This window comes from Mercenaria mercenaria, unplaced genomic scaffold (genome assembly GCF_021730395.1).
Source record: "Mercenaria mercenaria strain notata unplaced genomic scaffold, MADL_Memer_1 contig_696, whole genome shotgun sequence".
NCBI classification, from domain to species: domain Eukaryota; kingdom Metazoa; phylum Mollusca; class Bivalvia; order Venerida; family Veneridae; genus Mercenaria; species Mercenaria mercenaria.
The window spans coordinates 3,748-75,836 of record NW_026463588.1 but is presented as its reverse complement, the minus strand read 5'-3'; the positions used below and the strand labels follow the sequence as shown (position 1 = coordinate 75,836).

Below are 72,089 nucleotides of genomic sequence, written 5' to 3'. Positions count from 1 at the left end.
GTTTTTAAACCCACATGACCAAGATTCAAACTTGACCTAGAGGTAATCAAGACAAACATTCTGACTAATGAGAATTCTCATGAGTTTCAAACTTAAAATGTGGTATCTAGAGTGTTACGAAGATTTTACTTTGATCTGGCCTAATGACCTCGTTTTTAACCTGACATGACCAAGATTCAAACTTGGCCTAGGAATCATCAAGATAAACATTCTAACCAAGTTTCATGAAGATAGGTTCTTAAAGGTGGCCTCCAGAGTGTTAACAGGCTTTTCATTTGATTTGATCGTGTGACCTAGTTTTTGAACCAACATGACCCAGATTCAGGCTTGGCCTAGAGCTCATCAAGATAAACATTCTGACCAAGTTTCACAAAGATAGGGTCATAAATGTGGCCTCCAGAGTGTTAACAAGCTTTTCATTTCTAATGACCGGGTGACCTAGTTTGTGACCCAACATGACCCAGATTCAAACTTGGCCTAAAGGTCATCAAGATAAACATTCTGACCAAGTTTCACGAAGATATGGTCATGTGGTCTCTAGTGTTTTAACAATATTTTCCTTCCATTTGACCTGGTGACCTGGTTTTTGACCCCAGATGACCCAATATTGAACTCGTCCAAGATTTTTAAGGGTAACATTCTGACCAAGTTTCATTAAGATTGGACCAAAACTGTGACCTCTAGAGTGTTAACAGTCACATTGTTGACGACGACTGACGACGGACGACAGACACAGGGCGATCACAAAAGCTAACATGAGCACTTCGTGCTCCGGTGAGCTAAACATCTGGAGGTGTTCAGCTGCAATATCTGCCGTTTATAAGACTCTGTAGTCAATTTATTTTCCAGAAGATTACCGGCGAAAAGTGAATCAAACAATGCACAGTGCCTTGAACATTTATAGGCCTCTCATCTACCTACTTAGCATTGCAAGTTGAAGACTACCTGTCTGTCAAGTACTTTTTCCTGTACTTTGCTAAATTAAGCCTATCTACTCTTTAAAGATAAGTGTCTGAATGACTTCAGGACACTGGTGCGGATACTGTCAGCTGAATGCTTGTCAGAAGTTTCAAAGTGTCTATCAAAAAAAAACTTTCACAAGGCAGCATTTTTTAATGTTATTTTGAAGGTGTCAGACACAAATTTACCTTTATTCTCAGATTGACACTGGACAATTACATCCATGGCTGGAATCCGGCAACTGCTAGGTAAGTATAATTTGCTAGTGTCTGCAGTATCTATTATCTGTTAATCAAACAGAATGCTTTGCAACATGTCATACCTTAAATAATTAAACAAACATCGTGGAAATTCTAGGAAAACCAGGTTTTCAATTGCATCATGCAAACAGGTTCTTTAAACAAGAGGGCCAAGATGACCCTAGGTCGCTCACCTGAGAAACACACCATAACAGTGTAAACATGTTTGACCTAGTGATTTCACGGAAACAAATATTCTGGCCAATTTTCATAAGGATTGGACCAAAAATGTGTTTTCTTGAGTTTAAACAAGTATTTTCTTTGATATGACCTAGTAACCTACTTTTTAATCCCAGATAATCCATATTCAAACTTGATCTAGATGTGATCAAGGCAATCATTCTGACCAAATTTCATTAAGATCAATTGAAAAATACAGCCTCCAATGCGTACAAAATGTTTTTCTTTGATTTGACCTAGTGACCTACTTTTTGACCCCAGATGACCCATTTTCAAACCCAATCTAGATTTTATCAAGGTAATTATTCTGACCAAATTTCATGAAGATAGATTGAAAAATACTACCTCCTTCGCATACACAAGGTTTCTTTTATTTGATCTAGTGACCTACTTTTTGACCCCAGATGACCCATATTCAAACTCGACCTAGATTTCATCAAGGCAATCATTCTGACCATATTTTATGGAGATCAATTGAAAAATACAGCTTCTATCGCATACACAATGTCTTTCTTTGATTTGACCTAGTGACCTTTTTTTGACACCAGAAAACACATATTAAAACTCGACCTAGATTTCATCAAGGAAATCGTTCTGACCAAATTTCATGAAGATCAATTGAAAAGTACAGCCTCTATCGCATTCTAATGTGTTCATTCATTTATTGTTGCCTTAGTTCAGTCGCGGGTTTATTCAAGTTACCGTAGTTTATAACCCATTTGAGTTATTCCTTATACTTTCATAACTTGTTTCAGTTATTTTAAAATATTACAAAGCCCTCATGTTTTTTTTGAATGAAAATAATGCAATTATTTCCTGAATTAGTGGACTTTTATCTTTCCAACTATGCAGTAATTCTTTTTACGCAAGGCTGAATAAGTTACGCAAAAGTTTTAAAGCTATAAAACTCTCAACATCCAAATATGCTTAAAGAGAATTGGATTAACCACAGTTTGCTACTTATTTCACTTTAAAGGTCACTTTGTGAGAACAGCAAAAAGACTTTTTTTGAATAACTTACCTGAGTTAACTATATTTTATAACTAATACTGGTTATGAATTGCTTGAATTATGTTGAAAAAGTAACTGAAATAGGTTACATAACATAAAACAGTTACACCCCTGATTGTACTTACTCCGATGTTATGAGAACTACACTGGAAAACATTATATCAAAGAAGGGTCTATAATATTCCTTTATAAAATACAACACCAGCTAGTTTTAGTTGATCATGATCACCTGACCCACACTAGAAACCTGAATTTCCTCATACCCCAGTCTCGAACACAGCACCATCTCAACTCTATCTTCCCTAGTGCTATCCGCTACAGGAATAATCTCCCAAGTCACATCCAAGCTAGTCCCAGCCTAAACATCTTTACATAGGGGCTGGCGGCGGTCAATCTCTACTGCATTATTTCATTTTAATATCAATTTTGCACTCTTCTTTTTACCTTATTATCTTTTAACTAATGCACTTAACAGTTAACTATTTTATTTTAGACTAACATTGTTTCCCTGACTAGCACGTCCCAGTCATAATCTTTGTTGATTGTTGGGGAGTAACCCGTAGAAGAAGAAATGAACACTGAGAAGTTTGAAAAGCTTTACTTTGAATTTTTCCCATTTTCAAAAATGAAGTTGGAACTTTAAAAGTTTACTGTAAGTGGATTTGTATGTTGAGCGCAAATAACCAATCTGCGCTATTTACCAAACACACAGCGCATATAACAAATTTTTGTACGTTGGTTATATGCGCAACGACGTTGCGCAGAATAAATTTAACCAGCGCGATTTATTTAAATTAAAAATCTGGAAATAATCCTGATAACTTGAATATCTTTCAAAAGCCATGTTAAGTTTACCATTGTTTTACGATTACAGGCTGAAATTGTAGCTTTTGCCAAAATGAATATTTTGTTACATCTGTTATCTGCGCGGGATGTCGGTCCTGCGCTATTATAATAGCAAATCCTGAAATGACGCCGATATTTCAAACATGTTTCAATTCTAAAAAATACTATTTATGTAACTTCTTAAAAATTGTTTTAAGAGTAGAAAATAATTAGAAAGAAAAGTGATTTTCATCAAACATATGGAATCCCGGTGCGCTTTTTGCGAATTGCTTCCTGCGTTTTGCATTTTGCTTCTTGCTTTTTGCTGATTGTCTTTTGCTATTTAACTTTTTGCTATTTAAAAATCTAATAGATAGGAGTACGTAATACGTAACAATGCTTTTTGCTATTTGCTTTCTGTGTTTTGCTTTTTGCATTTAGTTTTTTGGCCTCTTGCGTTTTGCTATTTGTCTTTTGCTATTTTGCTTTTTAAATATATAACTATAAAGATATCAACGTAAAGCATCTTTAAAGATATAAAATTGGTAGTATTTTGAATTTCTATAGCAGAGAAATCGGCTGCATTTTACGAAATCCCTATACATTTAGCGTTTTGATTTTTGGTATTTTTGAGTCTTAATTCTTGCTTTTTGCTGTTTGTGTTTTGTGTTTTGCTTCATGGTTTTTGCTTTTTGCGTGTTGCTTTTTGCGTTTTTCTAACATGTACGTAACTGCATAATATGGAATCCCGGTGCAAAAGGCAAAACGCAAAAAGCATGTCGCACCGGGATTCCATAAGAATGAGAACGAAATATTACATTAAAATTTTGTTATCTGTGCAAGATGGGTGCCCTGCGCTAATAAAAAATCTGGAAATAATCTTGATTATTTGAATATCTTTCATAAACCATGCTAACTTTAACTTTGTTTCATGATTACAGACTCAAGTTGTAGCTTTTGCAACGACGAATGTAATGTTAAATCTGTAATCCGCGCGGGATGTCAGTTCTGCGCTAATTTCAAATCTTGAATTCAAATATAATTCATTTATAAAACATATCATTTAATATATTTTGCTCAGTAAAAACAGATTTATGTCCCTTGACGTGGTCAAATATATACGTAAATGGCATGTGAAAGCTTGTGTAGCACGTATCTCAAAAAGTATTTGACCTAGAGGCATGCAACCTTAAAGGAGCATTATTCCGCATGTGAGTAAGAAAATTGGTTAAGAAACTGATAATAACATTGTGCAATTTGTGTTGTAAGAAATAAAATGTTCATAATTTTTAGGTGGGTGGGGTAATGAAAAAATACTTTTGTTGGTGGAGTGAATATTTTTTAATTTTTCTTGAAAACAAACACGGGTTGATATTATTTTTCTGGTTTAGATTTTTTTGTCTTAGTTCTAGCTTACATAATTTAAAATTTGGTAAAATTCTGTCCGCTAGATTTTTCATATCATTAAGAAATACTTCGTGTTTATCTCAGTTTCAGATACTTTCGACATCTGTCAAGATTTTTCTGAGTTAATATATCTATATGTTGACATTTTATGCATAGTTATAGTGGTTTCATTAATTGTGATGCATAAACAGTAACATCAGAGTGAAACTTTGAATAAATAGTTGTTTGCAGTAGTTTTATTATGACATGTATGTATTGTTTCTTCAGACAAAATACCGATTTGGTGCTCTTAATAAACTTTAAATATTGAAAAAAGAAGCACGGGTACCTACCATTTTTATTTTTTATTTTAACTTATCGTACATCAATCTATAAATATGCAAAGTTACAAAAAATTCTGTCCGCTAGAAAGAATTGTGAAAAACATCTTTAAAACAAAACATATGGAGAAGTCAGTCACTTTCAAATCAAGTAACAATGTAAGATATGAGACGATTCTAATGATGACAATGAATATGGAGAAGTACAGTGTACTTGAAAATGTTTAATGGATATAGAGGAATGTGAAACTTTTTTGTATTTATTTGGTACAAATGAAGGCTTTGTCATTGATAAGGCAGATATGTTGAAAAGAAAAGCATTTTAGGAGTACTAAAAGATGTTATAGAAATATTTGAAATAGAATGTAAAAACTGGCCCTTTTTAGGGTCTGCTATAGGGCTGAAAAAATAATAACATATAATCAACTTCTTTTAGTGAACCGGTTGATGGATTTTTTTCTGTAGCATTATTATAAGGTCCTCGCATTAAACACAGTTGGGGTTATAGGAATGGTCTCCTTCCGTCCGTCCGTAACAGTTGTGTCACAGCCATATAACTCGAATCTCTTGAAAGATTTTTAACTCACCTGAGCAAGAATTGCTCAAAGGTGAGCTTTTGTGATCGCCCTGTGTCTGTCGTCCGTCGTCGTCAACAATTTGACTGTTAACACTCTAGAGGTCACAATTTTGGTCTAATCTTTATGAAACCTGGTCAGAATGTTACCCTCAATAAAATCTTGGACGAGTTTGATAATGGGTCATCTGGGGTCAAAAACCAGGTCAACAGGTCAAATCAAAGGAAAAGCTCGTTAACACCCTAGAGCTTTGTATAAGTTGATAGGTTATCACCTTGTTAGGTATTAAGTTAAATTGGTGTAAATACCTTTAAGCCAGGGAATTCTCATATTCTATGGCACCTCAGTAGTATAGTAATTGTTTGTGCGAGCGTTATTTAACCTTATTTAACCTTTACCCCTCTTTTAAAAAATTCAACACCGGCCAATTAAAATTTAAAAAAATCCAAAACCAGCCAGTCTTTAAGAGAAACACAGTTTCTATCTTTGATGGACGTAAGGTTGAAGGGATAAAATGAAAACCAAGGTCCACTCAAATTAAAACACATTAATTAAACAGAAAAAACGGAAGAAAATGTCCTTATTAATTAAAATAATTTATAATTCTTTGTTCATTTACTCTTTAATTGTTAACTTTTAGTATTTTATATAGTAAATCATACAACGGTACTTTGTTTTGTAACATTTTTATGAAAAATAAACAATAGTAACCACAGAGTGTACTTGTTTTGTTTTGATATTGAACATTGTTGTACTTTACATTTGGTATGTATTCAATTACCTTCTTCGGCGGAGGAAGTCCAAATGGATCAAAGTACAAAGTATTTAAATAACAAACCCAATGTGTTCCAGGCCCAACAGAGTCGTCCAAATTTATAATTCCACATTCATTATTCAACTTTGATTTTGGTAAACCTGCGGTCTCCGGGAGTTTCACTCTTGGTAAATTATTTCTGCTAAATACACCCATAAAATTTTTAATTTTTAATTTTTTAACCCATTGTTCAATTTCAAAGTTAGAAATTGGTTTGTTTATAAATTTTTTTTTTTTTTTTACTATAGGAATTCGTCTGTACGGCCTCCGTTAAGAATCAATCTGTAATCCTTTCCCACTTAACAAAGACGTAATCAAAGGTATTCCTAGACTAGCAGCAAGCATACCCAAAAAGCCGCCATTTTGTCTCGTTTTTGTGTTAATTTAATCACTCCAGATCCTACTAGTTGCTTTCTTTGATTAGGTGTAAGATATGGCGATATCATATTTCTCTTATCATTAGCTACTGAAATCATACCATTCCCAAGTAACTTACTAACACCAGTACTGGCCAGTCCAGAGAGGGCTCCGATGCCTAGAGGAGCTAATATTTTTGGAGCTATTTTTGCTGCCATTGGAAGAATTGTTTTTCCTAACAAACCAGCCAAAGCTCCTAAAAATCCGCCATTTTGACCTTGACTGGACATTTGTTTTTTTGAAATTGTAATTTCTAACCCCTTCTTATTTCTAATAGACTTTTCAATTTGATTAATTTGTGTTTTTGTTAAAAGTAAAGGGAAGTTTCCACGTAATTGTTCATGTTTTAATCTAAAATTATATGGAGTTTTATTATTATAAGCTTGTGCTAAATTTTTCTTTTGTCCATCTGTAAGGTTAACTTTATATTCAATATAATTTGATGACATTATATACTTTATATTTATTTTAATTTTATTTTATTTTAATTTTATTTTATTTAAACAATAACAAGTTCATTTCCAATAGTATTTATTTCAACTGTTTCTTCATACAATACAATTGCGTAAACACGAATATTAGCTGCTGGTGGAATATTTAACTTAACTGTTAATGTAATATGCTTAGGATCTTCTGTTATTACTTCCTTTTTATATTCCAAGTTAAAATGAACAAATCCAAACAAACTTTGAAAATTAAATCTATTTAAGAGACTTCCAGTAGTTTTGTTATTTTGTTTATAATAATAATTAATTACATCATCATATATTCTTGATATACTTGTGTATTCTGTTTCTGGATAAAAAACACCATTACCTACTTCAAGACGACAAGAGCTCAAAGTGCAATTTTCATTTGCTGCATTAATTTTAAATGTATCTAATAAATGTGGATTATTTTCTTGTGAATTACTTTTATCAGGTCGTTGTAAATAAACAAATACATGTTGTGGTTTTGTTACACCAGCTGTTATTCTAAAGGTTATATTAGTTTGTTGTGTATCAGTTGATTGTGTCACCATTTCCCGAAGATATGACCATCTTGCTTTTGTAAATCTTTCAGAAATTAAATTAAGTCCAAATTCATTGAAAATCAAACGTGGAACCCATAGAATTAATTTTGTTACAATTACTCTACCTGGGTCTCCGCCAGCTCTAAAAATTAATTCATCATCATCTGTCAGCTGCAATGTTATTTGAATTTGACTTGGAGGTAAAATATTAGTTTCTAAACCCTGAAAAAATGAATAATTATTTAGTGGAATCTTAGCATTTACCTCATTACCACCTTGGATTAATACCTTTCTAAATTTGAAACCTTTATTATCATCAGCAGCAGCAGTAACTGTTTCATCTAAATAAATAAACTCATTTGTTCCAGTTGATTTTGCATAATCTTCAGACAATTCAACCAAACTCTTTACATTTACTATCTTATATAAATTATTACAATCATATACAATTTTTCCATTTTGTTTAACCACTAACTGATCAATTAATGAAGCTGCATTATTAATTAGAGCAATTTGATCTCCACCAGCATAATTATTACCATTAGCAAGCTTATTTACTTTAAAACTTACTTCAAAATAAGCATTAAACCAATCAAAATATGAACTTCTATCATTAATTGTAAAGTGATATCCGTTTTTTTGTTGCTTAACATTATTTCCCAAGACAGATATTAAAGCTGTATCTAATTGAATAGGAGTTAATTCATATCTTTCACAATATTGTTTTGTTCTAAACATGTATATATTATATATTATTTTATTTTTTATAAATTAATCTGTTAATACGTTTACGCTGAGCTGAAGTCCCAGATCCTGACAATAATCTATTCAATCTGATATTAATATCCTCATTATCATTATTATTTTTACTGTTATTCTTTTCTTGTAATTCCTTGGCAATTAAATTACCAACTGCCGGAGCAGGTTTCTTTTTAAATTTTTCAACAATTTTATTAGCAGCTAAATTTCCAACTTCCATTCCAACCTTTTTTGTTCCACTTTCTAGCGCGGCTTTTCCTGCTGTTTCCAGAGCTTTTTTTCCAGCTGTGATTATTGAAGATGCAACTCCACTTGAAAACAACTTTGTTAAAGTGTCAAAGATACCCGAACCATGTATATTTTCTTCTCCTGTGTGAGCATCAACATAAATAAATATTCCTTTATTTTTATCATAAACTTTCTTATACATTATATAAAACTAAATTTTAATTAATTTCTTTTAATATTAATGTAAAACTTGTTTCAACCTCATTAAAATTAATTACTCTACCAAATATGTCTGTAATATATATTCTTATTGAATTTATAATATTTTTATTAATTTCAGAATATCCAACTCTTTGTGGTTCTTTTGTAAACGGATAAGCTCTTGTTAAATCTGCAGTACTTAAAGCATAGTTAATATCACTGAAATTACCATCAACAAGTGAATTATCAATAAGATCACAATTAATATAAATTGTATCCACAAAGTTAGTTATATTTGGTGTTGTAGTTCCCCATTCAGTATTTGTCAATGCTTTTTTCTCAAATCCAAGCAATGTATGAAAATTTGACATTCTTAAATCCAACATAAAATTATCTTTAATTGAAATCAAAATCTTTAAACTACTTAAATCAAATTCCAAACTTATTGGAGCAATGTCTGATTTATTAAATTCATAATCACCATTACTTATTAACGTTTCCCTTATGTAATTATTAATATCAGTGTAACTGTAAGAACCATTTGTAAACATAATATCTTTCCAATCCTTACCATTATTATAACGAATTCTTTTATTATCATATTCATCACTAATATTATGCCAAGAATAAGTCATAGTGTTAATACTATCCAAACCAACAGCATAAGTTTTATTTTTATCTAAAATTAAAGAACGACCAAATCTGATTGTAAAATCACTCGGAGTATTTTTATTATCATCTTTAACCGTTTCAGAACTTAATACTATTTTTTGTTCCATTTATATATTCAAGAAAAATATTTTTTATATAACATTTCATGTTGTTTTGGTAATAATTTATCCATTTTTAATAATTGATCTACTACCCTAATACCTTCATTTTTTAGTTCTTCATTATTATTTCCTGCATCAATCGAACCACAAATTAACTCCAAGTCATTAACCAATTCTTCTGGATTACATGGACAAACATCATAACCCTGTCCCCTAATTACTTTTTTAAATTTCATAGATCTTTTATTGATAGGTAATCCTGATTTTTCTGTTAATTCTTTAAATATTTTTCTAGAATGAATTGAATGTTTTTTATTATTATTATATCTTTTATTAATAAGATCAATCAAATCATTATCTACCTTAGTGTTAATTACTTCTTTTCCAGTTATTCTATCCTTAGCAATTAATTTGTTTTGACCATAAAGTTTATTTAAGTTAATAAGTAAATTACCATATTGTCCATTTGATAAAACTTTATATGGGTTATGATATCTTATTCCTTTTCCCATATATTTTCCTTGTTTTAAAATATCATTGATTACTTCTCTATATTTTTTATAATTTTCCGACTTAGTTATAATTGCTTCCCTTTGTTCTAGATCGAGATTTGTGGGATTTTTTATTCTACTTATTGCACCAGATTTGTTACCCAATTTTTTTATTTTCTTTGATACCTTTTTTATGATATCCTCTACTTCTTCCCTAGTCATTTTTTCATCAGGATTTTCAGATTCAGTGTGAAAAAATTCAAACACTTCTCGCGGTGTCCAATATTGTTTTGCATCTAAAAGATCTAAATCAATTTCTTTATTTAATACCTCCGGATCAAATTCTTTTAGTCTTGCTCCCAATTCTTCTTCTTCTAATTCTTTGGATGTATCGTCAGTTGTTTCACTTATTCCCATCTTTTTTCTTCCATAATCTTCTAATCTCTTAAATTCATCTTGAGGAACCCGTCCAGCAGGTTCATCTCCCCAATCTATCGGTATATAAGAAGCCGATTTTAAAGCTTGTTCTTTTTCATAATCTTTCAGTACTATTTAAATTTCTTTTTCAGTAGGTTCTTTGTTTATTTCCCTGTATTTTTTATATTCCCTCGTCAGTTCTTCAGGAGATGGTAAACCTTGATATGTTTGTATGTCTTTCATTTCACCACCTAATAACGCTAATTGTTCCTTAATTCCAGGTAATGCTTTTAACTGACTTGACAATTCTTCTTTTTGACTTTTAAAAATTTCAGTGTACATATCCCGATTTGTAGCTTTTTTAATTTTTTCTCTCATTATTTCTTCTCTAAGAGCCCTCATCTTTTGCCCGACTAAGTTTTTTCTTATTCTCATTTCATTAAGTTTTGATTGCATTTATATAATAATGTAAGATAATGTAAGATAATGTAAAATAATGTAAGATAATGTAATATTATTATTTAATTTATATATAAATGGAAATTCCAAATTATGATACAAAAAGTAATACCAAGCATAATAACTTTAAACAACATTATCCTTTTATGCCGGATTCATGTTTTAGAATGTTAATATGTGGGTCTTCTGGATCTGGGAAAACAAATACATTAATGCATATGCTTCGGAAACCTCTTATATATTATGATAAATTATACCTATATGCTAAAAACTTAGAACAATCTAAATATCAAGATTTAATTAAACTTTTAAATGAAATTGCAGAAAAAAATAAAATAAATCCAGACGAAATACTTGAATATTCAGCTGATTCCGATCAAATTGAACCTTGTGAGAATCTTGAATCAGAAAAACAAAAAGTAGCAATATTTGATGATTTTGTATGTGAAGATAAAAAGGTTCAGAATGAAATAACAAAATACTTCATTCAAGGACGTCACAAAAACTGTTGTGTTATTTATTTAAGCCAGTCTTACTATAAAACACCAAAAGATATTCGGATTAACTGTTCACATTATATTTTATTTGAAAGTCCAAGTAAACGAGAAAATGATATGATTTGTAATGAACAAAATATTAACCCTAACTCTTTTGCTAATGCAACAAATCAAAAATATGATTTCTTATATATTGACAAACCAAGGAAGTTTTTAAGAAAAAACTTTACTGGTAATATATAGATGGGAGTTTTTAATGATGTAAAACAAATTAATCAACCCGACAGTATAAGTAAAGTTAAATTTGATATTGATTTAAGTGATTATGCTACTAAAAAACAATTCAAAAAACTTAAAAAAGAATTGGAATCATATCGTCACAGAAATAAGGAACTTGATAACACAATGAATAGAACATTAGATATGGGAGGTAATGAAATAATCAATCTAGGAGATCCAGATAAACCCAACGATGCAGTTTCAAGACGATTTGTGTTTAAAAAAGTTCGAAGTGTAATAGATGACTATGATCTTGAAGATGTTAAAAGTATAAAACAAACACTAGAAGCAGAAGTAAAGAATATTGAAGAATTAACAAAAGATTTTAAAAAGAATTCATTATTAATAGCTGAATTACAAGATAAAATTGAAAAAGAAATGAAAGCTATGGTTGATTCTATTAAAGAACTTGAAGAGAAATCTGATTTGACAGATGGCAACATAAAAAAAAGTATTTAAAACAAATTTTGAAAAGTTATACTCTCAAGTTCAAGAATTAAAAGATAGTATGATTAAACATGAAGAACTAAAAGACAAGATTATTGAAGCTGAGAAAAAGTTACAAAATATGTATCAGTTAGAAATCAGAACAGAAATAAATAAGCTAAATACTGAAACTGAAAATAAGCATAAAGATTTATTAGAATTAATTTTAAATAAACTTGCAGAATATAAATCTGAACTGGAAAAGGCAGCTTCACAAAGGGGTGATGATCACGACACAGCATTAGATAACCTTAAAGAAGAGCTTAATTCTAAAATAGATGAGTTTAAAAAGCAAATTTGAATTTGGATTAGTACTGTTGACAACCGTCACAATTTAAAGTATGCAGACTTAAGTAATATTACAAAAAAATTACAAGAAGATATTAATGAATTTAATACTAAAGTTGAAGAACATAAAAATGAACTGGACCTTGTAGTTGAAAAATCAGTTAAACAAGGAGAAGCAATTAATATAATTAATGATCGGCTAGAAAATTTTAAGAAACAACTCCGGATCTTGATTAGTACTGTTGACACACGTCATAATTTAAAGTACGCGGAATTAAGTACACTTACAGAAATATTACAAAAAGATATTAATGAATTTAATGATAAAATTAAAAAAAATAATAAATGATCTGGACCCTGTAGTTGAAATATCAGCCAAACAAGGAGAATCAATTACTGCTAATACCCAAGTAATTTCTACTAATACCGAAGAAATTACAAAAGTAAAAAATGCTTTCTTAAAACAAGAAACACAATTAGCTAGAACAAAAGGTGTTGTTGACAATGTGTCTGCTTCTGAAGTTGCTACAACAAAACGAGTTGATGATTTAGCTGAAGTAATTCTTGAACATGAAAATAAATATAAAACAATGAACGAAGAACTAGAAACAGTAAGACGTGAAGTATTTCTTTTTGAATATTCCGATGATTTTAAAATGACCGATACCGTAATAATGGTAATAATGACAAAATATTTTGATCGTCATAGTAACTGAGTATATTCAGAATATGATTTTGGCGGTGCCGAAAGAGGACTTGAGAAAACCAACAACTTTTTTGCTATGTTTGTTTTAATATCTAGCAAAGTTGTAGATTATAAAGATTTTATAAAAACAAACCAAGAATATGCCGTAGCCTTACCAGGCGCGCCGCGGAAAAAAGGTGCGTTTTTAGTAGAACAAGAAGGAATTTATATAATAGAAATCAATTATATATTCTTGGTGGCTCCCCCATCATCACGTCTTGTTTTCTGGTGGTGGCAGTATGGTATTTTTGACCGTGATTTTCCCAATAATAGTGTGGATATAATGCCCGAGATCAAGGGCGATGTAGTTACTTATAAGAAAAAAATTAAAATTAATCTAACGAAAGGAACAATGTTTAACATTCATCCTTATGACGATTCATCATATTCAAGTGTAAGGTTTGTTATCAGCCTGAAGAGTTATGTAAGATTCTATCTGTTGGAGGAACATGTACGACACGAAAATACCCTTTTGGGTTAATTAATTCGTTTTTAATATAATGGGAATATTTAATGAAAAAGTAAGTAAAATACGACAACAAATAATAAGAAAACCTCCATTGTTTTTAACTTCTGCAACACAAGATACTGATAGTGGATTATTTCAATGGAAAGTTGATAATGCTAGTCCTGGTTTAGTTCAAAATGGTAATAATGTAACAATTAATTTTAATTGTATTTTAATTATTCTTATTGATGCAATTAAATTAGATAAAGGAGAAACTAAATTACAACTAAAAAATAAAGAAAATGTAATTCTTCAAAGTTACGATGCAAACACAAAGAGAAAAAATGAATCTATTTCTATTAATTATGCTAATAAATTTAACATGAATGATGTTATTTATATTAATTCTTTGAACGTTAAAAATATTCAATTAACAATTTATGGTTCTATTATTTAAGTAGAAACTTATGTTTCTCCTAAAACAATTATAAAAAATCACATCATAAAGATGTTTTAAAAAAAAGAAACTATGTTCTTTCTAAAATTAAAATTAAATCATAAAGATACTTAAAAAATCAAAAATCACATCATAAAGATGCTTAAAAAATAAGAAACTATGTTCTTTCAAAAATCACATCATAAAGATGCTTAAAAAATAAGAAACTATGTTCTTTCTAAAATCACATCATAAAGATGCTTAAAAAATTACATCGTAATGATGTATAAATCTTTTTTTTTATTTGTAGGCTTGGGTAGTAATCCCATCCTTAAGAATAAATCTTTTATCGTCATAACATGATAACGACGTTTTATTTATAACATAACTAGAAACATTATGTTTTTTTGATCTTATAACTTTAAATTTATGCATACTTTGTGTTGAGTTAAACAAAGTATCTTTGTAATCTTTATGAACTATTGTCTTCTTAACAACACTCTTTTTAATTCCTTTACATTTTTTAATATTAATCTGAGCTTTATGCTCACATGAATTCTCTAATAAATATGAATACATTTTACTCCGTAATCCAACAAACTCAACTATTGGAATGCCGGCAGCTTTATCTTTAAATTTTTTGCTATTACTTTTTTATTATTACCGAAGTAAAATTTTGAATTACCTTCGTAATCACTATTATCAAATAATTCTTTATCTTTATAAAAGTCTTTATAGGCATCTTTAGTTTTAATTTCATAACACAATGAGTCTGTGTCAGTAAATAATAACTTTGCTGAGTTTTTATACTTTTCTCTAATGTAATTATAATGAAAATCATACATTAAATATTTTGATAAGTCTAGAATGCACATTCCGACGTAACAAGGTCTATTTAATAATAAACTTTCTTTTATTCTATGAATACCAAATAAATTCTTGTTAAACATCGTTGAACTAACAAATGAAGGTTTTGCTATATACTTCAACAAAATATTTTCATCATGGGTCAGCTTAATATTAACCCTCTTGCGTAAATTCTCCATCGTCTTACCGAATACAGAGTTGTTCATCAACTTAAAAATGTCCTTTTCAAATGATATTTTTGCTTCAGATCTTTTCTGTGTATTAAAGTCAATATATTCTTTTAACCAGGGACTTTCATCAAAAGTTAATACTCTATGTATTTTGGTTACTTTTAAACCGAGTTGTGTATACAGTTCAAGATTTTTAAAATGAACAACATATTTTTCCTTTTTCTTCGAAGTCGGAACCAACTTCTTTACATTGCTTTTTCCTATTTCAAATTTTTCTTTAATAGTTTTACTGTAATTAGATAACCATTCATCTGGTATTTTATTTTTTTCTGGAGCTAAAGGATAATCGTTGTGAGCAGAATGTAATTCTTTTGGATATTCCAAATCGCATTCAATTATAAAATTAGTTTTACCTTTTATAATTAATTTCTTATATTGTTTTTCGGATATAAATTTAAAGTTCCCAGAGGGCAAAGGTCGCGACATGGCCCAACCGTAAAGGTTATTGGCGTCAAGGTACATAATGTATTTACTTTTTTCTTTTGGATTGTAATCTTTCATATATTTATTATTTGCTTTGCTATATCTGTTCGAAATATAGCTAATTCCGCCTCTAAGACCCTTTTCAATAAATAAATACATATCGATATTAGTTATTAAATCTAACTGAATTCCGGTCATTTTAAGCATTGCATCCCAGGCTAACCCAGGACTAATAAAATAATGGCACGGGTCTAATTTATAATATGATAAACACAACCTTCTAAAATTTTCAAATACGTCTGCTAGAAGCAGTACGTCAGTTTTTAGGTAGAGATCATGGTAATCTCCCATTGTTTTTATTTTAAATTTTTTCCAGATATTTTTAGCATGTTCGTATTCATTGTCAGAAATATTAGTTTCATTTAGCACTGAATAAAATTCTTCTTTTGATGGTAATTTAGTTTCTTTGAATTTTTTGAATGAATCCATGTAATCATATGGATAAACACCTTTTGTTTTTAATAAATTAAGTTTATTTTTAGGAAATTCTTGGGATAAATATTTAAAATCTGGGATGTTTTTTACTAAGTTATCCAATGACTGCGACATAAATTGGAAACTGTCAATAAAAATTAAATCAGAAATCATAAACGCCATGTATTTTTCCATATTGTTTGGAATGACGTTAATTTCTTTTTAGAATTTTCCTATTTGCTGCATAATAAAATGGCTGTCATAACCTCTTAAAGAGAATTCCTATAGTTTTTTTCCTTTTATAGAATTTTTTTAAATTCACATATATGATAGGAAAATTTGTGCTGAAAACAATGAACAAATAAAAACAATAGGTCACCAGGCTTGTTTTTGTGAAAAATTGTTTTGAACACACCCACTGTTGCTGAAACTGCCAGCGACTTTTCAACATTTTCATAATTTTCTGCTTTTTTATAAATACCAACCAAAATATACATCCAGGCAGCACAATACGGTTTTTTCTTTTTACAGATTTTATTATATACTTGTTTGATATCATAGTCATATTTGTAATACTCTATCCTTACAATTATGCGAAAAATAATGAAAAAAAAATTGTTTCATATTTACTTTTGTGAACTTTTTTCAATGAAAAAAAGCCATAGTGAAGAATATCTTTTTTTAATTTTGAAAAAACTCTTTCATAGAAATTTTTCTTTTTCTTCTTGTGTATAGATAATTGTATTGTGAGCATAAAAATGGCTAAATATGTATGGGTCACCAGGCTAAATTTTATGTTAAGACCGCTACAATACAACACCTGTTCAGACGGAAATGGCGCGAACCTGGCCAAATTGATTACATGTATGTCTGCTAAAAGTTAAAAAAAGTTTTAAAAATTCTTAATTCTTTCTATAATTGAATACTAAATAATCTGAAAGGTGATATTGTTTTATCAGTACTAAGTCAATTACCTTAAATTATATGAATAACACTGTCTTTGTACTAAAATGCGATGTGCGATGTGAAAACACAACCACAAAAATAGCAAGGTACCTGTCAGGCATGATACTTGTCAATGCAACATAAACCAGTATCATATGATATAACTTATCAAAAATGTTATTTCATTCAAAATTCCTCATATTTAAGATTGTCTGTAACATGTTTCAACAAATGTTGACTTCAGTTCAGTTTTCCATAGAAAGTGTCGGCTGCGCAGAAAGATGCGCATAAAAAACTATAGGAATTCCCTTTAAATTATGAAAAACAACAGGAATTTTATGCGTTAGTCTAAAATTAATATTACACTCTGAGTGAGCGCTTCCTCTAAATTTTCCAGTTATATGACAATGGTCTCTTACTGGTGTTTCATTTTTCTTATATTTTTTTTTCCACAGATATGACAAGATGTTTGCTTTTTAAATAAAGCTTCATCTTTTTTAGACATTTTCAAATCTTTCTTAAAGTTTTCATTAAATATTTCCTTACAATGCTCTTCTTCCTCGAGCATTTTTTCTATAAACTTATAAACTGCGTTGGGTCCTCTGTAAGCCTGTGTTGGTTTAGTATATTTGTCGTCATAACAACAAACAACTTTATAACCATAGCCGCAGTCTATATGTTTTTGATATTCTTCGGTAAATGAAGATTCTGGATTTGGCTGGGCATTTGAAACTTTATTAGTTATTGCTTCAAAATCAGCATAGATAACAAAGGGTACTTCTAATTGTTTGTGGTAGTTTTTAAATTCTACTTTACTACCTTCTGGTGGTATTTTAACACCCTGAACACCATTGATAGCTAAACAATTTTCAACATGTTGTTTTAATATTCTTTCTTGTGTAAAGTGTTGCAGGCAAGATCTACAAAAATGTTTCTTGTTTGTATTTTTTGTTTTGTTATTCATTAATCTATTAAAGTCTTTTATCCAAACATAATGTGATTTTTTATCATTATTAATTAACAACATATCACATCTTTCAGAATAATGATATTTTGATATGTACAATGGATAAACACCTGAAGGTTCTTTATATCCAAATATATTAAATGAAATGTCATTTAAAACTTCTATTTTAGGTATTTGATTTAATGTAACAGGAAACTTTATTCCTTTATAATTAAGATCGTTTATATGTTTTTTATATTTTGAAATTTTTTGAGGATCTTTTTCAACAGGAAATTTATAAGCTAAATGACACCATCTAAAACATTCGTTATCATCATTCTTTATATTTATTAATCCTTTCATTGAATTTTGTAATTTCTTTGGTAATTCTAAATAACTTGAAGCAGCCAGTGGACTATACTTATATCTATTTGTATAATGAGCATCAACTGACTCTATTCTCCAACCACTTCCTTCTGAAAATCAATTACCAATTCTATTTATTATTTCATCAAAAGCTTGATGTAAAGTTTTTTTATTTCGTTGTGTTAATAATTTCTAAAGCCTTTGATTGAAATAAGCTGATTTATTATAGTATCAGTTGCACTTATTTTTACAAAAGTTATTTTTAAAACAACGTTTATTTTTATACCTTTTAAAGTTTTAAGTTCAGATTTAAGTATTTCATAAGAGTCGTTTATAGTTAAATATAATTGATTCTTTGGATCTTGTCTATATGTAATTTTAATTTCAAATTTCTTATAATATTGATTTTTTGATCTCTCAATTTCCATCTATATATTATATTTAGAAAATAAATCTTCAAGCAAAAAAAGGATTAAAAAAATAATAAAATAAATAAAGTTTAAGAAGAAATAAAATATTTAAATTTATATCTTTTTCCATTAACTTTTGATATTCCACATTTTACTCGGTTTGTCCCTTCACAACACATTTTTATTAACCCAGCATTAATACCAAATTCTTTGGATGCTTTGTAAGTGCTTTTATATGTTTTTTCTTCATTAGTATCACAATCGGTTACAATAACTTTTTTAGGATTGTTTCGATAATTATTTGGTCTGGGACAATCACATAACCTTTCAGTATTTTCTTCTTCAGTTAATAGACAACCACATTCCCATTCAAATAAATTCCTTTCTAATAGATAAGGATCTATAACATTTTGTAATTTATCAATGACATGATTTTTATATTCATCGCTAACTATTTGATTAAGTTTTGATTTAATAACATTTCTTCTTTTAAGAACTTTTTTATATGAATTTTTGTCTGGATTCATTATTTCTCCTAAAGTGCTAGATAATTTTGGCATAATCATTCTGTCTACTTTTCTATTAACCATTATATAATATACTTATAGAAAAAAAAATCTTTAAAAACACACGTTCCTCTTAAGTCGTCCCATTTTTCAGTTCACAGCGAGGTCGCCTTTAACCCCATATTCCATGTCTCTTCGAAACGAAATAGAGACAGGGATGAGGTAAGGTAAGCCGGGTAGTTATTACAGACTGAAAGAGTTATGCTCCAATTTGTAATATCCACAGCTGCTATTGGCAAATGGAACAGACGTAATACCGAACTTTTGGTTTATATAATATATTTATAGAAAAAATCTTTAATTAAAGTTAATATAACTCTTCTTCTTTTTTACTTTTATATCCGTTAAGTTTAAATTCTTTCATATATCTTTCAAGGGCATTAAATATTTTTTTTCTTTCTGCATTTCTAACAGTATTGAAAAAATATCCTGAATAACTTTTTTCTCTTCTTCTTTTCTAGGATCATTAGGGTTATGAACAGCTAAAGCCGCAATCCGTGCTTTTGTTATTAGTTGTTTTATTTTGTGGTGATGTAATTTTAAAATAGCTTTCTTGTCGTTAAATTTTAGTCTATTAATAAATATGGTAATTACTGATGGAACAACACCAACAGCTGCTACAAATATAGGAATAGCTGGAACAAGTGCTAATGCAGCTGAACAACTAAAGATATGTGTTGTAATATATAACCCAGTACTTACTCTCCCCACAAAATTTATAACTTTTCTGTAAGCAGCAGCTAATTTAGTTAGGTGAATAATTAATTGATCTATTGTTTCTATTCCATTATTAGAAATTAGATTTTTATTACTCATTTATATAATATATTTTCAATTTAAATTCTTCCAATTCATTAAACGGAACCCAACTATTAAATTTTTCATTGTAACCTTTCCATTTTACTAAAGCTTGTTTTTTTCTTATAGTCTCGTCTAATAACTTTTTCTATTCTAAAAACTTCTTGCGTAGTAGGTAAAAGTTCTTGTTCATAAAATGAACCTTGAACTATTTCATTATTTAAATCTTTAATAGAGTATGTTCTTGGATTTGTATTATTAATTTTATAAATTATAAATATTTCCTCTGTCCAGTTTGGTGTATATCCTTTTTCAAAATGTCTTTTAAGTTTGCTTAAACGAACTCGATCACCAATTTTATATTTTGCTTTGCTCTTTGGTACCTTTAAATTACCATATAAGTTAAAGTAAACAGTACCTTTATTTAAGTTTTTACTGGCTTCGGTTGGTGCCATTTTTATACTAGAATGTTTTGTTTTGTTATATTTATCAACCATTTCCTGTAAATTATCATCTAAATAAGTATAAGTATTATTTGCTGTAAAATATTTCCACATTATTCTTTTTAAACTTCTATTAAATCTTTCGATTACTACAGCCTTACCTTCATTAAATGTATGGTACATGTTAATTTTATATTTATTCAAAAATGATTCAAACTTTTTATTATAAAATTATTTTCCTTCATCCACCCATACATTTACTGGTAATTGTTCTTCTAAAATTATTTTTTCAAATGCTTCAGTAACAGATTCTCCGGTTTTATTCTTTAGCGGAATAACCCAAGCATATTTACTGAATATATCAATAACGGTTAACAAGTACTTTACTCCTTTATTATATTTTGAAAAAGCTTGCATATCAACTAAATCGGCAGACCAAGTATCATCAATATCATTGACAATCACTCTTCGTTTCCTAAATTTTCTTTTAATTGGTTTGTGTAATTCTTCTGCTAATTCATCACTCCAATTTATTTCGGGGGTAGAGTATACCCCCTTTTCCCGTTTTTTGACTTTCGTTTTTGCCCGAGACCAAGTTTGTATTTCGTTTTAATTATAGGTTTCACAATTAAATGTTTTGCAATCTTTTCCCCAAATGTTTTTGATTTAGTGTTATTTAGGTCGGAAAGCATTTGCTTATCGCATTTTTGTTTACTTACTTCTGAACTATAACAGATGTCGTGGTTTCTACATGCTGCATCTAGTTCATTTATGGGTTGTCCATTATCTAAAGCGTTTCCGGGCCCACAATAGTTAAATCCTGGCAAAGAAGACCATTTTTAGGTAATAAAGGTAACATTGCTTTATGAATATCAATTGCACCTCCAGAGCGTTTAACAAATTGTGTTTTTATATTACAGCAGGATGCACATTGAGCTCTTAACATAAGTCTGCCATTTTTTGTTGTAACATATTGAGGATTTATACTATCAGTAAATTTCCTTTCTTTTACACAATATATTTGTTTTTGATTCATTTATATTATATGTATTTAAAATTATTAACCCCCCCCCCCCCCCCCCCCACCCCACACACACACACTTTTACCAAAAAAACAAAAGAAAAAAACCTCCTGGTCCTGGAATCGAACCCCTGGCCGCGGCGGTAATAAAAACTATTTCGTTCCATCTAACCGATTGATCTATGAACTAGTGAAGCGTTTCAAGTATAATTAATCAAATACTTGGAATATTAAAGATGAATTAATCTTATGAAGTTGTGAAAGTTGTCCGACTAAAGTATGAATCTGTGTGGCTGGTAGCTTTGATCATGTTACAAAGAGAGAGTTTACCGCACGAAGTGACAATCGATACTAGCTGTCAATCATTTCTCACTAGAGAGAAACCAATATCATTATTACCAGTGTAAGTCCATTGGTCAAAGGGATAAAACTCTACATGGCTTAGCTTATATAGTAATTCTCACTGGTGAGAAATGATTGACAGCTAGTATTGATTGTCTAAATTTTTAATGCTTTCAACACATTTGTCTTCAGTTAAAGTAAACTTCAGGTGAACCTTTATTTCAGTTGTATATCCAACAATACAAGCTTATTTGTTTATTTACGTCCAGACATTTGTAAAGAATAATCTAGCATATCGATTGTCACTTCGCGCGGTAAACTCTCTCTTTGTCTGGGCCAATATTTGCTACGCTTTATGAATTAATAGGTGTAGTAAAAATCTAATGCGTTGTGTTTACCAATAAGGGCACTTCTATTGAAAATTGTTTCTTAGTGTTTTAAATGAAATATATTTTATATAAAATATATGTTTTTTCAATGGGTACAAATACGCTGAGTTAGTATTTTAAGATAAAAACTCTGTTTCTCTTAAAGACTGGCTGGTTTTGGATTTTTTTAAATTTGAATTGGCCGGTGTTGAATTTTTTAAAAGAGGGGTAAAGGTTAAATAAGGTTAAATAACGCTCGCACAAACAATTACTATACTACTCACCTCCCACTCTGTACCATGTGATTAAATCAGACCAATAATATTTAACTATTTGTTTCAATGAACCAATCATCTATGAAAATGATAAGTAACATTTTGATTGATTATTTAGATTTTTTTAAGTTTGAGTTGTGAAACTCTGTTATTCAAGATTTTCTGGACCTCCAGAGAGTTTACATGTTAAAATTGTTAATGTTGGACCTCCAACGAGTCAACACATACAAAGTAAAAATTAAGATAATTTTTGATTTCCCAAGTCTCAAGCTGTATTTTATGACTCTTATATATTCTGGACCTCCAGGATTACAAGTGATTTAATGAGGACTTCCTCTTTAGTGTTTAGAACAGTATATTATGTTTACAAAGAACCAGGATTTCCTGCGGACATTTTGATAAATAAAAGAAGATCAACTCGAATCTGTCTACTTCTTGCATCCCACACGGACACAAGTGAAAGGGTCGCTCGTCCCCCAGTAAACCCTTTCATAATAACAGTAGTGCTGAAACACTTTGATGTGAATCAGTATTGTGCTTGCTTTAGTGATTCTGGTAACCAGTATCATTAAAAAATGAACTGTGTCATTGTATAGTTAAATACTGGTAAATAGGTATAAATCAGAAATAGGGTTTCCACTTACCTCGAAAAGTCATGGATTTTTTGTTTGTTTTTTCTTCGAGTTCAGTGAAGTGTCAGGGAAATCTAGATAATGGTCAGTGAAAAAATAAATTTTAGAATACTCACTAAAAAGTCAGGGAAAATGAAATTTTGGGTTGATTTTAAAATCATCTGTGGCTATGGCAGTATTCAAGCAGTATTTATAAGTTTTTACATACACATTTTGGTATAATTGTGTATAAACATAATTAAAACAGGTCTGAATCAATTTCATTTTTGTGTTAACTTTGAAATTTTAAATTTGTATTTGTTAATGAAAGTTTAATATATCTGGTGCAAAATAAATATAAAAGCGTGGAGTGGACGGCTAGAGGGAAGGAAAAAGCCGCAAAAATATTGGTCATCGAAAAGTGCAGTTGAGCCAGGGAAAAGTCAGGAAATAGTTTGGGAATTTCATTTTCTCAACTAAGTGGCAACCCTGAGAAACTGTATAATATATGTTTGTACTAAACTTACTACAATACTTATCACATAATTGTGTTTTTACTGTGTAAGACTAGAAGATGCAGTGAAAAGAACAGCATACTGCATTTGTAAATTAACTTGAAAATATTTGAACTGTATGCAAGTTTCTTGTGTGAATTTATTTTATTATTCAGTTTATCATGTTTATGTCCTGAAAACCTAGGTTGTCATTTCGTTTTGAACAACATAGGAAGCAAGGGATTTAAATATAAATTGTGACTTTAGATTCCGAGAAATAGTTCTTTCAAACTATAATGATCACTCTACTGGTACTTGAAAACGATTTTTTACGGTTCTAATATTTTATTGGGTTATTCAAAAATGTTACATTAGTATGATTTTTTTTAGCCATTTCATCCATTTAAGTACACTTTACATAAAAAGTATTGGGTGAAGTGCTGTTTGTAGAAAAAAAAAGTGTACTTTATTATAGCAGGCCCTCAACTGGGTCTAGAAAGTTATAGCCACTTTTTTTTTAGAGAAACTGCCAAATTGTAGCTGAATTGCTGAAATTTTGGAACATTTTAATAAATTCTTGTAGCCACTTCCTGATGCCACTTCCTGCTTTTGTAACTGCTCTATTTCCGTCATGGGTTATCCATCGGTCAACAATTTGTAAAACATCTACTTCAAAATCACAGGGCATATTAACACCAAACTTAACAGGAATTATTCCTAGGTGGCCCCCTACCAAAATTGTTAAAAATTGTTTAAAGAATTCATTTCCATTTTTGGAATTGTATATGTCATTGTTTAATATTACTGTCTACAAAACAGAATACAGTTTTACTGTAACATTTACATGATGGGCATATATTGTATATATATTATTAGCTCAACTATATGAAGAATAAGGAGGGCTATCCTACTCGACCTGGCATTGGCGTCTTTCCGCGTCCTCACCTTAGTTAAAGTTTTTTACACTTTCTTTTTTTCTCTTTATCTCTTTATTTACTTGATGGATTCGCTTCATACTAATTCGTATGGTTATTTCTCACCATCACCCACATCATCTGATATAGGGGCCATAACTTTGGCACCAATATTTTATGATTTATCCCCACTTTCCACTAAGATTTTCAGTTTAAAGTTTTGGTGCACTTTCACTCTATCGTTATTAATCCATGGATTTGATTCAAACTTGAATTAATAGTTTAACATCATCACCCCCATCATATGACACAAGGTGCATAACTCCAGCACCCCATTTTTTCATGAATTATACCCCCTTTTTACTTTGAATTTCAGGTTAGAGTTTTGATGCAATTTCACATCATCTTTGTTATTACAGATTTGATTTGATCCAAACTTTAAGTAATTGTTCAGCATCATCACCTATATCATGTGATATAACTCTGGTACATTTTATATCATGAATGATTGCCCCTTTTCACTAGAAATTTCAGGTTAAAGTTTTGTTGCACTTTCAGACTATCTAAGTTGTCACTATATTTAATTAATTTAATTAACTAAAGATGTTTTTTTACAGGTTTTAAACAATTCTGTTTGTATGTAGTGGTTTCATGTAATTTACTAACCTTTTACTTATTTCATGCGTATAATTTCATAATATTGTCACAACAAAATATTATGTTCCCTATATATTGAGTATTTCTTAATATTTTTGACACAGTCTAAAGCTATTGTGCAATATCTTCATCCACACTTGGAATCATTAAACAATCCAGTGCTCCAGTTTCCTCAGATGTATCCACTTTCACTTTCCTGCTGCCCCCCCCCCCCCCACCATCCCAAAAAAAAAACTTGGCAAAAATGTTTCTCATATTGAGACGATATGTCATGCGTAAGATCCAGACTCCTAGTTACAATTCGAGGTTAAATGTTAACATGCTCTGTTTCTTGTCTGGTCCATTACTCTGCCATTGATGAAGGGATTTTGAAATTTCTTGGCTACAAGTTCAAGATCACACTTAAAAGTCAAAGGTGTTGCTTGTCTGTCAGTTTTCAAGGGATTTGAAAATAATTTGACTCAAACCATACTTGGCCCAAATGTTCACCACATCATGACGACATGCAGAGCACATGTTTCAGATGGCACCCTTCATGGTCAAGGTCACACTTAGGGGTCAAAGGTCATATGACTTTGTTTCGTGTCCGCTCTGTAACTCTTGAACTGCTTGAAGGATTTTAAAGAAACTTGGCACAAATGTTCACCACATTGAGACGATGTTGCAGAGCACATGTTTTGGATGGCTTGCTTTCAGGTCAAAGTCACACTTGGGGGTCAAAGGTCATATGACTTTGTTTCATATGTATATTGCCCTGCATTTCAGTGCTCTTGTTTTTCTTTGGCAGATGCTTTTTTTGTCGAACCCGCTTGCGGAAGAGAAGACATAGTTGTCCAAATGGCTGTTTGGTGTATGTGCGTGCGTGCGTCCCTCCAGATTTGTTTTTCTGGACCATAAATTAAACATGCATGGAGCAATCTCGTTTACATTTGGAATGAATGTTAACCTCAGTGAGACGGAGTGTCATGCGCAAACCGCAGGTTCCTATCTCAAAGGTCAAGTTCACACTTGGAGGTCAAAGGTTAAATTCAATAATGACCTTGTCCGGAGCATTTCTTCTTCGTGCATGGAGGGATTTTGATGTAACTTGGCACAAATGTTCACAACCATGTGACGGAGTGTCCTGCGCAAGAACCAGGATCCTAGGTCTAAGGTCAAGGTCACACTTAGAGGTCAAAGGTCAGATACAAGAATGACTTTGTCTGGAATATTTTTTTCATGCATGGAGGGATTTTGTTGTAACTTGGCACAATTATTGTTCACCATCTTGAGACGGAGAACCTAGGTATAAGCGAGACCATTAGATTGCACTGTTTTTTCTTTTTTAACATTTAATTTAGCAACATTGGCAATTTTGCTCGGTATTTTAGCTCGACCTTTTGTTCTTGTGACCTGTTGAGAGTTTTGAGAGCTATTTCATCATCTGTTCATGGGTGTTGGCGTCAAGCTTTTGTTAAATTTTTGTATGTAAGCTGGTATCTCAGTTACCCACTAGCGGGAATGGATTGAAACCTCACACACTTGTTTACTGTGATGATTTGACATACAGTGCATAGGTTCGATATTTGTATTTTGCTTCTTCACAAAGGTTTGCCCCAAGTTATGTTGAAACTGGGGATTGAATCATCATTAAACTTCATATAGGGAGAAGTTCTCAGGAAATAATGACCTTCATTCCTTAAGGGTCAGTTTCCACAAAGGTCAGGGTCATTGGGGCACCCCTACAAAAAAAAATGTTTTCACTTTTGCCTTCAATTTTTTCCTACTTGCATTAGGTATTATTTAGGGTAACTTGACACCTTTTTGTTTTTACTCAGGTCAAATACCAGTGGATGAAGAATATATTGCATTTAGTTCTTGACTGTAAAATAAAAGGAAAGGATATCAGAGGAATCCAGAATGTCAGATGAAAAAAAGGGCAATTTTTCATGTATTAAACACATATCACATTTACAATAAATGCAGCATTTTGGCCATAGCTGCTCTACTGGTCTATGTTTGAGTAGATGTTTGAAATTTCCTTTATATTTCAGCATGATTTAAATAATTAAGATTTAAGAAATTAAAGATTTAAAATTAATGGATAATTGAAACAAGAACTGGAACTGTTCAATCACAATGAAACAGTGTTATTATCGCCCTCTTCCACTGGCTTAAACATAATATATTTTCTTTGGCAGGGTTCGACACTAACTTTATTTGATTTTTTGATGAGGGTGTCCAAATGAATACTTTCTTTTTAAACTTTTGGGATTCATCTCAATACGGTAAGTAAAAATAAAATCGCAACCAGATTTTAGCATAACTGTCACATTAATTAAAGTGCAATATGGCATTATGAAGACATTTCATACATTGTCTTAAAGAGTACTTATAAACATGTACCCGAGCAAGTATTACACTAGTGTTCTTGGTAAAATCATATCGCACGTGTCATAACTATTTACAATTATTTTGATACTTTTTCCCAAGTTTGTTTTAAAAATATCCTAGTCAAAATTTTTAAGTAAGTACATCGAACTTATTTTTTGTCAACTAAGACCACGGTCTACCATCATGCACTAAAATAATTTTGTGTTGTGTTTTGTAAAGTTGTGATATTTTTAAAATGATATGAATATTTCTTCACCATGAATATTTCTTGCATGACATGCATTTCATATCCATAATATATCGATTAACTTTATCAATGTGGTAGACCAGTTTTTTTTTCTTGTTTTTTTTTTGGTATAACAATGTATAAGGGAGACATTTTGTTGAAATACCTAAGTAAAAAAAAACAAAGAAAAATATCAAACAGGGAATGCCACGCACCAAAAACGCAGCCTCCTCAAAACGAAACCCCCAGCACGCAGACGCGTGCACCACACACACATACACACACACACACACACACACACACACACACACACACACACCCAAAGCCAACACATAAGGACAAAACGAACAACACACACGCACACAAAGCCAACACATAAGACGAAACGAACAAACAAGGGAACACAGTGGGGCACCGCCTTGGAACGGTCAGTGGCAAAAACACCACTGGGGAGCTTAAACCGGTTTATGGTGCACCTAACCTCACTCTTGCCCCCACCATGTTCCAAAGACATGGGACAGTGTAAATAAAAGTAATCCCCTTCAGGTGAATCTCTTACACACGTAATGGAAACAAAAGGCATGGCATGTAAAACACAAAAATGCTCGTGTATAAATATATAAAAAACAAACCTTAAGAACCAAAAACCTATGTACTCAATGCCTTTTCAGAAGACAGAGCAACAAGAGAAACACCCTTAATGGCCCGACGAAACAGGCCAGAAGACAAATATCAAAACAGTTCAGTCCTGGTAGGATTTAAAAACTGCTTATCATAGAGTCCTCCCCCTCTTCCGTCAGACGCAATCAAAGAGGGAAGCGTATGTCCAACTGTAAACGGGTTGAACACTAAAACATGGGGGTTTGTCTCAAAACAGTTGGGTCGTAACCTCTTTTAATAGAACGTTTGATAATCTTTCCAAATACATTTGGAAAATTACCCGTGACCCAATCTTACGAAGTTGTAAACCACATCCCCATAAAAAACGGGTTTAGAAATACCTTCTCGCAGAAGTGTCTTTAAATTACTATTGAATTTTAAAACTAAATCAGAATTACGATAATAAAATTTAGCAAAATATTTACGCAATTGTAATAACGGTAGCCTTGCTGAAGAAGTTTCCCTGTAATATATTGATTACGTTCATTGAAATGCTTGACATGACTACACGCTCTGGCAAACCAAATTTTAATTAGAAATATTACCCCATAAGATTAGCCTGAGGTACATCCCCATCCAAAGGGGGAAAATTTACAATATTTAAAATTAAAATCATCCCTCTTGTCATAAATTTTGGTATGTATAAAATTGTCAAAAATAGAGAGATGAATCTAAAAATGAAGCATCAGTATCCGAATTGTTATTTTTAATTAACTGAAGCCCCCTAGGATAATAGTACCCCCAATTGACCAAAAAACGGTTTAAATCCATATTAAGAATATCATCTTAGATAGCGTGATGTATTTATTAAATGCCTTTTATAAATCTGCCTGCGTATCTGGAGAGAGGCTCAACATAAAGGTCTCTTTCATAACAATATAAAAACAAATCTGCGACAAGGGGTGCACAATTTGTTCCCATGGAATACCAACAATTTGTCTAAAAACTGCATTCCCAAACCTGATGTAAATGTTGTTCAATAAAAAGGAAAGGGCTTTACAAACTTCGTCACAGGTCCACATTGTATAATGTTTAATTTAATATTGTTAGTAAAAAAAAGTTTTAAATCAAAATTGCAAGCAATAAATGTACATTCTCTCTGGCAAAAGTCTTTTGAATTAGGGCAGTTAATTTGTCATTTATTAAGTTTTGTTTGGTAAAGTGGTATACAAGGTAGAAAAATCGTATTACTGACTGTAGAAAACCTGTAATTATTAATTTTCAACTTATCCAGGATTTCACCAGAATTTTTAATCGACCAAATAAGTGTTTACCAGAGTTTTTCGTATACTTTATCGCAGTATCTTTCCCCGTGGGGGTTTCACAGCAGTTAAACATGATGTTAATAGTTTTGAAATATTTGTAGTTGTACAAGAGCTTGAATTAGCGATGAAGCGAGCTTTATATGGCTGTTTATGCAATTTAGGAATCCAATACATGGTCGGTAGTTTATTTGTTGATCGTCTATACGAACTTTTAAATTAGAAACTTCAGTGATGCGATCAGTAATCAACTTATTTTCAACAGAAGGACTCAATGTATAAGTGTTAGTGCTATTTATTTCGTTTTGTAAAACATTAATATAATGTAGGCGTCAAATGATGATAATATTGTTGGCCGCCTTGCTGCTGGGAAATAAGACATACTAGAATGAAATTCTTGGATTTCCTTTTTCAAATGTCTTAAAGTAACTTGGGTTTTGGGGAAGTAGGTTTTTCATTAGTTTGATAAAAATTTTTCGAGAAATCAAACAAAGTTAAAAATATTTCGTTTCCAAGACGTTAAGGGATTGGGATCAGCGGGTTTTCACACGACACCATTTAACACAGAAGGTTTCGATGGATTCTGCAATTCTGACCACGACAAGCATTAAAAACAATAGTTGAAGAAATTCATATTTAGGTCCTTTAAAGAATAAATTTCGAATACGCTTGTCCTTAAAAATATCAAAATTACCATGATGACATGACCTGCATCTGAATAGCAAAATTTTTAGTTTTGCATTTCGCAGTAAGAAGGAGTATTTGTTTGAACATCTAAGTCGGAAACAATTTTATTGTAATTGAAGATAAAAATTTTTTACAGGTGTTTTATATTTATAACAGATAATAGGAACTTCGGAGTTTCTGAAATATTTGGCACAGAATCAATGACACGTTTATCACGAAATATACTAGGTACATCGATGAAGTCAATACCTTTGTTCATGAAAGAAATTTTAAGAAAATGTCTCTCATGGTCAGATTAGGTGTCAATATGTGGACGGAGAACATGTTTTGTGTAACTTTGAATAAGATAAGATACAGTGTAAAACGGATCTGTTTGAATAACATACTGGTCCGCTTCTTCGTCTAGCTTTTTAAGAGACTGTACAGATAAAGATGTAAGACGAAAAAAGCATTGAATGTCTACCAGAGTTTGAAAGAATTAAATCGAGGTCAGCAACAGATATATTGACTTTAGATTTGCGTTTAACATTACCATTTCGTCTAATTCCATGAGACATGGATTTACGTTTCCTAATATTTAAAATAGAAAAGATATCGATATCAGGGTTTTTAAAGATATTACCTTCCTGATAAATATTATCATTTAAGCCCAACGGAAACGGTGACTGTAAATTTTTAATCCATTTGAATTCTGCTACATGCCTGGCTTTAATTTTAAAACTAGATGTGGAATTAGTATCATATACGATTTGCTCTACCGGTTGCATTGTTACCTGATCAAATGTATGGCCAGATTTACGAAAGTGTTGGTATAAAAATGTAGTAAACTTGTTCCGACTGCGTATTTTGTATGAATGTTCACGGAAACGAATTTTTAAAGAACGTCCTGTTTGGCCAACATATTGAATACCACAGTTGGGTGCGTTTCAAGTCAGTACATATATCATGTGGGACGTATTTCAATCAACGTCAGCATTAAGTACCACATTAAAAGTTCTGCCGTTAACGTTTGAGGTAATAGTAGACCTGTGCGATAAATGATTGCAACAACCGCACCTCTTAGAATTACATTTGTTAATAGAACGGTACTCTCTACATCTCTGTGGAAAATTTGTATGTTTAATTTTATATTTCTTCAGTATAGTAGAAGTTAAAGGTGATAGACAAATACGCAGATTATTACGAAAAACAGCTGGAGAATTTCAACTAGTACGTGGAATATAAACTGATTGAACAGAATGTAGCTTAAGTGGAGAAAGGCTAATCGATGGTGTATGTCTTAAAAAAGTACTGTTATCTTTAGGCAGATGAACAGAAGATGTAGAATGTAACCGAAGAACATTATTATGATTTTTAGGAGGCTATTCCAGCAACATACATTTGTAATTATAAATATTTAATTCACATATGTATATTTAGCTTGCCACAGAAGTCCATAAAGCTGTTTTTATGATACCATCAGCTTGATATAAGAACATGATTAACCTTTGTGTGAAGCTCATATATCAGAACTAACAAATATAATTGGATGAATCTTTACTTTATCTTCTGCATTATAAAGCAACATGGCTGACTTAATTTCTATGACTCTATCCTTAATATTTTCAGAGTTATGTCTCTTCTTGTACTTTAATACAATTTTTTTTGTTTACCCTTTTACTCATACCTAATAAATTTCTAATCAAAATTGAATGAAACTTTACACTTGTCTTCTGTATCATCAAACAGCAAATGTCAGGCTTTGCAAAAGTTGCCGGACTGTAAGACGAATTTCAAACTGGTCCGGCAACTTTTTCAATGTCCCGCACCTGATGTCCGACACTTTTACAAACTACCAGGTAATAGAAAACTAGCACAGAGTAGTTTTCACTGACAAAAATTGCTCCATAAATTCTACATTTTGTTTTGAAATAAAAAATGTCACATTTGAAACAACATATTTTTTGTGCAGCGCAAATAGAAATACTTACGTGATTTTTAATGGCGGCCATTTTGAACATGTAAGTGTCGTGTGCTAATACATAGTTTATTTTATACATATGGTTTCTATTCACTAGTTAAAGAAATATTGGGCCTACAACTGTCGAACGTCATATGATGATTGTTTGGGGTCAGAAGATGACCCTTTTGCCTTGGGTTAGTAGATGACTCGTAACTGTTTTGGGTCTGTAGGTCAGAACAAAAGGTCAAAGTGACGTCGGCACGGTTTCTGTTCAATAACTAGAGGACGCTTGCACCTACTGCGGTCAGACTTCATAGGATGATTGCCTTTGGTCAGTAGAGGACCACTATTGTTTAAAGCTCAATGTCACAGTGACCACATTCCTGAAAACAGGCCATTATGGGGTCATATGTGTTTTAAAAACTACTCCTATTTAATTTGTTGTGAAAGGCTTTTTGATGTTCTTTGATTACAGTCAGTTGGTCCAAAGTTGATACAGATTTCAGAAATAACATCCCAAAGAATGGAAGTAAAAACAATAGAGTATTACCTTGTGAGTATTACCTTTGGCTTTTTAATACATATTTGGCCAATTTGTAAGTATGCCTGTTTACTAGATTGGTGTATCTTGTTATTGTTTGTTTTGGAAATCTCTGACTTGGGTGTGTATCTAAAGCGAGACCATTTTTACCTCAATTTGGGAATGCCACAAACACCGGTGAAATTTAGAAAATCTCCTTGGAAATGGTCTAAATTGGGAAAATATGAAACTTACTATAATATACGTAAAGATACTATTTTGGATATAATTGCAGATTTTTAAATAGATGTGATTTACTTAACCTAAATACATATCGGATCTTAAAAACAGTTGTTAAACGGTCAAAAGCTTAACAGTTAACAAACATATGGGAAAGTTTACTTCAGAATTGCGGTAATAACACTTTTTAGCTCGTCTGATTCTTGAAAGAAATCTAGGAGGTATTGTCGTCATTTGGTCGTCTACGTCAGCGTCCGTTAAAATGTTTAATTCCATTTTTACAACAACTTTAAGAGCTATAGCTTTGAAACTTGTACACTTATTTATCATTATTAGGTGAGTAAGTTGACTAACAACCATGACTCTGAAACACGAATTTTATCAGAATTATTGTACTGAGAAAATTTGAATTTCTTGGTTAAATATTTTGTTTAGGTCCACTTGACTTGACTTGACTTGAATACTATAAGAACACTAGCTTTGAAACTTTGCAGACTCGGTGAATACGTAGGCCAAGAGATATAAGTCTGATATACATTCTGTCGGAATTACTTAGGAAATTTGAGTTTTTATTTAGTACAACTTTTCTTGAATTCCATAAAACTTTAGCTTTGAAACATTGTACACCTGTTTTTTTTTAGATTAGTAAGAATGTCAAGAACCATAGCCCTCACTCTCTCTCTCTCTCTCTCTCTCTTGCATTTCATCAGAATAACTCATTTAGAAAATCAGTATTTCATAGTTATTTTTGTATAAGTTTTTCTTGATTACTTCTATAGCTTTAATTCTTCATACACTTTTGTCATCAATTAAAATTTATAAGAAGGCTAAGAACCATAACTCTTTTCTTGCATTTTGCCTATGTCAAGCACTTGCAGAGGAGTCATGACACACGCAGGCGCTGCTCTTGTTTGCTTTTGTACTGCTTCCTTTCACCGGAGTTACCTTTATAGGGAAAAACCCTGTAAGGCTGTTTACAGATCCTTTCATGTTGTTTGAGTCACCACTATAAAAGATTATTTAATAGAAATGAAGCTTGGTACACACCATCTAAATAAAGTGGACATTGGTATATTGTTTGTAATTTCATTACATATTTTTATTCTGGAGTTAGGCCTTTTTTGTACTATGAAATATGAATGCAACATCAGTACATTTTGAACTCAACACCTACGGTTTTCATCCAATTGAAAATAATTTTTGTTTACATAATCAACACGAAGTGGACATGTGTTTATTGTTGGGACTTTCATTGGTCCTTTTTTTTTTCTAGAGTTACGGCCTTTCTTTACTGAAGAATTACAACTACATTACAGTACATTGCGATACCACCACCACCACCCAGTACAAAGCCTCCCTTCCAACCCAATCCATATTACACGCCAAATCCCCGCATATGTTTAGCTCACTTGAACTGTGTACAGGATTAGCTAATTGTATGGTAGACGGGTTGTCCGTAGTCCATCGTTCTGCGTCAACATATTTACTTAAACATCTTCTTCTCTAAAACTACTAGTCATAATTACACCAAATTTGTATCATCCTGCCATGGTTCTCTCAGGTCAAGGGCCTCCTCCGATGAGCGACTTCGTTCGTTTTGTCCTAATGTGTTGGCTTTGTGTGTGCGCGTGTATGTGTGTGTGTGTGTTTGTGGTGTATTGGCCTTGTGTGAGTGCGCGTGTATGTGTGTGTGTGCGGGTGGTGTGCACGTCTGCGTGCTGTAGGTTTCGTTTTGGGGAGGCTGCGTTTTTGGTGCGTGGCATTCCCTGTTTGATATTTGTCTTTGTTTTTTTCGGAGCATTTTGCCCTTATGTTTTATGGTTGGAGACCTCCGTTTATCTAAAACTTCGAGCGTATAATGTCCCATTTAGCGGAGCTCTTGATGGTCTTCAAAATAAGATTATATCTTGTTTCTGTATATAGTATTGTATTGCTGTACCAGAGTCTGGTTATTAGTGATGATGCTGAAGGTCGTATCATGAAGCTGATTATGGATCCATTGACGAATAAGGCATTTGGGAATTTTGAATTGTGCTTAAGGAATTCTACACAATGAGAAACCAGTTTAGTCTCTTTCCTTTCATTTCAGGCAAAACTGAAATTGAGCAGTGCCTATCTGTATTCGGGCATAGGTCAATGAAGCAGTTATGCTCCAGGGACCAGTCCTTAAATGTGAGATGCAAGATATTTAATAAAAGAAAAACTTCACGCCTGAATGATGGAAAAAAATATATTAGCCTTTACATGGAAATACTAACTAGCTGTGACATGCGTGACTGTCTGTTAAGATTAAATGTTCTAATGGTATGTGCAACCGATGACGGAATTTGTGACTAACTTTATCTGTTGTGGTGCCTCTGAGGAGATAACATGAAAAATGTTGTTAAAAAAGAAATGAAATTGCTTTATGTTTATGTACGATTTACATATCTGGGCCGATATTCATAAAGCTCCATAGGAAAAAAATATTCCTTAGTTATTGAGATTTGCCTTAGTTTTCTACACTTTCTCCTAAGTTGATAGGACATATCTTAAGTGTTATTCATAAAGCACCTTAGTCTAAAAATCTCCTTAATTCGATCATGTTTTCCTTAAGTTGATAATTTTTTACCTAAAAATGTAAGGTACCTAAACATGTACCTGTACATGTATGTAAGGGAAAACAAAAATGATGGATTAGAAGCCGACACTTTTCTTTTCGGTTAGATACAAGATATTTGTGGTAAGATTCCAAACAAAATTTTAGCCTAAGACATTGCGATACCACCACCACCACCCAGTACAAAGCCTCCCTTCCAACCCCCGATCCATATTACACGCCAAATCCCCGCATATGTTTAGCTCACTTGAACTGTGTACAGGATTAGCTAATTGTATGGTAGACGGATTGTCCGTAGTCCATCGTTCTGCGTCAACATATTTACTTAAACATCTTCTTCTCTAAAACTACTAGTCATAATTACACCAAATTTGTATCATCCTGCCATGGTTCTCTCTCTAGTTTGCTGAAATTGTCCCAAATTGTTCTGCTTGACCCATAGGGGCCGCAATAGCTAGGAATATAATATTTTTTAAAGACTTCTTTTCCTGAATCGGTGATGGATCATCACCAAACATTGTCTGTAGCATCCGTGTATGGTCACCTCTCAAGTTTTTTTTTTTAAATATTTCCACTTTGCCCCATTTTATGGGCTGTCTGAGCTGAAAAAAAGAAAACCTTTAAACAACTTCTTTCCATGAACCAGTTGATGGAATCTTCTCAAAATGTTGTCAGAAACAAGGTAAGAAGGTCAAGGGCCTCCTCCGATGAGCGACTTCGTTCGTTTTGTCCTAATGTGTTGGCTTTGTGTGTGCGCGTGTATGTGTGTGTGTGTGTGTTTGTGGTGTATTGGCCTTGTGTGAGTGCGCGTGTATGTGTGTGTGTGCGGGTGGTGTGCACGTATGCGTGCTGTAGGTTTCGTTTTGGGGAGGCTGCGTTTTTGGTGCGTGGCATTCCCTGTTTTATATTTGTCTTTGTTTTTTTTCGGAGCATTTTGCCCTTATGTTTTATGGTTAGAGACCTCCGTTTATCTAAAACTTCGAGCGTATAATGTCCCATTTAGCGGAGCTCTTGATGGTCTTCAAAATAAGATTATATCTTGTTTCTGTATATAGTATTGTATTGCTGTACTAGAGTCTGGTTATTAGTGATGATGCTGAAGGTCGTATCATGAAGCTGATTATGGATCCATTGACGAATAAGGCATTTGTGAATTTTGAATTGTGCTTAAGGAATTCTACACAATGAGAAACCAGTTTAGTCTCTTTCCTTTAATTTCAGGCAAAACTGAAATTGAGCAGTGCCTATCTGTATTCGGGCATAGGTCAATGAAGCAGTTATGCTCCAGGGACCAGTCCTTAAATGTGAGATACAAGATATTTAATAAAAGAAAAACTTCACGCCTGAATGATGGAAAAAAATATATTAGTCTTTACATGGAAATACTAACTAGCTGTGACATGCGTGACTGTCTGTTAAGATTAAATGTTCTAATGGTATGTGCAACCGATGACGGAATTTGTGACTAACTTTATCTGTTATGGTGCCTCTGAGGAGATAACATGAAAATTGTTGTTAAAAAAGAAATGAAATTGCTTTATGTTTATGTACGATTTGCATATCTGGGCCGGTATTCATAAAGCTACATAGGAACAAATATGCCTTAGTTATTGAGATTTGCCTTAGTTTTCTACATTTTCTCCTAAGTTGATAGGACATATCTTAAGTGTTATTCATAAAGCACCTTAGTCTAAAAATCTCCTTAATTCGATCATGTTTTCCTTAAGTTGATGATTTTTTTACCTTAAAATGTAAGGTACCTAAACATGTACCTGTACATGTATGGAAGGGAAAACAAAAATGGTGGATTAGAAGCCGACACTTTTCTTTTCGGTTAGATACAAGATATTTGTGGTAAGATTCCAAACAAAATTTTAGCCTAAGACCTAAGCACATATTGATATTATAAATATCACAACAGCTTTAATCGTACCGGACAGCGTAGTATATGTAAACTTCCGGTGAATTTTCAACGAAAAAAAGACAAAGATCCACCAAGATTTTGCGGTCATCTTAAGCGTAGGAAATGCTGCCAGAAAATATCTAGGATGCTACGGATAGAGGAATATGTAAATTTCGTCATTGTACATTAACAAATCATAAATACTGTTAAGCTGCTAGAAAATCCATATCAAAATAATAGGCTGTCAAACTATTAGCTTAAATTCATTCGCTCATCGAGTTGAAACACCATGGAACAATTTACTAGCTGAGCTAATAAATGAAAAAACTGTTGACACTTTTAAAACAAGGCCTGACGAGCACTGGATTAATAAACGTTATGATATGTCAGATATATACTGAGAGAAGTTTTGAATTTTAATGTTTCTGACCAGGTGCAAAATACCTAATAAATTCAGCAGTATCTATACCAAAGAAAAATATAAGCACCAGTTATCGACTGTATAAATAGGGAATCGACACAGACCGGAGCCGTCGACGAGAGATAACAGAAATTGAATGGGGAATATACATGTACGCCATAGCAGGGCGTCGAAAATTCCCCTGTCAACAAAAGGTAACAAAAGGTAAGGTAAATTAGATTTAATTGTCAAAGATTTGATAGTTTCAGAAGAGTTTTATATATTTATATCTGTCTCAGTCACATCCATTTCCGAGCATTTTGATCAGTACTGAATAGCCATACCTGGGCTTTAGAGCCTTTGGAACACATTGACATTGTGAATGCTGTAGCAACTGAGCTACCGGGCTGCTTAGAATGCGAGTACAATACCGATTTAGCTATCGGGCTGCTAACATGTATCAGCGGCCTCCGTGTTGTTAAATTCGCCGACTTCAAATCACTAGCCCTTCATCAATGTGGCTGAAGTAGTTCTAGGATTTTTTCATTTCAATTTTACAGACATTCTGTTAATATACATGTATGCCTTATACCCATCGATTCGTGACGCAAATAAACGTCTAGGATTGACGCTCGTGCAACGTCGTACGTCATCCGAAAACTACGCAACTTTTAGCTGAAACACCATGAAACAATATTTCCAAGCAAAATACGCAAGAAGCAGGTAAATAGGTGGTAATGTTGTACAGTCAATAAATTTAAAGATTTTTCAGTCTATAAATTTACAGACTGGGTGTACTAAATCTGTTAAAGTTACAATTTAACTCAAAACCACAGGTTTAAATTTAAACGATTTAAAGACAGCATGCTTAGATAAAGGTGATTTTAGATTTTCTTTAAATACTGATGACATTAACTTTTGGAAAATGTGAAAAATTAAAGTGATCCTAATTGTCTGAAATTCTCCTATTATCTTTACCTTTGCATGCAATAATTGAAATACCTCATTTTAACCTGTGGTTTCGAGCTAAATTGTAATTTCAGCAGACAAATCTGTAAATTTATAGACTGAAAAACCTTTAAATTTATTGATTATCTGTATCCTCACATAATGTTTGTAAAAACGACGAAATCCTAGACCTGCTGAAGCCTCGATTAGGGTAGCGACAACCACCCATTTTTAGAAACTAGAAAGTATGTACAAACCTATACATATTCTGGATGTTCTACTTATGCCAAATAAGCAAATATGAAGTTTCAGTTTGCCTATGTTGAAAAGATAACATAACTTTTTGACTGTCCAGAAATAACAAGAAATCAGTCTTATGCGTAGTAAGTTCAACCATCCACTCAGTTATATCTAAAACCATTCATGCAATACCGTTAGCTTGCATGTATGTGTATAGGTTGGCGTGGCACTTATAATAAGTGTTCTTTGCCGCCCTATCCAGGAATCACACAACATCAAGCTGTATATAATGAAATGAATGAACTAGCACGTAGAAAAGTGCTATTCAAATATTCCAAATTAAATCGTCGCGTGAGTGGAACGATGCTCTATCTACCATTTTTTAAACGTGGCGAAAATCGCTTCCAAAGTTTAACTCTCGTCTAGTTTCTTTATTTCTGGGCGAAAATGATGATAAATATATCTACTTGTTCCTTGCGCTTAGTTCTTTCAGACTGTAAATGCTTTTAAATACATTTCGTTTTTACTTTTCTGCATTTATACATTTTTCACTTTGGAGATAGAGCAAATTTGACAAAAATAGAAAAAAATGTTAAAGGTGTATTGCTCTATCGGGAGATAGAGCACTGTGAATTTACAAAATTGGACATAGAGCAAGATGATATTTATTACAATTGTATATTGAAAATAGTGCGAGAGCTCTTGAACAGTAATGACAGTCACTGTACTCATTTTGAAATTAAAGGAGGTTTGGATTTGGTTTTAGTATCATCAAACTGACACAATATCATAGGCCATATTGCAACTTTCAAGATTTTCTTTGAGGAGGAGGACTCTAGTTGCATTATTTTTGGCACGCGCGGATACCTGGGTATATGACTTTCTTCGTGTCAACTGGATGGCTTCCTCACATGAAAAAGCGAGGTTTCAAACAATGGTGAGGGGCGGGTGTTCAAAGTCAGAAGATTTGGACTGATTTGCCAATTGCCAATGGTTTTACCATCCTGTGCTTATTGCTCAGGGTTAACTGAACTGCTACGCTATAGACATAATTCGCCATTAAACTAGGCACATTGGTCCTACTTATTTGCAGATGGGTATTCATAAACCATAACGAAGTATTGTGTTAAACAACAACAGAAAGATTTTGAAGTTTAATTACACAGTAACCGCAATAATTTTATTGTCATCAATGAACAAAGATCTAAAATCTTTTTAGTCGTAACTATTCTATTTGCCAAATACAACTAGCTTTTCATTACGCTGAGTAAGATTTTTCGTGTTTTGTTATTAGTTGGCATTAAGTTTGACATAATACTAAGCATTATAACAATACCTAATGACATTGTCTTTGCAACTAGATATTCTCAGTAATAACTGTATTCTTTCACAAAACGACAGTTTTTATATTATGTTCAATTTTTGCATGTAACTGTACTTGTCAGTCATACCAGTTCTCTTTTACACAACACAATCAATGTTATATTCATGTCTCTTCTTTTTTTTAGCTATTAGTATAGGTGGATTGTACGGCGTCCATCGTCCGTCTTCCTGCGTCAACATTGTACTTAAAATTTTTCTCCTCTGAAACTACTGGTTACATTTATACCAAAACTTGGTCAGTAGAATTTGGGATAGATCTCTATCAAGTTTGATCAAATGGTTAATCTTAGCCCCTTTAAGGGCAGCTACTGCCAGCCAGAGCAAAAACAATAGGAAAAACATTTAAGAAACTTCTCATGAACCGCTTGATGGATCTTTATCAAACATAGTCTGTAGCATCATTATAACATCCTCTCCCAAACTGGTTCAGATGGGGACGATTGGCCCCTTTGAGGGGTTACCAGAGCTAAATTAGAAATTCCCTTAAATGATTTTATCTCATGAACCACTCAATGGATCTTCTTCAAACTTGATTTGTAGCATCATTATAAGAATCTTCACCAAAATTGTTCTGTTAGGGGCACTTGGTCCCTTTCAGGGGCTGTCAGAGTTCAAAATAGAAATACCTTTAAACGACTACTCATGAACCATTTGATGGATATTCACCAAACTTGGTCTAGAGACCAGTATAAGGTCCTTACTCAAATTTGTTTGATTAAGGGCACGTTGCCCCTCTTAGGGGCAACTAGAGCTACAAATAGAAATACTTTCTGGTTATGAATCGCTGGACGGATCTTCATCAGAGATGGCCGGTGGCATCATTAGAGGGCTCTCTCTCAATTTTATTCAAACGGAGACTGTTTGCTCATTCTAGTGTTAAAATCAAAAATACCTTTAATGACTACTTCTAATGAACCACTCAATTGACTGTCATCATTATCGGTCCGTAGCATCATTATATTGCCCCCTCCATTTTTTTTTAATTGTGGGTTGGGGTGGGGGAGCGCATGGCCCTCTAAGGGGCCACTAGACCTAAAGCTACAAATGCCTTTAAATGACTACTTCTCAACCGCTTGATGGATCTTCATCAAACTTTTATTAGGTCCTTTAACTAATTTATTCAATTAGTGTGGCCTCTTTTACGGGCTGCTAGAGTTGCAAAATAGAGATACCTTTTACTAAATTCCTCTCTAACTCCTGAATGGGTCTTCATAAAACCTTGTCCGGAGCATCATTATAAGGTCTTTTACCATGTTATGTCTTATATCAAATCTATTCAAATAGGGACACTTTGGCCCTTTTATAGGCCACTAGAGTTGAAAAAGAAATAACTTTAGATGATTTCTTTCGATGGTTATGTGCTTTGGTGCGTGACAGCAAAATGATAATAAAAAATAATGAACAGGTTAAAGGATTTTCACCAAACCTAGTTAGAAGCAAAGTCAGATGGTTAAGGCTTTCTTCAGTTGAAGGACTTAGGCCCATTTAGGCCTCTTGTTAACTTTTCACATAATTCTGACAATTAAATTAAGGCTCAAAGATATTACATCGCAAATAATATGTCCCGGTCATACCTTTCATACTAATCTTAACTTGTATATATTCCATTTAGTTTCTGCATGTCGTTCTCAAATCTGGTGGCATACATTTCAACTTAATACTGAGTATCATAACAAGAATTCATGGCATTTATTTTGCAACTAAACATTTGCAGTTAGTGAGTTGAATTTCAGCATTGCATTCCTTGTTTGATATTTGTCATTGTTTTTTAAGTATTTAATTTTCAATTTTCTCTGTTGTCAAGGGTTGCAAGTTTAACGATAGGATTTTTGCGTCTGGAAGTAGGGCTATTGTACTGCCAGTTCTTGTTGTCTTACGAATGCTGCATTCAGCAAAATTTGCATAGCTAAAAAAAGTGATCAACAAGAAAATTAGTTGGCGCCTTACTGTAACTTTGTAAAGTAAAATATGTTCTGTTTTTGGTTTTATTTCTACTGCTCTTAATAGACAATAACTTACTATCACAAATTTGCTTCTCGGAAACATGTTTGCAAATACCGTTGTTATATTCAGTGGTAATTCTTAAGATACAGCTTCAGAATGACGAAAATAGTTTCTATCCGAAATGCACATCAATACAGGTCTGTTGCAAATCTTGCAAGTATTTTCTTGCCTACAGCTTAAATGACAATGCTATGTGTTTGTATAAGTAATAAAATGATAAAATAACCTGTATAAGCAATCTCACCTATGCATGTTGTGTAGATAGGCATTCTAAGTATATTTCAAACATGCTACAGCTATGCCTATCCGCCATATTTTGTTGTGATCACATGCATGTAACTGTGCATTCTATTGGTTAAAATGGAGTTAGAGTAATTCTGGATTAAGTAAAATGGAGATAGAGCACTCCTTTACAAAGTATAATGATGATCACATGATGTTAGTTTATGTGTATGATTGGTCAGAATAATTTTAAACATTACAGTGCTTTAAGTCCTTGAGATAGAGTACTTTAATCGTTACTGTTACATTCAAACAGAGGACATGGAGCAAAGTATTACGCAGGATCTTTCTCTATGACGTCAAATGTTACGTTTTCTTGCTCCAGAACGATAGAGCTCGGCGAGACAAACAAAATGACGTAAAAATCTCATTTTTTCAAAAAATGGAGATAGAGCACTATAAGAATCAGGCGACGAAATGTAAACACAAGTCACCGCGTCCGAACGTTTAAATACTTTTATTTTAGTTGACCACAACAACACTCATGCACCAATCATCATCACAATCCAACACTTCTACATAAAAACTTTCATTCAGAATTAACAGTTCTATTAAGTCTGTATTTACTGTAAATACTTTTTTTAAAATTGTATTTAAATCCTTGAAAAATTATTTAAAGTTGTATCATGCTTGCAACAAAGTGTTATGTCCTTTTACTAGAAGATTTTTACCTTAACATTATTTTAAGGTGGCTGTTTTATTTTTAAGGTGCCAGTCCTAAGGCAGCGATTTGTATATATTCTTGAGGTATCAATTTTAATAGAAAACGAAAATAAGGTAAAAATAAGGTGGCATATATACTTAGTCAGCACTACAGACACAATCTTTTCGGTTTAGCCTGTGCTAGAACATCTAAAGCCTATATGACATTATACATTCCTTGTGAACTGGTGCCTTAAACATGTTTTATTCAGCTTAAACACTCGGCACTCTAATGTCACATATTCTAAATGCAATCAGCTATCAATGTTTACTATCAAATGATGAAATGGTGTATGAACTAAAACTGACTTGAGGATTCCATCCATAACTAAATACATCTCCACAAGTTCATTAAAATTCGGAATTACTTTTTGGAATACTAGTAATTAAGTCTTCACTCAAATGATGTTTCTGTTTTCATTGAATCTATCATGTAAATACTTATTATTTGTGGTAGTTATTTTAGGTATGTGCATTATCAACAGTAAAAAACTGCTATGAAAAAAAAAAATAATTTTAAATTTATCTAAGAAGTTTCAAACTACTTTGCACTCTTCTTATGGAAAATATTTACATTTAATACACTGCAGTTGACTGGTTTTTAGCTCGACTTTTCGAAGAAAAAGTAGAGCTACTGCATTCGCACCAGCGTCGCCGTCGCCGTTGGTTAATGTTTTTGATCAAGTCAAATATCTCTGTTACTATCAAAGCAATTGACTTCAAACTTTAAATACTTATTTACTATCAAAGTCTACACCAGGCAAAACAATCCACATAACTCTGATTTTAATTTTGACAGAGTTATGCCTCTTTTTAACTGAGAATTGTTTGGTAAAATGTTTTGATAAAGTCATATATCTCTGTTACTATCAAAGCTTTTGACTTGAAACTTAAAATAGTTATTGACTATCAACGTCTACACCAGAAGAAACAATCCCCATAACTCTGATTTTAATTTTGACAGAGTTATGCCTTTTTAACTTAGAATATTTTTTGGTTAAAGTGTTTGATCAAGTCAAATATCTCTGTTACTATCAAAGCTTTTGACTTGAAACTTAAAATATTTATTTACTATCAAAGTCTACACCAAGAGAAACAATCCCATAACTCTGATTTAAATTTTGAGAGAGTTATGGCCCTTTTTATATTAGATTTTTTTGGTTAAAATTTTGTAATGTCTTTACTGGCAAAGCTCTAATTCAGAGTCAAGCACTGAGAAAAGTCGAACATGCTATCTTACGGACAGCTCTCGTTCCTTCTGATCCTTATTGAGAAAAACAATCAAAGTGTCCAGTTTGCATTGTTTGTTCTTACAACTCAATTTCACCAGTGTAACCTGATTTTGAAACTGAACTATTCCTAGTACGACAAGTGCTTCTTCTCAAAAAGGTTTGAATAATACTGCACAACATTGATTTAAAGTATTTTTGAAGAAATAATATTCTCATCCTCTTTAAGATAATTTCAAGGGTAATTTCAAAAGCTTGATGTTGGTTGAAGAATTTATATTTCTGGATTAATTTCAAGATTCTCAAGTTCTTTAAATAATATAGTTGAAGTAAAATAGGCGTAAACATACATTTTTCACTATGCCATTATAATGTATATAAATTCTGATTACAAATAAATATACCAAAATAATTATATTTTCCCGTTTTACAACATTTAGCTTTCCTCTCCATGGCGGGCTGAGAAAATTACAGAGGTTTCCATGGAATGTCTGTTAATTTCCATGGGAGTCCGGACTCCTGAGTATTCGGACAAACTTTCCGGAGTTGGATATGGAATACTGCGGAAAAATGCGGAAAAATGTCCAGGGATTTCCAGAGTACTTCCCATGGACAATTTTCTGGAGTTATTCCACGGACGTCCGTGAACAATTTTCCAGAGTTTTTCTTTGGACGTCCATGGAAAATTTTCCGCAGCGGTCCAGGAGGTTCTACTGACAGTATTATTCAATAGCAATATACATGTGATTAATTATACTTTTTGCAATACATGTATAGTGAGCAATAAAACTTTAGTACAAGTAATATGATTTTATTGATTGTGATCACTTTTGCAGTTTCAAAGACTATATGATATATATGAACAAGGAAAATGAATCCTTTGCAGTAAATTATTGGACTTATACCGAACAGGAAACAAGTTACTATATTGAGTAACATGTTTCCCGTTCAGGCAGTAGGGAAAAACCATAAATTGATTTCCCGCTGTTTATTATTGCTACATGTTTATTATGTATATTGTATTTATCAACAAAATATTGAATGTTATAAGCTTACTAATAACAAAAGTCTTAAAAACACCATTATTCACATTTTAGTGTCTCCAACGTAACTTTGGGGAACAATTAATCAATACAACAATCAAAATATATACACTTGTTTACTTTTTTAGGAAACAAAATGGCAAAATGATTGAATCTTTCAAAATTATTAGTCAATTTAGTGTTTGGACATTTTTCAGTAAAGGTAAAAATGTTGCTTTTAAATGGTAAGATTTAAGATATCCATTGTACAGTGATACTGTTGCACAACCTACTGTTAAATGTTCTTTAATAATGTTATTCAAAGTGAATTGCCAAATATGATCGTTCTTGTGGAGAATCTTATACCACAAGAAAGATTTAAAATGAAACTTTTTTCATTAGGTTAAAAAAATTGTCATAAAAACATTTCAACATGACAATTAATTAACATAACAATTCAACACATCTTTAGAATCATTTACGAATGAATACAAGTTCCTTTAGAACTACCTTTTAGTAAACAGTCCTTACCTACAACATGCTGAAGCTCAATGCTGATAAAACAGAGGTCATGCTGTTCACATCAAAGCGTAACTCCAAGTACATTGATGACGCCTCTGTGAAGGTATGTGTCTCTGTGATAAAATCCACAAAATGTGTTAGGAATCTTGGTGCAGTATTTGACAACAGTATGGGTATGGAACAACAAGTCAACTCTATGTGCCGGGCTGGATATGCAGAATCGTTCACATCAGACGGTATCTTACCAGTGGTGCCACAAAGACCCTTGTAAACAGCCTGGTTACTTCACGGTTAGACTACTGTAATGCCTTGTTAAGTGGTATTCCAAACAGCACACTTAACAAGTTGTCCAGAACACGGCAGCTCGCGTCATCACTAAGACGCCCCGTCGCAATAATATATCACCGGCTCTGAAGGAGCTCCAGTGGTGGCCAGTGAAAAGGTTCTGACCCACACCTTTAAGGCTTTACACAATCAGTCCCCTGCCTATGTTAGGGATATGATAGAAGCGTATAAACCGATCAGAAATCTAAGATCACAAGACACGCTGTCACTGGTTATGCCAAAAGCTAAAACCATGATATATGGCAATCGCAGCTTTTCGTTCACTGCTCCAAAGCTTTGGAACTCCCTTCCGGTCAAGATCAGGGAAGCTCACACGCTAGCTGCTATCAGAAACCTGCTAAAAACCCACGTCTTTGTACAATATTTCGTTAACTGACCGATACATTGATGTTTTTTTCTTCTTCATAAAACAGCGTAGAACAGTATTTTATCCTAGGGTCACTTAAATACTTTTAAATATGTATGTTTGTCTTGTTTTATCTATATGTTTTACATTCATGATTTTTGTTAATGTGGAATGCGTTATTTTTGTATGCGTATCTGTTTGTATTGTTTGCAATTTATTCAGTAAAGCACTTTTTAACGTATACATGTGCATGAAAAGAGTGCTATATAAAAGTGGTATAATAATAATAATAATAATAAAAGGGGTTAGTATTTATTAATATGTTGTTGTAAAATGAAAAATCTATGCATCTTTCCGTTGAAACCCGGCAATATTGACGTCAAGCCGACATGTTATCTCGAGTCAGACAAGTGCTGAGAAAGAGTGCTTCACATTTAATGAGTGCTTATTTTATACGTATAAAATACGTTTGCGGATCGAAATGATATAACTGAATGGTGTTACACGTTTACACTTACAAGGTATCGATTATTACACGCTCAGAATAATCACTAGAAGTCTGTGCACTCCTAAGTGTTTTCAGCGAGACGTGCTATTTCCCGTATTTTCACACTGAAAAACACAGTTATGTTTCATTGTTGTTGAGTCGTGGGGTTTCCTGCACTCGTGTGCAACAATATGAAGCTCATTTTTTTTAGAAATAAATTAATGCAGTTTTTTTTTCGTTTCTGTCTGAAAATAGTAGTTATAATAAAAATCAATTATGCTTAACAAAATCAGAGTTAATTAACTGAAATAAATTGGATCTAAGCATATATATTACTGCCTAAAACTGTTTTACTGACATACGTCACGCTGAGTCATCTCTGGGGTCAAGGCTACTCTATTTAAATTACCAGAATCCTCTGCTTCATTATTATTTTGCTGTCTTAGACGTATCATATCAGGGAGAAGAGATGCATTATTAACTTGACACAAGCTCCGCCCTCATAGCTCTTGAATTGTTGATATTACTTCGTTATTATTAGAATGGAATATTAACATATTTTTAGTAACTGGAACCTCCTTTGGAAAAGTGAATATGCCATGATTGTACCAAGACATTCCTTTCAACTAAATATAATGGAGAAAATAATACTGTCACGGTAATACCGAGTCAATAGTGTTCTCTGTGGTAGGTTTTGATTTTGGAAAGGTTTCGTTACAATCTTGATGCAAACACAATCAAAAAGGTCATCTGGGGATTCCAGTCCTATGACCCGGAGTGCTTAAAATTTCGAGAAATGGTAGGGCAATTATAGATGTATTTTTCTTAATTTGCTATATTTATCATTTTGAAAAATTATGATATTATGTTTACTGAAAACATGTACAGTACAACCTCTCAGGAGCGGCCCTCTCTTAAGGTATTGGACCCCTAATAGTAATGTTTAAAAAAATGCATTTGCTTTGTATATTCTTGAAGTTGACCATGTTTCACACTGTGTTGCAAATTTTAAACAACTTTTACCGTGCCGTTTTTTGTAAATGTTGTATAATTTATGGTATTTCCTCAAGCTCAAGTAGAGACAAATTTCAATGTGATGGCCACGTTCTAAAACGTTTGCAGAGAATTCATTACAGCATTAACTTTGATAAAAGAAACATCAGACTATTATTAAACAATTATAAAACACAAAATAAAACTGTAAATATCAATTTTTCTAGGGTGCCTCAAGTAAACAGATTTAATGAGACAGAATTCTAACCCCAACATTGAAAAATTAAGGTTGAATCCTGTGGGTCTGTTTTGAATTTTGCTCACTTCATTCAAAAATAACCTTGGGACAGAAGTAAAACCTACCTGCATTTCTTCCACAATATGTAATCTAAAGAATGAATGCAAAATAGAGAACTTTTACCGCATGTAACTTAGTATTTTTAAAGATGTCTGACTCTACCCCTCCTGATTCAGAGGTAAATTCACTTTGAAAAGAAAGAATTCGCTTATAAAATGAGCATTTTCCTCTTTTGTACAATACATCCATAATAAGTCTTGAAAGAAGTAAAAACTTACTAGAAAAAAAGGAAAATATGGAAAAAAAATTTTGGTCCCAGTGGGGCTTGAACCTACGCCCCCCCCCCCCCCCCCCCCCCCCCCATGAAAACTGCAGTCAAAGTTGGTTTATGGTAGGAATTGAATACTCTTCAAAAAGGAGGTACTCTATTACGGGTCCAATACCTTAAGCAAAAACCTCTCTATAACAGCATCATCAAATTTTCCCTCAGCTGAAATATACTATCAAATTTACCTCTCCATAACAACAACCTCTACATGACAGTCAATATTTGTATCTCCCAAAGGGTGTTGCCCTACAGAGGTTGCACTGTATTATGAAAAATTATATGATGGTATCCTCTTCTGTTGCTAGAAATACCCCACCAGTCAGAACTCACGCCTCAAAGTAAACAAAAGACACAACATTGTCGTCTGACAGGCATTATAAGAACGTTTATTTTTAAGTCCACAATGAGGCCACAATGTTTTTGCCACTTGCAATATTGCAAAGACAGTGATTTAGACAAAATTTGTATAATCTCTTTTTATGCTTTTAATTGAACAGCATTTGTTTAGTATTGCCAACTACCTTAGGAGGACAAATCATATTCGTCGACATCACATTTACCTACTATATCTGACACTATACTATATATGCTTCAAGAAATAATGCGTCCATTTTACATATATTTGTTTACTTAAGATACATATCGAGGGCTGACCGGGAAACTATTGTATCTGACATTTTGACCAAAAATGATTTTATTGCATTTTCTTAAGCCTTTTATTGTCATACATCTACTGCAAAAATATTATAAAAACTTTCCAATAATTTCTTGTTCTTTTTTTAATAATGTGAAAATATTGTATCTGCAACCATCAACTTCTTAAAAGTTCTTTGACCGGGAAACTATTGTATCTGCCTCCTAAGCACATACAATAGTTTCCCGGTAACTTTTCCTGTTACAGTCTCAATTTGAAAAAAACATTATTTGTGACATTATGGTCTGTAATTTAAACACCAAACAACGAGAAAACTTGTTACTGTTGTTCAGGTTTTATGTGAATATTAAAGAACTAAAATAAATTATAGTTTACATTAACATTTTCACATAATGTGATACAGATACAATAGTTTCACGGTAACTGCAAACACACTGGTTATGAAATAAAATGTTGTATGTGCAAACTTGTATGGGGTGTAAGGTCTTGATTTACTTAGAACAAGTGAATCCTTCATGCAAACAGTGAAGTCCCTAATCATACATCACATTCTGTTGCGTCTAAGGTTGGTCTTCAGCGTTTGCCAAAGTCCTCATTCGCAGATTGCTAGGCATGAATTGTTTAAACAAAACCTGTCCAGAAATGTTTGTGAGGTGACCCTCTACCAAGATGTTTCTACCAAGATATTTCAAGCTGTAAAATCTTAAAATCTTCTTTTACATACACTTATGTAGGAAAATATTTGAAAATATTATCTAGTCTAAAACCAAGAAACCAAGAGCTTATACATTAGGTAAATTGGTATCACTGAGGTGAGCATTTCACGACTCTGTGGATCGTGTTATTTTTGTTGTTTGAAAATTGTAACTATCTTTTCAGAAAGAACTCGGCTTGTAAGCTTCAAAGCCATTTTTCCGAAAAAAATTAATGCTGAATACTATTGTATAATTGAGCCATGTCATGCAAAAAAGTGTCTTAATGACTGAGTAAATTACTGTCAAGATTTACTGTAGATCCAGGCTTTCTTGTGCTTTTAGGTTGTTGAATTTTAAATAGGATCAGTAAATTGCTTCTTGAAAAAGTTTAATAGGTCTTTTGTTACTTAGCAAACACTGTGGGCCCTGATCAGACTGATCTGGGCCCACTGTTTGCAAAGTCCCGAAGATTACCAAAGGCAGTTGTTAATGTGACGTGGCTCTATTATAACCATGTTAGTTCATACAGTCAGTTTTGTCCTTTTTTATTTGAACTATAACGATTTAAATGTTTGAATGTATATGAAAACCTTTGTCCAAAAAAGAAAACGAGACGGTGTCATGTAGAAATCTCTGTTTTCAGCAATTTTTTAAAATGATTCCTGATAATATTCTGTCTTTACCAAAGTTTCACTGTACTACTGTAGCTGGAACACAGGTGATACAGAGAACAAAATCACATATTAAATTGTTCACATAAAGGTAAATTAGGCCTTAATTTGTTTTTGTTTTCGGTAGCATGCACAAAATAAATTAGGGTAGGTAGGTTGGAAAATGTTTTTTTGTTTCTTTAAAATTATTGAGATTTTTCGGAAATTATTTTTATGTCAAGAAATGAATACAAATAAGAAGGTTATGTCTTTAGGGCTCCAATAAGTTCCTTTCTAACATCACTGACCATGTTTAAAGCATAAACAGTGCAGTTCTGCAATTTTTTATTAAAAATTTGAAAAAAAAAATCGCTAAGGCCATAAAAACATTAAAATTTTAGGGTCGGACCAACCATTTTGGGTAGGTCGGAATACTGTAAACAAACAATGGAAACAAACAATTTGTTTATGCCTTACACAGTCACTTCAAAAGCAACAGGACTGTCCTGAAAAATTAAATTCTTGTTGAAGATTTGGGAGGGGTGAAACCATTTCAAATTAAACTAACATAGCTGTGCATCTGTGCAGTCTGGTCAGGATCCATACTGTTTACTTTTTGCAATTAGAGAAACTTAAACAGTTAGCAAGCAGTAAAGATCCTGACCAGACTGCACAGATGCGCAAGCTGGTCTGGATCCACACTAGTCATAAATGTTCTATGTTGGTTTTCTCATGTTGCAGCTCATTTCCACCTTGTATAGCTTCATTTTAGCATAAATTAATTTCTTGATTTCATGTATAAAATTTATATCTGGATGTAATGAAATGTGTACAGTCAAGTATTAATGCATACGCTTGCAAAAGAACAAAAAAAAAAATAAATAATTTAAGGTAATGATAAACATATTTTTATTTTATTTGACCATTATTTAATATACTGGCTTAAGGTATTGTTTAGTTTAATTCATTTACCAATTTATCGATGGAAATACAAAAATATAATTACAAATAAGTGATAATTCAATGAGATAATAATAAAAAATGAAAACATAATCGAAGTGCAGATACAATAGTTTCCCGGTCATCAGAAAGAAAATACTGTATCTAACACTAATTTCATTGTATATTTGTAGTTTATGTTATTTATAAATAAAACAATAATTCTATGCTTAAAGCAATATGAATTTTATAAATAATATTGAATGAATAATGCAGATACAATAGTTTCACAGTAATTTTTTAAATTCAATAACGTCATTTTGTACTATTGTATGTGACACTTTTCGCTAAATCTTAAAAATAAATTATTTGAGTACATTTTAAAAGCCAACATATTATTTCTTATTTCAATTGATAATGATTTACTAAGAATGGTAATACTAAGCTGTGTTTTTTAAGAAATATTCAGTTTTTTCTTTCTCCTGTAAAATTTACAAAAATGCAGACACAATAGTTTCCCGGTCAGCCCTCGATATAATAATCGAAATAATGTATAACAGAACCATATTTGAAAGATATCCGATGACCATCTTTCAGTCAAATATTTCGTCTTTAGAAATTTGTTTCAAATGTATAAAATCCTCATCAAATGTATGTAACTTTACTAAATATATAAAATAAGTTTACATATAGAACTACATCCATAATTAAATGTCATGCAGTAACAATTTAGTTGAATAAAAAGAGTCAGCTTTTAGTTGTAGTACGCACTTTTACTATATTTATCTATATATGTATACAGTGTGTACTCTTTTAACCATATGCATACACAAACGTATTAATGTTATGTTTACAAAACTATATGAAGGTATAGTTCATGTTTAAAATATGAAATCTGGATTTAATATACCTTTAATAGACCATAGCAATAAAAATTTACTATATATGCCGTGTGCAAAATTCACTCGAGGCATAAAAACCTTATAATGTTTATGGTTCTGTTAAATATCATTTCATAATCATAAACGGTAAGAAATAGTTCCATTTACAATATGAATTTTTGCCTGTTACAGATCTAACAACAATAGCAATCCTTCCAACTGGTAACGTGTAACTATACTTCCAAATGTAAAAAAAAGATAAAGTAGACATAAAGTAGGAACAAATCATTACTTGCAAAAAACAATTATGAATAAACGGCGTGCTTACAATCTGTGATGTTATCTATCGGCGACTATAAAGCACAATATTTGCCTTAAAACTGCTTTGGCTTAATGATGATTTAGATAAAAGGTACATGGAGATCATGTTTAATAAGAAAATTACAATATACCCTACAGCACTGGAAAAGTACCGGCAGTCAGTTTGAATAATACTTTTACGGAATGCCAAGTGAAGAATTTCAAGTCTGTAAATAGCGATGACATTATATTTTCCAGCTGTCTAATATGTTGGATGATTATTTTGAGAAATGTGTTTACGTACCTACTTTTCTTTATTCCAGGTTTAAAAGTATTTTTGGAATTGCCTTTCTACTTGTGCTCTCAATAAACTTTATATGGATGGCTTCATCAACAACTGCGACAATGTTATCATTGAAAAATGTGTTCAAAGAGGATGAATTAGTAAATAAATCAACTAAGATTAGGCAAAAAATTAAAAGGATAGCTTTTTTGAAAATACCTAAGACTGGTTCAAGTACATTTTCATGCATATTCGTCAGGTTTGGAATAAATCATAATCTTACAGTGTTTCTTGCAAGGAACAATTTTATATCAGACATTCAACAAAAGCTTTTAGTAGAACACGGACAACATTTTGATATTTTTGCTACGCATACAATATATAATTATTATTTTTTCACTCAAATCGTCCCTGATCCTGCAATAATAGGAAGTGTTCGTGAACCGGGTCAAAGGGTTATCAGTCACGCCTTTTTTCAACACAAGTACAGAACTTTGCGAAGACACATGGAACTTTCTGCACAAAGATTTATCGATGAAATTGTACTTAATACGTCAATGTACGGACTTCAAAATTATATGTCCTCTTACTTTGGAATAAGCAACAGCGAAATCGATAGCCGTCTTTCGCAAAAAATCATAAAAACTCTAAACTCTGAATTTTTAATCGTACTTATTTTAGAAAGAATCCACGAGTCCCTAATTCTTTTAAAACGACTTCTTAATTGGTCGTTTGCAGACATAATTTATGCAAAGAAAAGGACAACTGATCACCAGCAAGTGTTTCTTAACAAAAGTCAGACAGAACACATTCGATCCACAAACAAATTGGAATATGAAATTTATGATTACTTTTCAAATGAGCTTACCCGAAAGATAAAAAAACAAGGAAATGACTTCAAGGGCGAAGTTGGTCATTTTAAACATATTCTCAATGAAACGAGAGTATTTTGCGAAAACGCGTCTACGTATGAGAAAATACATATATTTCCTCAATCGAAATGGGATGCAAGTTTTTCGATTAGTCTTGAAGATTGTAATATGATATTCAAAATGGATATGAGAACATTTAAAGCAGGCAATACATTTATCCGTTTTACATAAGTGAGATTCCTAAGTTAACTGTTGCTTTTATTTAGTCCAACGTATCTCATTACCTCATACCTATATAGATGAACATAGACAGATATCTATGATTCTTTTCGGTATTTCCTCAAATAGTTAAAAGTTAACAAGGGCATAGACAAGACAATTTAATGATTTTGTTGAGTATATATGTACAATCAACACGTCTTTTATTTGTCCGTTGTGTCAATTAACTTTCTGATATTATCGAATTTATATTGAGAAACAGAATTACATTCTGACAATAAGATCATCTGTCATTTTAGTAAATGATGAACTTTTATCGACTTATACCTTTTGTAGATGGTAGCAAGAATCCTGCGAAATTTTTGCAATTATTATTGATTATTACTGTCAGGATAGATAGTAATGTGATATTAGTGTCTTGTTCGAAATTGCACAATAGTTAATATTACTATGAAGCTATATGTATTAATAGCCAGTTAAATGTTGTCTTATGTGCTTGCTTATATATCATAACTTATGTCTTAATTGGATCCAGGGAAGCAATCAGTGTGATTAGGATTTCCCGCTTGTGATTGTGTAGACATTTTCAAACGATTTTACGACATCTTTATTTCGTTTTAAAGTATGCTAGCACGTAATAAAATTAGCACTATGAACATAGCGCCTCATAAATTACGTTTTTGCGCGTTTTCAATCTGCTGTTTACGTTGATGCCAAGATATTCTTTGAATACGAATGCCAGGACGTATACCACTTATATATTAAGATTATTTTAAACATATATATAAATTAAGTAATAAAAAAGACTTCATATGCCTTTCATACAGTATTTAATTACAAAAAGTACAAATGAGTTTCGCTTATCGGCTCATCAGTGTATACAAATATTACGTGACGTTACTTTGGGAATGACGCGACGTCAATATAAAGGAACGTAATTGTGACCTTGTTTGTTTAAAAGGGACGTAATTAATTTTGATTTTTGATAGTTTAGTATTTAACTGTCATGTAGACGTCTGTTTAGATTTGGTTTAAAGCATTTTATGAAGTAAATTTCTCTCGCTTACATAGCTGAAGTACTATCTTATTTCATTTCAAAAAATAGTGTCTGACATTATTATAGGTAAATTATTTATAATACTTGTATAGAGTTCAGGGTTTTTAGGGTTGAATGTAGATAAGTAAGGTAGTGTGTCTTTATGTGATTTAATTTGTGTTTGAAGTAATGTCTCTCTTGGAATTTTAAGTGCTTTGCTGGTTCCATTTTGGATGAAAGTCTTAGGGTAATTTCTGTTAAGAAACGATGACATAAGTTCTTTTAAGCGTATATTCCTAATTTTGGTATCTGAAACTATTGTAAAAATACGTCTTGCTAAGTTATATGGTATGCTCAATTTTGTATGTTTAGTGTGCCATGATTTTAAATTAAGGTATTGTTTTGTATCTGTTGTTTTATAGAAAATGTCTGTTGAAAGTTGGTAACCACTTTTCTTAACCAGAATATCCAAAAAAGATAATTCATCTCTAATGTAACTTTTAACATGACAGACGAAGGGTTTTGATAAAAATATCTACGAGGTTACTAAATGTATGTGTTTCACATATTAAACTGCCACTATCGGTCTAAATTTTAGATCATCTGGGTATCCTAGTTCTATATGTTATTCAGTATTTGTTTCAATGCATTTGTCTTTTAAAAGCTTACTTTTATGAATCTTAGGCAGACCATAAAACATACTGGGTTTGAAATCTTAAGTTTATGAAATAATATATTTATTTCCTGCTAATATCTCTGCTAAATTTAATGACATCTCGAAGTTTCTTAAATGCTATTTTAGAACATGTTTCATCAGTTTCTCTGTAATATATTTTATCTTCAAGCATTTCTAAACTTTTATGTTTATAATAATACGTATTCATTATTACTATACACCCGCCCCCCCCCCCCCCCCCCCCCCCCCCACAACATTATCGTCATTTTGTAAGGAAGTAATTGCTTTCCTTTCCTCCAATGTTATATGATAATTCTAATTGAAATTTAATTGTGTGTGTGGAAAGATTTTATTGGCTTCGATGAATGTGTTCAAATTTATATTACGACCTTTAGGTTGTGCAAAATTGCTATTCTTACGTACTGATGAATCATCATTATCTAACATTTTTTCATGAAAGAATTCTTTCAGTCTACGTTTTCTATGAAATCTATTTAAACCTGTTTCTTATTCTACTTTATTTTCATTCTCGGGTGTGGGTGTAAATTTGGGACCCTTTATCAAAAGTTTCATTTCTCCTTGTGTTAATTTTCTGTTGGATAAATTGAATATTTTGACTTCATTTTGTGTAGTTTCAGCTCTCCTCTAAAATACGTGTCCTTATCAGAATCAATGTATCTTCTGGGTTTCTTTCTTGTCGCTGCTGTCTTCGTCTCAGTTTCTTAAATATTGTTAGTCTGTCATAATTTCTAATCTGCCCCTCGTTTGCTCTATAGTCTCTATTTCTGTTCCACGTCTGATCGCTTCTTGTAACGTTTTGTTTCAGTTTGATCTCTGCTCTGTTATTTCCTCTGTTTCTGGGAACCAGTAGATAATAGTTATAATGTTCTCTGATGGATTTAGACTTTGCAGCTTGGCCATATGTTGGCTGTATCTTCCGACTTGTGTCCATTTGTTTGAAAGAGGGTGACTCCTTGCTATAGGTTTCCTTTAAATTCTGTTCGTACTCACTAAGCAAGCGTTCGTTTTTCTTCCATCTGTTTTTTTAATTACCTTCATTGTATGCAGTTTCCTCTTTCCACATTTCTATAAGATTCGACGGACTGAGCAATTACTTTTTAATTGAATAATTTCTTCCATTTCGTGATAAAAATTTTTGATCTTTCTTCATGTTATTTGAACTCTAAATTCCTGAAATTGAATCTCCATTTTAAAATAATTCATTGTGGCATTCTCTCTAACAGTTCTTTGGTCTGGATGTTCATTAAGATATTTCTTTTTCTGAAGGTATTTGTGAATCACAATTGGTTCTGCGTTGATCCAACAAGTGTATGTTTCATGGTGTCCTTTGCTTTTTATCAAACCCCAAAAAGGCTTCCTTACGTTTCTGAATCTTAAATTAACATGTTTTTGACAAAATATATGTTCTGCAAACAGCTCATTCTTCGGCAACAAGGGCTCCTTTGTTGTAATTTTCAGTAGATTTAATTTCGTTCGAGGTAGTTATATTCTCTTAAAATTGACTAATAGCTTTTGTCATTTTGGACAGGGCATGATAAACATTTTCCGACGCAACGGGATGAGTTTCTTTATCTTTGATAGTGTTTGTTAATGTTTCAATTGCTTTGGGAATTAATGATAATTTCCTACTGATCTCATTTTGTTTCCTTCCTTGCCGATCCTCCGTAGGTGCTGATACAAATGTTTCCGTTTCAGTGCTGGTATAGGTAGACATCGCATTTTTTGCATTTGCTTTTCGGCATGATCCGTCTCTTGTACTGGAATAAATACACTTGACAATGAAATGACTTGGCACAAGATGGAAGTCTATAAATTAAGTGATAAAAACGACTTCACATGCCTTTCAAACAGTATTTAATTACAAAAAAATACAAACTGGTTTCGCCGATCGGCTACTCAGTGTATACAAATGTAACATGACGTTACTGTAGGAATTATGCTACGTCAATATAAAGATACGTATTTTTTTTTACTTTGTTTGTTTCAGAGGGACGTAATTAATATAAAGTAATTTTCTTTCGCTACCCTAACTGAAGTACTATCTAATTTCATTTTAAGAAATGGAAACATTTGAAACTTTTGATCTTTATTACTGCAAACATCTACATAGCTACTTAGTGAAATGTTTCTAGTAGAAGGGTCTCATATTTGTTTTGCGGGAATACTTCTTTTTTTTCTGAATGTATCGCCAGTTTGGCCAATATGAAATTCTCCTAATCCGTTGCAGGTGATTGTTTTTTAAGATTTTTTGGTTGCCGATTGCTTCTGATGACTTTTGAATTTGCGAGAACCTCTTTCATTTTAGTGTCTGACATTATTATAGATAAATTATTTATAATAATTGAATATTGTTCAGGGTTTTTAGGGTTGAATGTAGATACGTAAGGTATTGTGTCTTTATGTGATTTAATTTGTGTTTGAATTAATGTCTCACTTGGAATTTTAAGAGCTGTGCTTATTTCTTTTAGGATGATGGTTTTATGGTGATTTCTGTTAGGAAGTGATGATATAAGTTCTTTTAAGCGTATATTCTTAATGTTGGTATCTGAAACAATTGTGCAAATATTATATGGTATGCTCAATTTCATATATTTTGGGTAGCCTGATTTAAAGATAAGGTATTGTTTTGTATCAAGAAGAACTATTCACGCACAACAAATAAGAGACCCTTCAACTAGACAAAATCCCTAGACAAAATCCTCTAAATAACCATATAGGTGTTTAAGTAATAAAATCCAATGTTTCAAATGTTCCTTTTTTTAAATGAAATTTTAGATACTTTATTTATATATATAATCCGCTATATATTAATTTCAAAGTCTTGTGTATTTTTTTGTTATCTCTAATGATAACATTTTTTGTAAGTCTCAGTAGGGATGATTTAAATTTAAAAATTCGGCAATGAACACCTGATGCTAGTAGTATTTTTTTTCTTATATCTTTTGACGTACGGGCATCCACCATTTTAGAATTTGCTTATTTTACGGCAAAACGGTATTTGATATTTAATTGATACCATTGTAACTGAAATAAATCATTGCCTTCATATTAAACACAAATATTTTTTGAAAATTATGAGTTTTCCTTTATACGGATGACGTTATCGCGCACTTGTTTACAATAGCCAGAAACGGAATTTCAGGAGGATCATTTTTGAAGGACAAATTAGCGCTCCACTGGCAATGTTTTTTGGAAGGAGAATGGTAAGATTTATTGTTTATGTAGTCTATTGAACAATTACTTTGTTTGTACGTTTTTCTGAAAGCCTTACGTTGCATTAAACAGTATGTTGATACAATATACAACACCTAGTGCAATAGATTCGGATGAAACCTATTTTGGATGGTCCCTGTTCTGTCAATAATGATGTTAACTGTTACAAAAACTTCAGTAGACAGTCCAAAACCAAAAAATAAATCCAGCACCCTGTTACCACCGGCATATGGCCTGGTCAGAAAACATTATGCCCTACTCTACAACCTCCCCAGTAAAACTTGTGAAATATTGTAACATAATATTTTGATTATATCTATATGTGATTGGACTATATAAAGAGTTCAAATATAACAGGGGGTTCTGGAGAGGGTATAATGGGGTGTAGAGGGGGGGGGGGGGGGGGGGTGGAGCATAATGTTTTCAGACCAGGCCATGAGCCGAGCACTTGTGCTTTCCAACATTACACGCAACTGTCAGGGGTGTTGCTGAACCAAAATGAAGAATATGCACCACCTTTGAGGAGTCCGGGGATACTCCCCCTGGAATTTTTCAATGTTAAATTCCGGATGTATGGTTTGGAGCATTTTTTTTATATTTTCAACTCAATTAATGTTGTTTTTTTTTCCACGTAACATCATATTCCCCAAAATTATAAGTCCCGATAACTCTTATATCTGACATAACAAATTAAATTAGTTTAAAACCTTTAAAATGAATGATAATTAATTAGCATGACTAGATTATGAGCGTCATCTTACATTGTAAACATTGATATTGGATGTTGGCAATAGTTTAATTGCCGTCATTTTCAAAATATGGTTAAAATTTCCCCAGCGATAGATCGGGGAATGTCTCGCAACAGTTGAATTACGAAAACGGATGAAATTAAATCAGATTGCATATATTTCCGACACAGTCTCAAGGAACAGACTGCTACATATACTGTATTAAAATTCGCACAGACATCCGGGGGCCTATAATTCGAAAAAGGGGTTTGTTAAGACTTTTTCCTGTCAATATTCTCAACGTTTTTTGTGAACACTCGAGCGTTAAACTCACTTTACATAGATAAAACAATGCGTTTATCAGACTTTAAACAGCTATTAGAAATGCTGCAAACAGCTTTTTAAAATGTCTTATTTGCTTTTCGCCCACTCCTTTTTTATTCAAATTCCTTTAATTTTAGAACACAATTTTCAATATTTGCTTTTAAGGTGTAATTTGCCCAAAATATTTTTCGAATTGATACCGTACAACATTCAGGATATATGCGATTGAGTTCCGATTTTATTTTGTCGCCATATTGTTCGAGATTTTTGTGATTGTGTCAGAAACATGGCCCCTGACGTCACTTTTTGTGCAACGCTCAGTTCCGAATGCTCTTGGCATTTTTCCTTTCCTGCGCTCTGAATGTCATATTAATGAAGAATAAAAAGTAATGATCACTTTGCATGCAGAAAATACTACTCAATGGTATAAAATTCAGCGAAATAAGATTGACGCTTAAGACGTCAGAGATGATATTGAAACGTCAGAACGGAAAAACTCACATCAGATTTTGCTATAAATGTTGCCTTAAAATCCAGTTTATAAAAACCCGGCTCGATAAAAAAAATGTATAACTTTGGTATGTTGTTTCACAGTATGTGTACGTCTAGCAGACACACAGATACTTAAGGGTCACTGACTTCTATTTTTCACAATATAATATATTTTTACCCCCAACCCCACATGGTTTGAGAAGTTGAAAAGAATGTGTTTTCAACTTACACAACTCACGTTCGTGTTAAAAACGAGATTATTTATTATAAGAAATTTTCACGATATATTCGATCTGAACTGCAGATGATGGTGAAAGGAAAACACCATTGACAAAATGTATATATTATACTATTGTCCGTAAGTATTCACCTGGCATTCATTAATCTTCGGTAATATTTTCTGGCGTTTTCGTTACTTTACGCAATATTGTATCCTGAAAAGATCTATTATTACACAAATAACCTTTATAGTTAACCGTTTGACTTCCACGCACGTTACCACGGGTTCGAAATTACCTCAGACCAATTTTTTTTAAATTCAATGTAATGTAGTGTTATCGTATTTGCTTTTATTCTTGCAATATTTTTTTTCGGCAACAATTTTTACGAATTTTAATTGTTTTCTCTTGTAGTATCAACTTTCGGGAGTAATTTGTCTTTTTATCTAAGATACCTTTAAAGATTTTTATTCGACATTTTCTACAAAATACCTTGAATACAAGTGTACTTCTTTAAATAAATGAACCATAAAAATTAAGGAGATAAGTGTATCAAAATTCCTGCCTGTAAAATTTGGAGATGAAATTTGAAAAAATGATTACCAAACTGAGGACTCGAAACCACAACCCCGAAATTGATGGCTAATCATTTTGCCCCCGCATCTACTTGCATATGCGATATTTTGTAAATCATCGAGAAATATTTACGCAATAGTTATACCGCTATTTAGGTTCGGACACCGAGAATTAAATTACGGAAAAAGAGGGCCAGGTCAATACTTACGGACAATATCCACTATTTACTATCCATTGTTTATTTCCTACTGATGTTTTCAAAATGCAAATTCGAAGCTTGGAGAATAGTTGTCTTTTCTGTTACTATCGGTTTACCGTTAACCTTTTATCCTAGTACATACTGCCAACCGTCCACACAGTCTCTTGCAAATGCCAAGTTAACTTAGCTTTGTAACTAGTATGCGGCCCGTTGTCGATTTAATTTCGTGCAAATATGTACATTAACATGTTTTAAACATTTAGAAAATTCGTTCAAATGTAATTTTAAGATATGAGGATTTCCTGATTTTACCATAAATATTTGACAGTTGCTCTTCTTTATATGTATAATTAGCACGAAAATAGTATATCGGATCCTATATCTGATATGAAACTATTATTTTTTACAATAATTAATTTATGATGAATCATGAAACAAATTCTACCAATTTAGACATCAATCTCCACATCTCATTCATGCGAGATTACGAGTTGAGAGAAGAGTTTGTTCTATCCGCATAATGCTGAGCAACTGGTCATTTTTCACATCCTTGATAAACGACCAGCGATCAAAGTCGCGACCTTCCGCTGTAGACAAGATGACTTCACTGAAAGTGGAATCGTTAATGCAATTATAGCTCAGTGGAAGAGCGTTCGCCTCTGGATCCTCGACGAGAGTTCCGGAGTTCGAGTCCAACCGGAGAGAGAGAGAGATAGAGAGAGAGAGAGAGAGAGAGAGGCAAGAAACTGATAAGACATGATAGCTTTTACAATATTTATTCACACGCAACTGACCTCAACATTGAAATTTCACGTTTTCCATACTGTAGTGCACGAATATGGGCTATTCGTTATTTGAATGCAAATTGTATATGAAATAAACTGACAGAATTTAACGTACTGTGTTTCCCTGATATAAATCGTCCCGCCCTCACACACACATCCTCCCAAACCTACCCCAACTCAAACTCATAACGCGATAGCGCGAAATAACATTGACGCTATTTTGACGCCAACCTTTTCATGACGTTAGAGGTCACATCCGTATATTGTTTGTAACGTATATAGTTCAGTGAATAGATTTGTATGAACCAGACGTGAGTTCATTTTATTTAATATGCTGTTTACCCGCAACTCCCCACATTTGGTGCCGTGACCAAAGCAATAATGAAAACGATCGATCCGAGAGGGACAACGCAAAGTTATGGAAATTCAATCCAGAAAATGCAAAGGAAAGTGCGGATGTCGGAATTTCGTGCGATTTTAGTATCTGGAACTGGCAAATTCGAGAATCTTGTATCATTAAAAGAAACAATAATTGAACAGACAGAAATCAACGAGGTTGAACAAGAAATCATAAACAGTATAGAACATTCATTAACGATACAGATCCTTCGTGAACTCCAAGAATTCAGTGAGAGTCGTGAAAATTTTCAAAAAATCAGAGTCAGAGAAATAATTCATCAACGCCTGGCGAAGAGCAGACGATAATCGATTCAGGATAGAAATAGTGTGATTTCGACGCAATATTCCCTCCTACCAAAGATCTACCTACCTCAAACGGAAACATCTTAGAATGGCAAGCTTTTTGGAATTCATTTAGTTCAGCAGTGCATTCAAACCAGAATTAAACGGATGTGCAAAAATTTTATTATTTACGTTCACAACTTGAGGATGAAGCAGCACGGAAAATAGATGCATTTGCCCTAACAAACGCTTACTACAGTAATGCAGTTGAAATATTACATGAACAATACGGACTAAAGCATAAGATAGTGCAAGCTTACATACAGTATCTTCTAAGCTTCCGTCGCCTAGCAAAAACTTCCAAACCTGAGAAGTTACTAAGACAAGCTAGAAACATACATCCGGGGACTTAAGTCACTTGATCAGCAAGAAGAATCATTTGAGACGTTCTTAGTGCCTGTGATATTTGACAAACTTCCGACAGAACTGCGCAAGAACTTGGCACGTGAACATAAAGGCAGAAATCTAACATTACATGAGATGCACCGTGCAATCTACACAGAAATCAACGTATTAAAAGCAGGTCAGGTCAACAGTAATTGTACATGCATGAAATACCAGCAAGGATTTCATTGTTAATTGATTCAGGCTCAAGACCACGTACACGACAGGACAGGGATAAGAAACACGTGCATCCACATCAACGTACACAACAACACTAACGTTTTACAAACGCTAAGGTATGGACATTTTGTTCAAGCAATACGCACTAAAGTCTTTCTGATGATAATAACATTATGAGGGACTATGAATCCAGAATCGCAGTGGTGAAGAACAAACGTCCATGTTTTAACTGTTTGGAAACACACCAAGTATCTAACTGTAAGTCTAAAAAGAAAGATGCAGAAACTGTCAGAAAAGACACAATACCAGTATATGTCAGAGCTCACCTTAACCGCCAAGACAGACGTATTCAGTATCTCTAGTCAGTGACAACCAGCTACAACATCAGTTTGAAGCTTTACATACTTATGATAATATCACATTTGAGCAGACGACATGCGGGCAACAAACGCCACACGTGCTACTGAAGACAGCGATATCTCCCGTAACTTGCGGTATCATTTCAGCAGATACTAAATCCTTCTCGACAAGGGATCTCGAAGATCATTTACCACGAAAGAGCATGCATACCAACTTAGACATACCTCCGCGGGAACTGACACTTTACACTTGGCTAGTTTTAGAAATTCGAAGAATGAAGTGCGCCACCTAGACATAGCAACAGTGTATCTGAGTACGTCCTCCAAAGACAAAAATACCGATTAACGTGCTGATAGTACCACCTATAGCAGTACCACTTCAGAAATACAGCAAAATCGTTTCCCGCTCACAGCACTTGAAAGGTCTCAAATTAGCACATCCAGTGGCAGACGACACAACGTTTGAGTTTTAACTTGTCATTGGTGCAGATTACTATTGGCGAATTGTTGAAGATTAAATCATCCGAGGTCCAGGACCTACAGCAGTCGCTTCCAACATTGGATATCTTCTCTCCGGTCCCGTCCCGTTTCATGAGTCGTCTAGTAGAGCCACAACTAGTTAAACATTGAATGTTATTACGCAGTTACCCAGAGATATTGACCTAGAGAAATTTTGGAAACTTGAGAGCCTTGGTTTTCAACAGAGCGAAGATGAAATCCCAGGGCGAAGCTGCATGAGTATCAAGACACTTCAACTGGTATTTACTGGAGACAAGTAAGTAGCGAATTTACTCTGGAAATTAGACCACCCTGTCAATCCCACTAACTACGACATCGTGAAACAAGGAACTGAGACATTGATCAATAGATTACGTCATGACCTTGTGACATTGACACATTATTTAGATATCACTAAGGATCAAGGATCAAGAAAGCAGAGACTTTATAGAAGAAGTTATAGGTACAGAGCAACCCCGCAACAGTATCCACAGCATCACGCTGTGAAGAAAGAATCATCTACAACATCTATACACATTGTCTACGACTGTAGTAGCCGCATGTCACGGAATCATCTGTGTTTGAACGGTTTTTGCAGTCGACACCTCCAGAGCTCAACGATCCTACAGCCATACTATTCACATTCAGACTAAAACAGTACGCCGTAGTCACTGACATAGAGAAGACTTTTCTTCACGTTGGATTACATGAAAATGACCGAGACATGACGACATTTCTTTGGCTTTCAGACTCAAACAATCCAGACAGTACACTAAAGACATATCGGTTTAAAAATGTACTTTTTTGAGCGGTATGTTCTCTATTAATTTTGAACGCAACGATCCTGAAACACCTACCATTATACAGAGAAACGTAAATACATGAGTCAATGACAGACTACAGAGCGACTTATATGTAGACAACTTTTTGTCTAGCCTTGACCAAGATACAGATGTCATCAGATACTTCTATCGATCACGTGATCTTATGTCAGAAGCAGGATCCACACTTGGGTCATGGAACTCTAACAGCCACACACTGAGAGATACAGCGAGACAACTCAACATTCTAGACAAACATTGAGTCATCCTCTCCGGAAATTATTATCAAAGATTAAACACCATAATAGTTCAACCTAAAGTCCGTTATTTCAGAAATATCATACAACGTTCATCTCCTATCTATGGTCATGAATGTTCTTCATTTGTTTCTCTCACCGCAAGAGTACTTGTCATTTTTTTTGACATAATAATGTTTATCAGCAAAACATTTTACATAATAACATCTGTCGGCCCTACTTATCCTTTACCGAGATAATCTCTCATGTCATTTTGTCTCCATAACTTCTTATTCTCAGATTTATTTCAACCACGGTCTTTATAACCTCTGTCATCTTGTCTGTAAATATCTCTCTCTATACCCTTTCTGTTATGACAATGTGGTCCTCTGTCCATGTATAGATGACCACTCATTATTTCGGTTCCATCCTTTAGCATTACAATTGTGTGACACTGGTCTGACATCAGATTGTCTTAAGTTTCCTTTTCTTCTATCTTGATGTCTATATTCTTGCGAACCATCTTTAGGAGCTGATAAAAGTGCTGAGCACCTGAGCAGTAAAACATTGCGGACAAGGCTACGGAAGTTCGAGGAAAGTAAAACTGATATTGATGCATACCTCGAACGATTTGAACGGTTTGCAAAAAGCCAGGCATTGAAAGAAGAGACATGGGCTGTCAACCTCAGCTCATTGCTCACAGGAAAAGGCCTGGACGTATTGAAGGATTTCTCCAGACCAAGCCAATGATTATCCCGCATTAAAGAAAGCAGTTCTGAAGCGTATACTTTCTGGGATACAGCACATAACCGGAAAAATCTTGTTACTTAATTTGATATACCAGGCCAGTGAAAACTTGTTCGTATTTCATCAACTGTCTCTTTAGCTGAAAAGTGTCCCCTGACTGTAGACTTATGACTAGTGTCATAACACTTCTTCTGAACTGTGTCGGGACTATTATCTGTTTAATAACTCTGTCCTTCTTCTCCTCAAAGGTTCTATATAATAAGTTTTTTCTCACTTCATACTGAAACTTGAAACCTCTTTTCGTTTCCAGTTTCGCTTTATCTGAAGCGTATGTCCAAAGTTTCTTTAAAGTCTCATCATCTTTCTGAGCACTTTTTTTTTTTGCTCAACATTAAATGTTTCCTGTTAGGCTTTGCAAACCTCAGACGGTTTCGTAGTTTTTTTCTTTATCGTATGCTGGGTTTCCGTCATCCCAGTTGCAGCAACATCTATAAAACTCCTTTTATATTTCCGATTATCAAATGCATATCATGTTCTGCATATTCATTGCCTCAATTTCACCTGCAAAATATTGTGTATCAATCTGTATTTTTGCTGCTGGAACTATCCTTGTACGTCCATCAGTTTTAACCATAAGATACATCTTATCCAACATTAGATTCTGTGATACGAGGTCTTTACTGACTAGTATGGCAAGCCAATTGTCCAATAATTACGTGAACCCCGGTTCACGGTCGAAAAACTAGGATTAACGATCAATAAACTAGGTTTTTCGAACGTAAAACTAGGTTTTTCAAATACTAACCTATATTTTCGAGCGAAAACATAAGATACGGGGCGTAAACAATAGTTTACGCTCGTAAACCCAGGTTTACGTTCAATAAACTAGGTTTCTAGATTGAACTATGAATTTTGGTCGTTATCCTAAGTTTACGAGCGTGAACCTATATTTACGAGCGTAAACCTATGTTAACGACCGTAAACTTGGGTTTATGACCGTGAACATGGGTTTACGACCGTAAATATAGGTTCACGCTCGTGAACATAGGATAACGACCGTAAACTATGGTTCACAGCAAGCCAATTATCCAATAATTACGTTTCTTGGTCGAAAAACTAGGATTATCAAATATTAACCTATATTTACGAGCGAAAACACAGGATAAAGGTCGTAAACTATAGTTTACGTTCTTGAACCCATATTTACGTTCGATAAACTAGGTTTCTCAATTGAACAATAAATTTCGGTCGTTATCCTAAGTTTACGAGCGTGAATCTAGGTTTACGGGCGTGAACATGGGTTCACGAGCGTGAACCATAGTTTACGAACGTGAACCTATGTTTACGACCGGAAATCATAGTTTTGTTCGAGAAATCTAGTGTCACGCTCGTAAACATAGGTTCACGCCCGTAAACCTACGTTCACGCACGTAAATATAGGTTCATGTCCGTAAACTATGGTTTACGGTCACGGCCGTAAACCTAGGTTTACGCTCGTAAACCTATGTTCACGCTCGTAAACATAAGTTCACGACCGTAAACATAGGTTTACGGCCGAAATTGATAGTTGATTTGATAATACTAGTATATCAATCGTAAACCATGGTTTACGTTCGATTAACTAGGTTTCTCGATTGAACTATAAATTTTGGTCGTTATCCTATGTTTACGACCGTATGAGCGTGAACTTTGGTTTACAACGTTATCCTATGTTTCCGCTCGAAAAAATAGGTTAGTATTCGAAAAACCTGGTTTTACGTTCGAAAAACCTGGTTCACGCTCGTATAACCAAGTTCACGTTCGTAAACATAGGTTCACGTTCGAAAATACAGGTTCACGTCCGTAAACTATGGTTCACGGTCGTAAACATAGGTTCACGTCCGTAAACATAGGTTCATTGCCGTAAACCCATGTTCACGCCCGAAATTCATTGTTGATTCTATAATCCTAATATATCGACTGTAAACCATGGTTTACGTTTGATAAACTAGGTTTCTCGACTGAACTATGAGTTTCGGTCGTTATCCTATGTTTACGCTCTTAAACCCCGGTTCACGCTCGTAAACCATAGTTTACCAACGTGAACCTATGTTTACGACCGTGAACTTTGGTTTACAATCGTGAACCTACATTTACGAGCGTAAACTATGGTTCACGGCTTTATCCTATATTTTCGCTCGAAAATATAGGTTATTATTCGACAAACCTGGTTTTACATTCGAAAAACCTGTTTTATCGAACGTTAATCCTAGTTTTTCGACCGTGAACTAGGGTTCACGTAATAACTGGACAATTGGCGTGCCATAGACAGCTGCCAACGCACACACTATATCTCTCAAAACCTGAATTTCTTTATCACCTATATATTCTTTTTTCAACACCAAATTCCTTTCACTGTTTATTGAAGCAATGGTATAGGTACTTGCTACGACAAGAATTGGTTTTCCATCTGCTAACATTAGCCGTCCATCTTCTATGTTGTTATTTAACCGTTTGACATGTCATGATACAGTTATGCATGAAGCTGACTCTTTTCTTTTATCAGGCTGTCGGTCTTTATGCTCTTGACTTTTCTTTCTCCAGTCTTTTGGTGTAGAATCTTGTATTCCCTGCCTATCTCTCTGCCTCTCCTCAAAGGATCCCGTACTATCTAAAGCAGCAACGTTTATTTTTCTCTTGGACAGGTATCTGCTTTCTCGTGCTATATAACCGTCTTTATTACATAATAAACATATGGACTTTTAAAAGCATTTCGTGTAGGCTGAGACACTGGCTGAACCTCGGCCGAAGCTTGTGGCCCTTTGCTGCTTGACAAACTTCTTCTATTAATTCGGTTAGAGGTGATAGTGCCACCATGAGCTTCAGTTTATTGTTCTGCCAACTATGTAATCTCAGCTCTCGACTTTCAACTCTTTCCTTCAAGAACAAATCAAGGTCTGTGGAACAAGTCTGGATGAACTGTTCTCTCACCTTAAGGTCTTTCAGCGTTTGAACGTATTTTTTAACTTCTGCCATCTCTGTCCATCAACTGAAATACCTGTCCAGCCTTGCCATGAACTGAAAAACAGTTTCACCTCGCTCTGGCTTGCATTCCATGAACTTCAATCTGAAACTTTCCTCTGTTAACTGATAACGCTTCAGAACTGCTTTCTTTAATGCGGGATAGTCATTGGCTTGGTCTGGAGAAATCCTTCAATACGTCCAGGCCTTTTCCTGTGAGCAATGAGCTGAGGTTGACAGCCCATGTCTCTTCTTTCAATGCCTGGCTTTTTGCAAACCGTTCAAATCGTTCGAGGTATGCATTAATATCATTTTTACTTTCCTCGAACTTCCGTAGCCTTGTCCGCAATGTTTTACTGCTCAGGTGCTCAGCACTTTTATCAGCTCCTAAAGACCGGCTTCAGCCTTTATTTTAAAGGCCTAGATTTTGGCAGTGGGCCAAGGGATTTTTGTCTTCACCAGCACAGTTGGGGGCTAATGACCATCACAGTATGACTCCAATAAACAAGGGTCATTGTTTATTGGAGAGTCAGTCTACCTTACAAGTGTATCTATTAGTGAAAAGGGGAAAAGATGTAATTTATTGTAAATTAATGAATAATTGATAACTTTTAAAGTTATACTAGTTTTTTTTTTTGCACTTCTATGTAAAGAAAAATATTTGTTGATCAAACAATCAATAATGAAATAATGAGAAACTTACTTAAAGAAACATGCAAGTTTTATTTTTTTCAAATTCTGTCTGGAGAATTGTGATATTTCTGAAAAATGTGACTTTCACTCATCTAAAGCTTGCAGAATACTGTAAATAACATTTGTATAAATTGAAAACAGAATGTGAATTTAAAAGTTACAAAGCAAAGCATGATAAAAGTCCCTTTAGGCAACATACTGAAAATGAAAATCGAGTATAGATGGAACACAATTTTATATTCAAATAATGTTGATTACATGAATACATGAAAATCAATTTCCAAATCGAAAAATATTGTTTATCAGCACAAAGAACTCAGGAAGTTTTCACTGTACTTGTGTTTTATTATCATTATTATTTTCAATATTATTACTGTATCTTTTATCATCCTATATGTAATATAATAATAATAATAATAATAATATACTAATGATAATATAATAATAATAATTATGATTATGATTATTCCTATTATTATTATTTTCATTATTATAACATTAAAGTGATAGTTATTATCATCTACAAAATATCAAAATAATAATTATTATAATTATTATGAAGAAAAATTAACTTCTTTCAACTCCACTGCACACATCTTCATGGTCTAGTTAGGGTCCCTGCTGTGCTAATTGCCCTCTAATCAGTTGCTATTACATAATCGCTGATAAGCAGCAGATAAGATGGGAGTTGTATATTGGATTTGCGGGGGGGGGGACACTTATATAGTAGTGAATCTAGGCCTTTAAGCATTTCCAACTTCTGCTGTCTGTTTTATAGCTCGTTCTTCCTCTTTAAAGCTCGTTCTTCTTTCAAACGTTCAATCTCAAATAACCTTTTCTTTTCTGCCTGTTGTTCCTCATAACTTCCTTGCCTGTTCAAGCTCTAACAATAGTTTTTTCTCGGCTTCTTCAGCCTCAATCCTATATTATTCATCATCAGGGCGCCGGCTTTCTTCATCTCGTCTCAGCATCCTCTTGTCACGTTCTGTATACTCTTTCTCTTTCCTATCCACAAACTCTTTAAGATCTGTACCTGACAGACCCATACTTTTGCCAATCGCACCATATTTATCGTAGTTCATCTTGAAGAATTAAGCTGGAACAATCTCTAAAACTCAACTATATGTAGTTCAGGCTACCATCAGTCAGAGCGCCTTCTGGTACACATACAGAACGTTTAAACCACTAGTCTCTGTACTTCTTGAATATGAATCCCGGACGAGCCCCCAAATTGCCAGAATACGAGTAAC

The 72,089-nt window shown here is 33.0% G+C and overlaps 1 protein-coding gene across 1 annotated transcript; it reads left to right on the top strand.

Annotated features, from left to right (window-relative positions):
- The first annotated feature begins 37,438 nt into the window (after positions 1-37,438).
- Positions 37,439-55,228, top strand: LOC123548268 (galactose-3-O-sulfotransferase 2-like). Its single transcript, XM_045335411.2, has 2 exons — positions 37,439-38,514; positions 53,862-55,228. The coding sequence occupies exons 1-2, from the start codon at positions 38,447-38,449 to the stop codon at positions 54,922-54,924; spliced, it is 1,131 nt and encodes a 376-aa protein (XP_045191346.2). The 5' UTR covers positions 37,439-38,446; the 3' UTR covers positions 54,925-55,228.
- Positions 55,229-72,089: the final 16,861 nt, after the last annotated feature.

Bases quoted from the DNA above. Each gene is read 5' to 3' on its own strand.
- LOC123548268 (XM_045335411.2), top strand. From the start codon at position 38,447: ATGGGGAATATACATGTACGCCATAGCAGGGCGTCGAAAATTCCCCTG. The intron at 38,515-53,861 runs GTAAGGTAAATT...TCTTTATTCCAG, and splicing joins TCAACAAAAGGTAACAAAAG to GTTTAAAAGTATTTTTGGAA.